This window comes from Vanellus vanellus (genome assembly GCF_965231255.1).
Source record: "Vanellus vanellus genome assembly, chromosome: 1".
Lineage (NCBI taxonomy): Eukaryota > Metazoa > Chordata > Aves > Charadriiformes > Charadriidae > Vanellus > Vanellus vanellus.
Genome location: NC_138905.1, coordinates 118,509,963 through 118,579,494, shown reverse-complemented (window position 1 = coordinate 118,579,494; position 69,532 = coordinate 118,509,963). Strand labels below are relative to the sequence as shown.

The window sequence follows — 69,532 nt, the reverse complement described above, 5'->3', positions numbered from 1 at the left end:
GTTTTCATCATTAGAAAACTTTTCTTTGTCTCTATCTTGTTGCAATTTTGTAACTGCTTTCACGTCTATCCTGGACATAGAGCATAGATTCTTAATTTCCTGGTTTCAGAAGTCTTTCATGTTTTTGAAGACTGTCATTATGTTGCCATCAGATTTCTTTTTGCCAGACCACATAATACCATCTTCCTTCACAAAGCACGTTTTTTGTCCTTCTCCTGACTTTTTCCAGCACTGGATATAGCTTTCCACATGGCATTACTAGTCTAAATAGCAGGAAGGAATATTTTGTGTTTCATAGACTATAGTGCAGTTTGTGTATTCTCTATGGCATTTGCCTCTTTCACAAGAGTGAGACATTGACTCATTTGGAGTTTATGACCCACAATAAGCCCCACATCTGTCTCTTTTTGCCGAGATCAGTTTTTCTTAACTTGTCTGTGACAGTATCTTGTAAGATATTATGAAAAATTTTACTAAAGTCAAAATATAACTTACCATTTCTGCTTTGGGCACAAATGGCTTTAAACTGGAAGAGGGCAGGTTCAGATTAAACATTAGGAAGAAGTTTTTCACTTTGAGGGTGGTAAGGCACTGGAACAGGTTGCCCAGAGAGGTTGTTGAGGCCCCATCCCTGGAGGTGTTCAAGGCCAGACTGGACGTGGCCTTGGGCAACCTGGCCTAGTGGGAGGTGTCCCTGCCTATGGCAGGGCGTTGGAACTCGATGATCTTCAAGGTCCTTTCCAACCTAAACCATTCAATGATTCTGTGTTCACTGAGCGGAATTAAATCAAATTTTTGTTAATACATTGGTCTTCTGCAGCTGAGTGATAGTTTTTCTATATAGTTTTGGAAGCTAAAACCATTACAAATGAAGTATATATTAAAAAAAAAAATCCCACCTGCTTCTTTCCCAGCACTGTGTTTGGATATTTGGGCTCTATTTCAAAAATGTTTGGACAAAGAGTGGTTGGACTGCTGTGCTCACATGAAACCCCACTTCATAAAAGTAGATATGTCCCCCCCTTCCAAATAGCATGGCATGAACTACAGGAAGGCTGCAGTTGAGAAATTTTCCGCAAGTAAACTTCTGTCAATGTAAAGAGGTACATATCTATTCAATGCAAGTTCTTCCTTGATGTGTTACAAGCAATTTGCTTTTGAGACTTTAATCTCATTGGGACTAGGGTATTTCACATTGGGGAAAGCAACATAATAGCAATTCAAATTTTCCAAAATATTTCAATATCCCTTCTCATTCTAATTTGCACTTCAGTCTGACCAACTGCTCCGTGGCTTTTATTGTAAAGATTAAATGATGGGGGTGTTACATCTCTGGTTTCTGCGTCTTTGCAGGTTTGCACCATAGTGGGAATTTCTCCCTGACTTTTGCTGGTATTGTCAAGGACACAGTTATAATTTGAAGTGAGAACTGAGCAGCTACCTTAAGACTTCCAGATGGTGCTTCTCCTTTACCTTGCAATACCCACCTCTTTCTTCTGCAGCTTCTTACAGGGTAAAGAATTCCTCCATATGATCCAGGTGTCCAGTTAAAGGCTTCAGCCACCAGCAGAGTCCTCTAGGGTAAGGAGGACAATGCCTGACAGCAATCTTAATATTTTTGTTAGTTGCTCTAGCAAACTACCCTTTCTTTTTAGGAAAAATGTGAGCAAGATCTTGCTTTCAGGAGAGGCTTCCAGAGTTGTAAGAGTGGCTCTTGCTGCATGAGAGTCAGAAGGCACCAGTCTCTGCTTCTGCAGAGGCTCTGGTGCAAAGACAAGAGCTCAAATCGTTTGTTTCTCACAGCTGCTCCCATAGTGGTGCTGAGATGCCACACCATTTGCCTGCTCTGTGCAAGTCTTCTGGTCTCGCCTTAGCTGTATTCTGGACATACTGCATTGCAGGCATGAGTTTATCATTTTTTGGAAAGGGGCAGGATACAATGAGCAAGGTCAGGCTCAGAGCTGGAACAATGAAGGTGGGAGGGCTACACTGCAGGACTTTATTATTGAGTGTGTTTCAAAGGGTATTTCCTGCATTAGTATGTTATTCTCACACTCATGAAGTTCTAGAAAGACCCTTAGGTTCAGCTCTTGCCCTTTTCTTTTGATCTTCCACCCTAAGATCTGCAAGGACAAAGCTGGATTTGGAACAGATATAATTCTGTGTTATCAGAAATGGTTTGAGCCATGAGACAGCTGAATATATTCAACACATGAGAAAACTCAGGTAAATAAAACACAGGCATCTGGTCAGAAAAACGCATTAGGTTTTGAAGGACAGAGGGGTCATAATTTGCATCAACCAGGCTGGAAGAATGTGGAAAGCCTGCTGTCAACCTGTCTTTTTACAGCCCGTGGAGACCTATCTTCAAATGCCTAACTATAATACATCTACCGCTTTCATCTTCATAGATAATATTTCATAATGATCAACAAGTTGTGCTTGGTTAGGGTGAGTTTCAGAGTCTGGTTGTACTGTTACATCAGTATGTCTGAAAATCTAACCCATGTGCAAAGATCCAGTTGTGATTTACATCGTCTTTGTAACTACGTTACTCACACAGATTGGAAAAAAAAGTCCCTGCCCTGAGGACCTTGCAATCTAGTTTTAAAAAGCGCAATGTAAACAACAGAAGTGGAGAGAAAAGAGTAGAAATGAAAAACAATATTTGAGTGATGTGATGTCAGAGTTGATGGAAAAATGGAAGAGCTGAAAGTTATTAAACAAACTTTTTGGTCTGATGCTTTCTCCAGGGTGAAATCCTAGCGTTAGTGAATACTCATCAGTGCTGCTGAAGCCAGGATTTCCTCTGCAAGATTTCCCCAGTGGTTTCTCATTTGTCTTTTTGGTGTCATTATCATTCCATGCCTTCAGTCTTTTACAGTAATTGCTTGAAAACATGCAAAATTAACTTAATGAAATCCAATTTGTAAGGAAGAAATAAGAAAGGACTCTGTATTAGGAAGGGGAAATGAGCTGTTTCCAGTATATTGCATGCAGACGGTCAGCTAAGCCTGTTGATTATTTACAGTTCTTTCTGTAAAACAGCTACAACAGTGCAATATCTAGGGAAGGAGCCTTGATTTGCACAGACACTCTATAGCACTTATTCAATAACTGATGATTACTAGAAAATTACATTTTGCCAGGTAATAATGGTTATTTCCCAGCCTGTCTCAGAAAAAAATGAGTAGCTTAATACCACAAATTCTTATGCTGTTTTTCTGGTTAAGAATCCATTTAAAAGCTTTTTCTATAGCTTGTCATGGATGTAGAGTTAAAGTTTTTGAAAGCCTTTCCAGCTATGGTGTTCAGCGGGACTCTTTCTGGCTAGCCGGCAGATGCAGGTTTGCGCTCTGCAGCCAGCCAGGCTTCCCTGGTGCCTCCAGGAGGGGCCAGGGAGGGAAGACACAGAAGTTACCATACGGAGAGGTAAAAGAAAAATGTGGAGCTGGTGGGCAATCGCATCCCTAGTCCCTTTGTTGGCCATGGGCTCCAGTGTTCCCTTTCTCCATGAAATGCTCACTCCACTCCCTTGACTGGAACCTGCTAAACTCCTGTTCCTTCTCTTACCTTACTGCCCTCTTCTATAATGTTTTGTTCACCACAAGCCTAGACTGCTCTCCCTCAGCTTTCCCCACTTCTCCATTCTTTAATCATCCTGCTCTGCTTTGCATTTAATGTCTAAAATATTTTTCCAATAACTCCCAGGTCTTCAAAGTAGTCTGTTTTACTTGTCAATTTGCCAAAACACCTGGCATGCTGTGCCAGAGTTAGCAGCATACTTCCATACTTGGCAGTTTGAATCATAACATCATTAGAAGTTCACCGATTTTATTGATTCGTTTGCTTTGTACTATCCACAAGCTTAACTCAAGATTAGCTCTTCTTTGAAGAGGTACTTGGTGCCATGTACTGCCTGGTGTACATGTGGGACCATACAGCCCATCTGGGTACAGCCAGAGGCTACATCTTGTCCCCAGGCCTGTTGGTTCATTTTACTCATCCCAGTGAAGCTGTGGCTTTTGTGGCTGAAGAAGAGGGCTCTCACCTACTTAAAGAGGGCTTTCCTGTGAGGACTCAGTTGGGAACAGGCAGACTTCTAAAGAAAACTAAACTGCAGGTTAGTCTGAAGAAAAAAGTTTTGGACTACTTTTAGGAGCTCTTAGGAAAGGTTGACCTTTAAAAGTAAAAGTCAGCTTTAATTACTCTTGTGGCACTGCAACATCTGACCTTAGCCATGCCTGGCCTTAGTGCCAGTTACGACTAGATTCCCAACTTCCCTGCAGAGCAGAAAGAAGGAATACAAGATGTCTGAGAGGTATTTGTATGGACTAACCTTGCCTAAGAGGAAAAAGTAGCCTAGTTTTTTTCCATCATCAAGGAAAGAGATGCTTGTCCAGCGGAGGATCCCAGGTGGTTGTCTTCTGAAGGAACAACTGCCTTGGGAGAGCCCAGGGGATTGCCCTTATGGAGCTAGAATTAGAATTTCTGAATACGTCACCCCTTGTCGCTTAGTCCTTTAACTGTAGCTGGTTTACTGGGTCTTAACCCATTAAATAACAAAACACTGGAAAAACCCCAAATCCCCAGGAACAGCTGCTTAGCAACGTGTTAGTAAAAGCTGTAGACATTAATGGCTTAGCTGGGTTTTAGTCAGGTTAATATGAAATGAAGTGAACAAAAATGTCAGAAGTGAAAAATGAGCTGGGCTTTCCCTTTGCATAGTGCTGTGAATTCTGTCTGTCCTTGTTGCACTGCTCTGTATTTGCACTTCATATCATGTGCCTGAAATTTTACATAAAGTTCCTTCTATGTGTGGAGGAAGAAACTTGTGTGTCTGTGGCAGGTTCCTTCAACGGCTGTGGATCATACCTAGAGGTGAACACACTCCCTGTTTACTGCAAGTCAGGTCTCAATGAGCACCACATGTAGGGACTCTGAAGTACAGCTTATCACTGTCTTTTTTGTCATAAATGCTCTTCTGAGGTCAAAAGAGTGAAATTTAGCAAAGAAAATAGGAGTCATCCAAGAAATGCCTTGCCTGGTTCAGCAAGCTAAATCTGTCTTCTAGTAGTCACTGAACATACAGCTTCGCCTGTCCTCTTCATGGTGCGTTGAACAACCTTGCCGAGATTTCTCAGGTGCTGTACGCATTAGCTACAAGCCTTCTTCTGCTTGCCCTGTCATTACTCACAAGATGTCTACATGCTTACTTAAGGGACTTCTGTCTCCCATTACTGTGGTACTTGCATACCATAATCCTTATTTAAGAACTGATGGAATTAAAAGGACAATTGCAGCTAAGCAATTTAACCTGATGTGAGAAGTCAGCAATGAAGCACAGTCCTCCACAAGGTCAAATCATTATTTAACATTACTTTTGAATTTGTTTATAAACAGGAATACAAAGGCTGCTTTGCTACACTGCACAAATGCACATGCTGGATGTTTGTGTGATGAAGGGAGAGCAAACAAGCAAGCAGACACCAGTATTAGAGGATGTCATGACTGCAAGGTTAGCTCTGCATGAAATAAAACTTCTGGCACCAGATAATCAAATCAGGATTTCACAGAATGTCTCTCTGTCCTGTCAGGATGATGTTTATTAAGTAAATTCTGCATTGGAGCCTTAATTTCTGTTCTGTGTGGTATATATCTCCTAACTTTATTTACCAATTTATATCATAGAATCATAGAATACCAGGTTGGAAGGGACCTCAAGGATCATCTGGTCCAGCCTTTCTTGGCAAAACCATGGTCTAGACAAGATGGGCCAGCAACCTGTCCAACTGAATCTTGAAAGTGTGCAATGATGGCGAATCCACCATTTCCCTGGGGAGACTATTCCAATGGTTGATTGTTCTCATTGTGAAAAATTGTCCTCTTGTGTCCAATCGGAATCTCCCCTGGAGTAACTTGTACCTGTTGCCCCTCATCTTTTCCATGTGACTCCTCGTAAAAAGTCTCCATCTTCTTTGTAGCCACCCTTTAAATGCTGGAACATGGGAATAAGGTTTCCCCTAAGCTGCCTTCTCTCAGGCCTGAACAAACCCAGTTCTCTCAGCCTTTCCTCATATGCCAGGCTTCCCAGTCCTCTGATCATCTTTGTGGCCCTTCTCTGGACCCTCTCCCGCCTGTCCATATCTTTTTGGTACAGCAGGGACCAAAACTGAACAGTGCTGGTAAAGACAGCAGTGAAGAAAGTGTTGAGAACCTCTGCCATTTCAGTGTTGTTGTTGACTAATTCACCTCCTGTTTAACAGTGGGCCAATATTTTCCTTCTGTTTCTGCTTTTTGTTTATGTGCCTGAAGAACCCTTTCTTGTAATTTTTGACATCTCTGGCCAGTTTCAATTAGAGCTGAGCTTTTGCTCTTCAAACTGCATCTCTGCATGCCCTGGCAATGACCTTGTAGTTCTCTGTAGGTATTCATCCACTTTTCCATCTCTGGTGTGCTTCTCTTTTGGTTTTGAGCAGACTCAGAAGCTTGCAGTTAAGCCAAGGGGCTCTCTTGCTCCACCTACTTCCTTTACCTTTAAAGGGGATGAACTGTTTTTGTGCTTCCAGGAGAATGTTCTTGAAAAACTCCAAGCACTTGCTAGCTCCTTTATCCTCCATGGAAGCTTTCCACGGAATCCCTCCCAGCTGAGCTCTGAGCAAGATGTAGTTTGCTCTTCTAAAATCTAAACCCTTTGTCTCTGTACTAACCTTCAGTGTGCTCAGCAGGATCCCAAACTCCACGATGCTGTGATCACTGCAGCCAAGGCTGTCACTAACTGATATATTACAAAGCAGGTTTTCTTGGTTTGTGAGTAGCAAGTCCATCAGTGCCTCATTCCTGGTTGGCACATCTAACATTTTTATGTGCAAGAAATCCTCTACGCGTTCCAGGAACTTGAGGGATGACATGTGAGCTGCTGTACTGTTCTTCCAACAAATATCTGAGTAGTTAAAGTCACCCATAAGAACCAGGTCCTGTTGACCTGAAGTTTGCTTAAGTGACCCAAAAAATGCTTTGTTGGCCTTTTCGTCTTGGTTTGGAAGTTGGTAGCAGGCACATACTGTAAGATCCCCCTTGGAGACTACCCCTCTGATCTTGACCCCATTGAGGGATATTAGTTGTTTAGCATAAATAAGAGTAAGTTCTAATTAGAATAAATAGTTTAGGATTATAATATGGTGAGATTTGTGCTGTTTGCCTAGCTTTACTTAGTGTGAGTAGCTGGATTTGCTGAAGCCTTTAGGCCACAATAGAGTTATTTTTCTTAGTAATTTTCCCAGCAGCTGGTAAAAGTGCTGTGTTTAGTCTTTTAGTAAGGGAAAGATGTTGATATCACACTGATCCTTTGGTAGAGTTTTTCCCAAGTCTGGGACTCTTCAGTTCTCCATGTTCTGCCAGTGAGTGCAGGTGCACAAGGAGTGTAAACCAGAAGATAAGGAGGCTCCAACCCTTGGCTGAAACTGCAAATCAACAAGACAAGAGCCTGTCTGCCTGGACACAGAAAAAGAAACCAATAAGACGTTAGAAGACTCCAGACCAAAATTCACCATTGGACTAAAAGACCTGTGGACAGCGTGTGAAGAGTGTGTGAAGAGCAGGTGTATAGATCACAAAGGTATAATTGCCCAGGGGTTTCTTTGTTCATGGTCCCTCTCTTTGGAGGCACCCAGCCGAGGCTGTCCTTGCTGCTGTACCTTTCTTAAATTAATTATTTTATAAAATCTGATGCCTGTGACTCTGCTGTGGGAAACCTAGGGTTGAGCCTGAAGAAGGAGGAAGCGTGCCTGAGAGTGTGTGTGTGACACCATGAATGGTGTGTGGTTGCTCGGGCAGTGGCTTCTCCTTTAATAACCCAGAGGCATTTGATAGGGCTTCCACAATCACCGTAATTCACTTCTATACATTCAAGGTTCTTCTTAATGCAAAGCATGACTTCTCATCCTTTTCTTCCCTTTCTGTCTTTATGAAACAGCCTAGAGCCATCTGTCGCAATCCTCCAGTCATGTGAGTTGTCCCACCATGTTTCTGACTGAGTGTAGAGCTCCAGTTCCTCCTGTTTGTTCCTCAGTCTGCGTGCATTGGTATACATACACTTGAGGTGGATGGTCTTCTGGTTCTCATCTGTAGAGGCAGCTAAGGGACGTTTGTCGCTGCTCTGGTTGGCCTGGCTTATTCCCCATTTGGTTGCAGTGGCGTTAGCATTGCCACTTTGGACTACCACCCCCAAGTCCTTCAGTTTAAAGCCTGCCTTACCAAGTTGGCCAGCCTGATGCCAAAGACTCCCTTGCCTCTTCTAGACAGGTGGATCCCATCCCTCCCTAGCAGGCTATAGTCATCGAAGAATGTCCCATTGTCATAAATGCCAAAACCCTCACGATGACACCAGTCACGAAGCCGAAGGTTGATTTGCATTGTACGTCTATTTCTGGTTGCACCCTTTCCTCCAACTGGTAAAATGGAAGAAAAGATAACTTGGCCACCAGTACTTTTTGCTTGCATCCCCAGGGCTTGGTAGTCCTCCTTGATTCTGCCCAGGTTTCCACTTGCGATGTCATTGTGTCCACATGAAGAGTAGCAATGGATAGTAGTCTGTGCTCTTAACAAGTTGTGGCACCCTCTCAGCAACATCTTGGACCTTAGCTCCCAGAAGGCAGCATACCTCTCATGACTCCCTGTCAGGCTGGCAGATGAGCGCCTCTGTGGCCCTTAACAGAGTCACCCGCTATGAGCACTCATTATTTCTTTTTGTAGTATCCATTGTGTGCTGCTGGTACAGTTTCTCCTTGCAGACCTTGCTTGTGGGTATCTACAGTTCTTAAAGCTTCATATCTGTTTATGGTTGTAATGCTGGAGGGTGGGGACTGAAGCAGAGTCCTGCTTTTGTGGGTCACCAGGGTCCAAGGTGCCTCATCCTCTGTGTTGTCTGCCAGAGAACATGGTTCTGAAACCACTTATCTATCCCTATGTTGGCCCCTCTAATACTGCACAGCCTTTTAACCATTTCCTTCATCTCAGCCACCTGACGCAACAGGTCATTAACCTGTGGACAGCTTTTGCCAGTACTTTCCTTTTCTCCAGGAGAAGGGTCTGGGCACTCGCTGCAACCTACCATCGGTACTGAAGTCTCCTTTCTTACCAGTTCCATCTGGGTAGAAGCGCTAGGCATCACAGGGGCTTTTTCTGTAGAAACGCTGCTTTTAGCTCTGAGGTGAGTGGCCACCATCCTGGCAGAGATCTCTTGAATGAGTAGGGTGACTGTGCCCTTCCCGCGTGCCCTGCCATGCAAACTGCCGTGCAAACTGCCGCGCCATGCCCCGCTTGCATTAGAGGAACACAATGGTGTAGTCTAACAGCTCTGTCAGCTTGATGTCATCGGACAACTGGAGCACAGTATGATTGAGGGTTGAAACTTTGCTAGGATTGTTCAGGTCTCTGGACTTTCTGGAAACTTTGGTGACCTATTGAGATGCAGAGTTGGGGAATGCATCCCTATTTCATGCTACTCATGGGGCAGCTGGAATCTTAATATGTTTTTCATTTTGGAATTCATTATATAAAGGTGCTTTGACGATGATACAGACTGCAGGAGAAAGATAGGCTCACATGAACTTAAAACAGCTGTTTCTTTAAAGACACCATGTTCCATATCAAAGAAAAGTTAAACAAACAAAGTGGTCAGGGCAAATCCTTCCTTTCCCCAGGTGTCTGGATGTGTTGAAAGAGGAAGCAGTATTCTGAGAACAGTCTCTTTCCCTCTCCTCTCATGTGATAGTAGAACAAAGGCAAAGAGATGAGGGGAAACACTTCCTCATTTTAAATGGGGGAAGCGAACCTCTCGAAATTTCGGAGATGATGTTCTTGCACACATTCTTCCTGCTTTAATCTAAAACCACTCTATCTCTGAATAGCCAAGATTATTTTTTTCTCCTCTCCTCCCCCCCCCCCAGTTTGGCTTACCAATGAGCCTTTAATGAAGTGGCACAGCACATGGGACTGCCTTATCTGTGCCCTCCTCATAACCTTTGAACCAGCTGATGGATTTCAGCCATAATTGATAGACAGTAACTTCCTGCTCTTCCATGAAAATCAGTCGATGGATAGATGAAAGCAGCTCTACAAAAAGAGTGAGGAAAAGGCAGGGAAATCTCAACCCTCTTCTGACAGCAGCTGGCCAACCAACTGGCACATGCATTGCTCATATGAGCTATACTATGTTTATTGCCTTTCTGAAAGCCCCCCCATCCCTGTTCCCCCCATCCCTGTTCCCTCCCCCCCCCAAAAAAAAAAAAAAAAAAAAGAATGTACATAAGAAGCTGCTACTGTGGAAGGAGGGATAGGGAGCATACAGGGAGTGGAATCTTTACAGTGGAGAGGCGTACCAGACACAGGACATCGGCCTTCCTTAAGGTCAGCACTCACAGAGCTGCTTTGATGAGAGGTGAAGAAAAGCACCAATAAAACAAAATGCCTTAAAAAGCCCAAAATCATAGAATCACAGAATGGTTTAGGTTGGAAGGGACCTCAAAGATCATCTAGTTCCACCCCCCCTGCCATGGGCAGGGACACCTCCCACTAGACCAGGTTGCTCAAAGCCCCATCCAGCCTGGCCTTGAACACTTCACTTCGAGGGATGGGGCAGCCACAGCTTCTCTGGGCAACCTGTTCCAGTGCCTCACCACTCTCACAGTAAATTTCTTCCTAATGGCTAATCTAAATATCCCCTCTCCTAGTTTGAAGCCATTACCCCTCGTCCTGTCACTACATGCCCTTGAAAAAGTCCTTCCCCAGCTCTCCTGCAGGCTCCCTTTAGGTACTGGAAGGCCGCTGTAAGGTCTCCCTGGAGCCTTCTCTTCTCCAGACTGAACAACCCCAACTGTCTCAGCCTGTTCTCACAGGAGAGGTGCTCCAGCCCTCTGATCGTCTTTGTGGCCCTCGTCTGGACGAGCTCCAACAGGTCCATGTCTTTCCTACGTTGGGGGCTCCAGAGCTGCATGCAGTACTCCAGGTGGGGTCTCACCAGAGCAGAGCAGAGACAAAAAATCACCTCCCTTGACCTGCTGGCCACACTTCTGATGCAGCCCAGGATGAAAATGCTTTCCCATTTTTCCACATTCCACATAAAATGAGAATATGATGAAAATTAAAAGTGCAGAAAAAACATGTACAGGTTACATGTAACTGGGTGGTACCAAGAATCAATGCTGATTCTTATGTTTTCTTCCTGCAACAGTTCCCAAAAAGTGCGTATTTACATATTAGCAAATTTGCAATTAGCAAACCTCAAAACCATAGCTAAAAATTTTGCAATTCCCACATCAAGTTATGATTTCCATACAGCTTCACTCATGGCAAGTTATTTTTGCTGACAGCACTTGATTTTTAACTCTCATTTTGATGTAGTAATACACACAAAATATTTGCGTCACTCAAAATTAGCACACAGGGCGAAGGTCACACTTCATGCCCCAATGTTGGTGCAGACATAACCTTTATAAGCACGAACAGGGCTACACAGGCGAGGTTGTATTATGTAGCATGGGAGTCACATCAACCTGAGTTTACTTTTTTTGAATTAAGAATACACATCAGTAGATAAATTAAACGAACCTACTTTTTAACTCCCACTTTAGTTGAGAAACTTTCCCCAGACTTCAGTGGACTCTGGATTAGGTAGGCAAAATTTAATTAGCCACAGAAACCGCAGGGCAGAGGCTCAGGGGACCGAGCAATACCTGAACATAGACGGCTATCTGGCAATGCACTGGTACATTCCCTTAGCAGTGAAGTATAAGTAACACCTAGCAATGCAAAACACCCTGAATATTTGTGTTTGGTTTATTCATACCAAGTTCATACCATCATAATAATTTTACAATTTTGCATCAGTTAAAAAAATAGTCAATAGAAAGATTATGCCACAAGGGATATCCTTAAGAAATACACACAATTTCTCCTTAAAAAAAATAAGTCAGATCAGGACTTTTTTTACAAAATATGATTTTCTTTTACAAACCTTATACAATACACCATTTTGATTAGGTTTTGCAATAAATAGTTTATCAAAGTTAAATTAACTAGTATTATATATATATGATATTTGCTTTTTAAATTAATGTCGTAATACAGTCCTAGGTATTGCTATAACTTAACAGTGAGGAACAACAAACAGTGGAAAAAATTACATATCATTTAATTCCTCTTTTATAGTCAAGTTTCTTGCACTTAAAAAAATACAGTAGTATTCTGTCAAAAGTCTGTGGACACATCTTCATATATGAATTTTTACTGTCTTAAGAATGCAGCAATAAGAAGATAAACTCAACAGCCCGTTTGCTTTTTCCTTTGGTCCGAGTGAAGTATGAGGAGTGCACTTAGGCCTTTTCTGAAGCTGGTAATATTCTTGAATCAGAATCTTCTTGTTCAGAGTCCTGAAGCTGCTCTGTTGTCTTGCTGGCCTCACTGCCAGTCTCATCACTGTGATTTTTGGATTCTTCTGAAATGACAGTTAGCTTGTCATAAAAAAGATGCTCTTCTTGTGCGAGTGGAGAAAAAAACTGCGAACCACTAGGAGGCTTGCTTAAAAACTGTGAAGGAAAGAGGAAATGAGAATTAGGCTGCACCAGCTACACGATCCTGTTTGCTTCGAAATATGTTTTATATTGTTTTCCACACATCAACTGGCTTTCTCAATCCTTAGAAGTCCCAGAATGGTGGGACTCTCTGCTTGCTTTAACATCCTGTGCAAGGCTTGGAATCAAGTCAGAAATGTCTTTATTTGCAAGAAGATACGCCAGGGGTTAGTGACTTCTTTGCAATATAAACTTTCTTAAAAAAATAAAATACCTAGGTTTTGTTTGGAAACAAAAACTAAAAATGGTGACTTGACTGTAGGTGAAAGAATTCGCAGAGAGATTTGTCAAACAGCTCTAAGAGATGCAAATCGTTCTGCCATCTGAGAGAGCTGTCTGCTCAGACACCAAACAGTAATGCTTTAAATGTCAACATAACCCATAACCATTTAACCAAGAAAAGGAGAGGGAGGGAGATCTGCAGGGCCATACAATTCAGTGAGAAAGATGATTTCATTTTAGTACCGAAATATCACAAGTTCCTCCCACTCCCTGTTCTATTGATAGGATGGAACTGGCCTCAAGAATCAACATGGACTTCACAGGATGTCATGACTGTGTTCTGAATGTCAACACAAGAACAGAACACCTACTCAACACACTAATAACATGTCAACCACTCATTTTGGCAGCTGAAGCGGCAGTTCATTTTATTGGTATCCTCCTGGCTGGAGGAGTACAACTGCATTTTGTTCTTGTGACCTGACCCCGTCTGTTACTTTAGAGCGGCTTGTATCTTACATAAAATGCACTGTGAGGAGTCCTGTTCATTATAATTACAAAAATAAATACTAATATTATTACTATTAGACCTTTTTCTATCAAACTGTGATTTGAAATGTTCTGTCAGTAGCCTGCAATCTCAAATGTTCATGTAGTGAAACCACTGCCTTTGATAAATGTCACTTTAGGTAAGCATGACTGACCTTTGATTACTGTGATTGACAACTATAACCCACTAGCACAACATGAAAATTTTCCCTTTCTTGTGAAAAAACCTGTGAGAAAAATGAAATTTCGCCACATCCTGTATCGATCAGAGCAATGCTACCTTCCCAACAGCTGAGCTCCAGGTTCAGCAAACTACTGTGTGCTGAGCGTGTGCTCTACTTAAAGCACAAGATGATTGCTAACTCAGCTGCAGAGCCTTCATCTGCTGAACTCTCAATGAGTCAAAAAGAAAGACCCAGAGAAACTGCAGGAAACTCAGAAGAATATAGGTTCCTAACTTTAGTGCCTGTAACACCCTGTATAGCCTTGTTTCTTGGAGGAGATTCTGATACAGCCTTTTTATGTTGCTATATGGGTAACAGGGTCAGTGGTATTCTCCAACAGTAACGGCTAATGTTCATTGCTGTCCTTTTATCTTGAATTTTCAGACTTCACCATGTTCTTTACTTAAGTTAAAGCTCATTATTATATTTATGAAAGAACTTTGTTTCAGGAGAACAACTGTGCAATTTTAAGTCTAAAATGAGGTAGGGGAGACATATCTTAGTTGTTTGTTGTCTAAAAAGAGGAACAGAAGGTTAACACCTGTTATTCTCTCACTTTAAAATGAAAGAAAACATCTTGTTTCTAAGCCATATAAAACTTCATATTACAAATTATGCAGTTGCTTTAGGAATAAGTCTATGCCAAGTTTCAAAATTGTTTAGCTTCTAAATATTTTGGACCACTTTGCGCAGAACAGTTCAAAATGACAGTATTTTAGATTTTACTATACATCAGTATACCTCAAAAGGAAGTCTAATTTCATTGCTTCTTACTTATGTCTATGTAGCACCACAGAACTTGATGAAAAAACGGAGGTAACCTTCATGCAAAATTTATGACCTTATAATGCCAGAAATTAAATATTAAAGGAACTAACTTCCACTACCTTTCTCATGCTGAAAAGTACCTTCCTTTGTCAGCTTTTCCCAAAGTTCATTACTTCAGCATTTACGCGTATTTGAATGGCTTTTTATGTTTGGCTGAAGAGTGAATTTTACTGTACACAACAACTATATAACAACAGATAACCAGCATTGCTCCTTATAGTCTAAAATCCCCTCAGAACAGTCTGCACTTTACAGATGGCTAACAATCAGGTGCAAGTGAAAGAAGGCAAAATAAAAGAAGTTCTAAAGGTTTTGGCACAGAGAGTGTTTGAAAAGCAGGCAGTTCTGCTGCAAAGGTGGATTATAATTGTGTTAGGTAGAAAACAAACCTCTTTCAAGTGTTGTGGGAAGACATATGAAGGGCAGAAAACATGCTTCGTGAGTCGATATAGATACAAAAAGGAAAAGAAACAAACAGGAACAGATATTACAACGACCAACATTGATCCTATAAGAATGGTCACAATTACCCACACGGGAGTTACACCTGCAAGAGACAAGAAAAAAAAAAGTGTGATTATTAATTTCTGAATATATTCTTTTCAAATTATCACTTTCCCTAAGGAATTTAAAAAAAAAAACAAACAACAACACAAAACTATTAAAAAATTGTAACTGCAATCATAAGTCTTTGTTTCCAGATGCAAAATACCTCTTGGCTCTTAAATTTTTAGTCTGCATAGGCTGAGGAAGTTTCAAAAAAGTAAGCTTACAAGCCATCATATTTAGACATTTACAGTTACACATACTGGTGATTCTACATGCAATACTAGGCAAATGATTAAAGGAAAAAAAAGACTGACAGAACCATCCACAAGGTGATATCACATAAAAAGCTATTGTACACTCTCTGGTGTTTCAGGAGTGTAGGAGTTGACATATAACACTACCAGAGAATAGGCTTCCACTTTTCTTTTAAAGAAATCTGTAAAAATGGCAGCAAAGTAAAGACAGCAGGGGACAAAAGTCTGTAAAATTCTAAACTACTGAGCTGTTAAAAAATAAATATGTCGTTCACTGGGATTTCACAACAGGCAATGGGAATGAAGATCACTGTATAAATGCTTTAACACCAACCTACGCTTGCTAAGCATTGTTCTAGCCATGAACTAAGCAACACCACCACCAAAACGCACCTGTAATTCAAGTGCAGTGCATGCAGATAATACACATGTAGGAAAAATGTAAGAAGAAACATTTTACAAGGAAATCCATGAGAAACAGGTTAGTAACTTCCCCAGGCCTCCCCGAGATGGCTTCCTCATTAACTTGTGTCTCTGATTTTCCACACGCTATCCGTGGGTGTAAGTTAACTGGAATACACATTATGCCTGTGAAAGACACAGTATGTAGGACCCCATCCTTTGTTTTAACTAGGGACATGAAGGTCCCTGCTAAGGCAACAGCATCAGACTACGTTCTGGTTGTTGCTGGACTCCACAGACAGCGGCTAAGGTGGCACGGCTGCAAAGAAAAGAGCTTTTGGTACTTAACTGACTTCAAAACGAGAACGAAACTATCTGAACAAAATATTTGTTTATATTATTGATTAATAACTGCTGTGTTTCACAGAGAAAGAGCACCACGGCCTCGCCTTGTGACAGACACTGGCAATATCACCACAGATGAAGCAGACTGCAACACAGGGTCCAATTCCCTTCTCAGTTACAAAATATATGGAACAAAGGCTTTCATAGGATAATGAGTACAGCTGATGGTAAAAGAAATTCAGACACACAGTGTAATCAGTGAAGAGCCTACACTCCATTTAACTCTGATTTTCACAGCATGAGGAACACAGAGGCCTCTGTGGTGAAGTAAAGCATCATCCCATTGGTGCCATATTGCTTGTAGTTTTCACTTCATTTCCAACTCCTCCGCTCCAAAGGTACACACTATTAACCACCAAACAGTACTAGAGTAACAAACACATCCAGTTTTGGAAGGTTTACGCATTACATTTGTTTTCATTTTGAGTGGCTTTGCACATTTCCCAGCTCTCTACATCCTGTTCTGATGCACAAGGTATTACCGTTGTGGGTTGTCTGCTCACAAAGCTCTCCGCTCAGTTTCCCTGTTTTGTTCCACTCGGGGATAACTGCTTGCACTTGAATACAATATACCGTCCATGGCTCCAACTGAGATAATATTTCAGAGTTATGTTTAGTATCTATGTGCGTTACCTAATAACAGAAAAGAATACAAAAAATTTGAAAAGCATGAGTACAGTGAATGGACTAGCTAAGTAATTAAAATTACATTTAGTAGGACAAATTCTAGCAGTTATAGCCGCTATGTGAATAAGGCTTTAAAAGGCAGAATGAAATGCCTGGCCTATGTCACATAAGGGATAACTCTACATTGATTTCACCTACGGTGAGAGTGGGAGACCACTCCCACCACTGACTTTCTGGCTGCTTCTAGCAGCATTAACAAAGTTTAAGGCTAAAGAGGCCTACAGGGAAGTGATAAATGAGATCTGCTTGCAGGGAGAAACAATTGATTAACCAAACGAGATCAACTAAGAGTGCTGTCACAGGCAAACATAATTTAATTTGAGACAGAGAAAGTAGGATGAATGATCTAAACAAACAAAAAAAAAGACAGAAAGAAAAAGACTTGTGGAAGCTGTTATTAGGTGACTGACAGCAGATGCAACTTGCTGTTTAGAGGCATGATTGGTTATATCCCTGTAACGATATGGTCCCCGAAGAGTATGGGTCCCTACAACGTGCCCCATTACATAGTAACAGACTCTTTCTCAGGGGGTAGAAGGCTCTCCAGCAAGGTTTCAACATTTTGAGCAAGCGTCCGCTTCAAAAAACAACCTAGGAAGTTACATAGTCTATGCCTTTTGCTTCTTTGACCCCTATGGAAATTTCCCAGACTTATGATCTGAAGTGCTACAAGCACAGATTCTACCTGAAGTTCCCGCTTTCTCTGATAATCTGCCTAAGTTTGCATCCCATATGCAGAAATACCTTCATCTTTTGTAGTTTGGGCATTGAAAACCAGTCTAGTTTTTGGGAAATTATGTTCAATTTTCTGGAATTGAATGCCAAAGAATTTTGCAGGGAAACAAATACAAATCAGATTATATGTAGTGGAGTCCTATTATATGAAAACTGTACTGATGTACAAAGCACTAATTATACTGACTGATATCTTCCAGTAAAGGGCTTCCTTTTTTCCTGTAATAGAACTCAAAACTCGATAATTAATATATTATTTATGATCTTTCTCCTCAAATTTTGTATGGAGAAGTCTTTTGAGCTGAGCAACACATCTGTCTGTGGAAGAGGCTGTCCATGAGAGAAAGAAAGCGAACTACAACTGCTAGAAACTGAAGAGCTGAAGGTGACCACAGTTAACATAAGGCCTCATCCATCCAAAGCCCGAAGTCCCACAAAGAGCACAAATACTTGAGCGACATCAGACTTGAATCGAAGTTAGCTTATTGCCATGATCACAGACACTGCTGTTCACCCTTGCTTGTATGTGTGAAATATGGAGATTCGGTGGGGAAGACTGCATCGCAAATAAACACATCACTAAACTGAGGGAATAAACTCTCATAATGTAGCAGTTATTTCTAATTATGGAAAGAGTAAATTATATCCATGCTACTGTTTAACTGCACAGCTATCTGCCATTAGCTCTGAATGCCAGCTGTAATGACTAGACTTTATTACACTGTAATTAGTGGAGATCTATTTTTATTTCAGTACCGTTAGCTTTCAGAACTTCACCAGTACGGTATTTTACCAAGAAAAGCATATATCAAAGTCATGGATTCACAACATCTGGGAAGCTGAAGTTACCTCTTTATTGCTGCCTTTCTTCCAGTACAGCATTCTGTAATTCCATGAGCCGTAATATTGCTTTAGGGGCCACTTGTCATGTTCATGTTCAGCAAAAGGGCCTATGAAATCCACGTGCAGGGACCCAGACTCTGACTTCACTTGTACATCAGGTGGCCCGATGACTGCTGTATGGGAATGGTGGAAGAGAAGTAAGATCGGAATTCAGTTTCACATTGTTATCAATTTGACTTTTTTTACACAACCTATGACAATTCACGCTTTAAACAAATATATCTATTAGAAGAAAGTAATTTCATGAGTCAGGCATAAATAAATCCTTCCCTTATAGAACTGGTCTTGAAAGGGATTTGGTTTTGCGGTTAAATAACAGATATTTTTGTAGACTACATTTCCCATACACTAAATTAACTCAGTTCTCTTTTGCCAGCTGTGGTGACTCCTGGGAGAGGAAGGACTATTTCTATAGGTTATTACTCACTTCTCTTTCTGAGTTAAGCTGTTGAGAACACATCCTTTCTGAGGAGACCCTCTAGTGAAGTGTTTTAACGTTTCTTTCATTGTGATCACTTTGAATAACTGAAATATTTGAATCATTTCAGCATGTCTTAAAGATTGAATATTCTATTATCATACTTTGAAAATGGCTTGTCCTTATGTTTTTGTGCCACTATCTAAATTAATTCATGCATAGCTTAGTTATCAGCTCCATTGTGTCTGCAATGAGCTCTCCATTAAAGACTCCTGTAATTCCAACAAACAACTCTTGACTTGGCTGCCTCTACTAAAGTTTTGCCTGGCTAGAGCCACACTATCAAGCATCGAAGAAAGGAAGAGCTCAATATACAGAGAATTTTGCATTCCTCTAGAAACGTGTTTCTTTAATCAAAAATTTAAAAAAATCTGTTTGCTGGACCATGCATTCATGTAATGCTCATGAACACGTTGTTGAACTTGTGAAAAATAATGTGAGGAAAGTCTTGGTTACTCTGGTTTTCTTAGGCTATTCCTACAATACAGTGTGAAATTTCTTACAAAAGCAACTAACAGAAATAATAACACAGAAAGGAACATCAGATATTTTCATCACGATGCCCTGCACAGATCAGCTATGACAACATTAAAAATCCTCGTATCCTCCTCAGCGATTTGGCCAGTTAGCCAGTACTCCCAGGTCTTTCTTTCCAGGCAGTTTTATAACCAGATTTTCTCAGTTCAGAAATAAGCTTCCTTTCCAAAGCCAAGCCTGCTCTGAAGGCTACAAGCTCTTTCAAATACATGTCAAACTACAACTCTGTTAATGATTTACACGTTTGCTCTCTGTTCTGAAAATCCATCCATACTTTTTGTATTGCACTTTCTTTTGGATGTAATCTAGACTTGCAATGTTTGGTGGTTTTGGTTTTTTTTTCTGTGCTATGTTTCAGTGCTTCTGTTCTAGACAGATTAAACTGTATCAACATTATGCTTTTGGAGAGAGACAACCAATAAAAGCATTTTGAAAAACAAGGCTGTAAACTGTAAAATTACACTCTGAAATCCAAGGAACAGAATGATGAAATTCAAGCAAATGAAGGCAGAATGAGAAAGAAAAAGATTTAAAAAAAGTTTTTCTCAAAGATGAGGTGTAACAGAAGCTTCCTGCATGGCTTTGTATTAACAGCTGTGAAGACAAAAAAGCCCTGCGTAACATTAATTACATAATCTAAAATAATTTCACTTTTGCTAATGAGTGGAGTAAGAATATACAAAACAAAGGACGCTCACTGGTAAAAACCACTCCATCATTCCCAAGCTCAGGCGAGAGCAACATGATTAACATCTCTGTTGTGCACTCTAATGCAAGGCAATGTCTAAATCACCTCGCACAAAGACTGTAAAGCTTCACTAAGAGAATGGCAATTTGTGCAATGAAGATTTCTTAACTAAAATTAATGTTTCTCTGTGAAATTAATTAAAAAATAAAAGGAAAGCTTTTTGTTTGACACAGCAATGAAGCAGAAAATGATTGAACTTATTTAGAGATACAGGAAGTCTGAATCCTTGAAGAAAAGCTCTCCCTGGCTAAAAATAAACAATCCTTATTTTAAGGGAACAAATACAGTTTTTGAAAACGTCCTCAAAAGATGTCTCAAGTATCTAATAATAATAGTAAATCTATTATGCTTTCTGACAGCAATTTCTGCCTTCAAAAATGGAAGTGTTACAACTAAGATTTTATAGTTAAATGCAATTAAATTTAAAAATGATCTGCATGCTATAGCTTTTCTTATGGAACCAAACTGTAAAGGTGCATTAATAGCAGACACTATTTTTTGTGGAAGATTAGAAAATGGCTTACTGTCATCCATTGGCTTAAATCTGACGGTCGCCCAGTCGGAAAGGTTATTTCCTGACTCCGCTCTCACCTGTAAAATGTAGTCTCCATATGCAGACAGAGAAGAGACGTCACACTCTGTGAGTCTCAAGTTTGTGCTCACATTTTGATATGTGTTTCCAGGCAAATTAATGCTGTATGAAAGAGAAACAAAATGTATATGATGTGTACATTACAACTAACTAAATGCCTTTCCTCTCAATTAACTGGAAAAGTGGTATACCTGTTTGTTAATACAACCACTTATGACTCATGAACAAGAAAAATTCGATCAAGTGTATAAGAAACATCATTACTAGTGTGTACACACACATCAGAGCATTTTATAGGCATCTATAAATCCGTGATAAAGTTAGAGACTAAAATTATGATTCAGTAAATACATGCCCTTTTCTTGACAGTGGTCACAAAACTTGATTGAACACACAGCAGTTATCAGGCAAGTTTGCAAATATTAAGACAGTATCGCTATGCATGGCTTTGCTGTCTAACTCAGACTTTGTTCAGAACTGCTTTTATGATATGCATATAAGGAAAAGCCAGAGAGAACAGAGCCTGAGAACTGACTGGGAACTGTGTAATAAATAACATTATTTCTGGTTTACATCAAGAGCCCACCTAGGAATGTAGTAATCAATGGGTAACTCCTAGCAGAACCCAGAAAAGTCTTCTTTTGACTAAAATAGCCCGTACCCTCGGTTTGGGCATTTTTCCTCAGCAGGCACCTGCCTGTGGGTGCCATCATCTCTGCTTTACATCCTACCCTGTCTTGGCCAAAGAATTCAATCTTCAGCAGGAATGCGAGATCTCTGGCAGGCAAGGAGCCCACCACTGGGCTGGTGATGTGGCCGCCTTCCTTAGTGCAGCCCCATAGACTACTTTTCCCAACAGGAAAGACCAACTTGGAAGGACAGTGGCAAAACCTAATCAAAGCTACGTCAACCCACCAAAACTGACAAAAGGAGACCTCAGAAAGTGTGTCCTAAGTTTAAGGCACTGAGCGGACGAGCCACCTGCCTGGAGTTCATCGGGCATCTCCACTAAGGGTGCAGGCAAGCTGTCCGCACTGGTGGCAGAGTACAAAATGCTGCCGGATTCAAAGATCAGATGTGGTCCTAAAGCTATGCAGGACTAAGTCTCTTGAATTGCAGGTACCAGCTACATGATAAGAGAAAACACACACACAGAGCTAATAACAGCCAATGTTAAAGTGTGTTTCTGGTTCCCCAAAAAGTATGTACAAAGCTGTCTTGGGCGTTATATGTGTAGAAAATGTCTCTGCCCTATTATTTAGCTCAGAGCATAAGCCTCTCCCAAGCTAAAAGAGTTACTGATCTTCCTGTAAAAAAGGAAACAAATCACAAACACACGCAGCTGTAACGCGAATTAAATAAAGCACAACTCCCCCAGACTTACCTCTTAGATTGGACAGTGTAACTTATATTCCCTTTGTGAAACCTAGGTGCATCCCACTGTAAAATGCTACGAAGATTAACTGATGTAATTCTTGCATTTTGGGGTTTTGGTATGATTCCAGATACTGTGGGAGCAATAAAAAAACCCCAACATATTAGTATGTGTTCCTCCAGTGATTTTTCAGTCACTCAAAACTTAAACACAGCTTTCTTTCCCTTCCTTGCCTCAGACGCTTCAAAGTAGATTTTAAAATAATTAATTTAAATCTGATGCCTATCATTCCTTCTGAACTTATGCAACAAAACCAAACTAGCCAGCACCAATGATTTCCAGTAAGTAGAGTCTTTATGATATCATCGCTTATTATGCATGACTGACATGTCAAGACTTAGGGCCCATCAAGCTACATGCAGGAACTCTCACCGAGATTGTCAAAATCAAATTTTTCGAAGCAGTGCTCCAGTAGCACTACAGAAACGCCATAGGTGTACAGAGTGATTTGTTGTTGTTTTGGTTTTTTTTTTTTGAAGAACATGAACAGCCTTTCTACACAGACCTGGGTATAAGACTGAAATAATTAAGAAAGTATCCACCATAAGCATGTTTACATCATCACTGCATGGATTAGCATTGCCATTTAAAATGCTTTACTCGTTCTGTTATTAAACCACCCTTTTGAAAAACAGATAAACAAGTACCACCTTCAAAGACAAGAGAGCTATTAAACATACCATATGAACATATCATTAATTGGCACTCTTCACAAGTGACAAAAATAAGATCTTTTGGCTTTATTGAAATGGAATAAAGGAAACCCTGAAGTAGCGCTGATGAACAGTCCATTACTATTATGGTTTAATTATTTGAAAATAATTGTTGGTATAGAAACGAAAATGGAAAATATTTTGCCCCATTTTTGCAACACACCTGATCAACGCGCAAAAAAAACCCTGTCAGATGAGATCAGTGCTTAAATGTCACAGGAGTAAAACCTAATGAAACATATTCTAAGAAAAAAAAATAAATAACCTATTTTGTATGTCTGTAGTCGATGCATAAATACATGAAACGAATGTGTCAGTTACCCACCTTCAGGAGACAAAAGTTTTAAATCTAAACCCTGCTTAAATATAAACCATTTTACCGACTCAATTCCTACGACATCACCTTTGCACCTAACAAATCAACTCAAACGCGCTTCACGTCGGAGAAGCAGAAGTTGTCATTGCTCCCTTGTCCCCAGACCTCCTTGGGAGAGATGCTGTCCCTGTGCGGACGTGCCTGCAGCAGTACCCACCTTGGGCACTCGCCTTCAGAGACCTCTGCCTGTGCACACGCTGTGCCCCTTTGCGGGGACATCTGGCCTCCTGCTCCCACACCTTCTCCTACCTGCAAAACCCCAGGAACGCGGCATGATAAGGAAGAGGGGCACAGGTAACAGACAGCGTAAACACTGCTGGCAAAAAGATCTGGCTAGTACAAGGCATCTGATCTCTCCTGTCCTGTGTGATGTGGTCCTCCCTACAAAGGGACCCTCTCTAGGAAGCTCCCTCCAAACATTTGAGCCCGGCTTGTAAATCCCCAGTAAAAACCACGCCGCCTCTGAAGGCTCACTTCCCTGACAGGGGGTTCTGCTTGAAAAGCCTCCAGATAAAGGTGGGTTTTTTTATTATTCCACACTCAAATGAATTCCGTGGGATTTTTTGTACTTTGTCAATGACAGGTTTGTATGCAGGTCACATCACAGTCTTAGATACCCCCCGTTTGGGGACACGTATGGCCCGGGCCGGTTTCAGTGACCGCGGAGGTTGCCGTCTGCGGGCTCGCCCTCGCCGTGCCCGGGGCAGCACCAGTTCCGCCAGAGGCGGCCGCTCTGCTCCGGGCTCTGCTGCCACCGCTCCCCCGGCGCTGCCCACAGAGCACGGCGGGGCGGGGGCTGCCCCGCCTGGAAGAGCGCGGTTTCGCTCCCCCACGCGTGAGTTCGTTTCATCACTGGGACTTGCACGAGTGTCCAAAACCGGCAAGGAAAGATGCGGTTTCTCAGCACGCATACAGCCGCCGGGGAAAAAGAAAACCAAAAAACCCCGCGTTGGCGGCGGGAGTTGTGCCCTCCCCCACCCGCCCCCAGCCCTCCGCGCCTCCAGCCGAGGCCCCCCGGGGCGGGCGGCCGCTGCCCTTTCCCCGTTGCCCTTTCCCCGCTGCCCTCACGGCGCGGCGGCGGACACCTTGGCCGGCCACTCGCTGCCCGGTACCGCACGGCTCCTCACGGCAGCGCCGCCCCCCGCGGAGCCGCCGCCGGTCGCCCCCTCCTTGCGGCCCCGCCAGCGGCGGCCCCCGGGGCTCTCGGGGCAGCGCGGTGCCGGCGAGTGACGCCAGCCGCCTCTAGCCACCTTTGCCCCCCGCCGCCGGACGATCCCCCCTGCCGGGGGGAGGGCCGGTCCCCTCCGCCAAGCCCGGGGCAGACTCACCGCAGAGCAGGAGGCAGCTGCAGAGGGCGCACCGGAGGGCGGCGGCCATGGCGGCTCCACGGCGCGGACCTCCCTCAGCAGCGGAGGAGCCGGCGCCGCCGCGCCATGGCACCAGGCGGGGGAGCGAGGCCGCCCCGAAACCCTTCCGCCTTCCCGCGGCGGGGCGGGGCGGGGCGGGGCGGGGCGGCGGGGCGCGGCGTGCGGGAACGGCGGCCGCCGCGGGCTGCGGGACTGACATCACCCGCGGCCCGGTCGACTCACCCTCGCCATCCCGAAGCCTCCCCCTTCGCCACGGCCGCCCTTCCTCCTGCTAGGAAGAGCACACCCAGTACCCCAACCTTCCCCGCGGGTTTGGGAAGCCGTTCATCGGTGCTGTGGATTAAAACATCTGCGTGACGCCCTGAAAACTCACAACCTCTAAAAGAGGGTTTTTGGCATACAGCTGACAGGAGGTCAGCATAAAATGGACAATTAAATACTGCATGAGCAGACATCAGATGATCCACGGTGTCAGATCTGGAGTGCAATTCCTGCTGCAGGCCATAGGAAAGGTTTGTCTCCTGACCAAAGATGCCAGTGCTGCCACTTCTGCCAGAACATTCAGCATCCCTGATGAAAAACAGCATAAACTTGGGGGAAGGGAGCAGTTTTATTATTCACGGAGTACAAAAAGGGTTATTTCTCAAGCTATTACTGTTGCTAACTGAAAATACCAGTTCTTTGGTGGGTGTTAATAGATTTAGTTCTGGTCCATTTATCACCTCCTCTTATTAAATGAGCCTACAAGGCAAGTTTGGTCTTCCCTGGGATGGGCACAGTCCCAGCATCTTGGCTTACACATGAGCGATGCCCCCAGCTTCTACCATGGTGGAGAGGTGCACACCCTTGCCGCTGTACAAACTGCAGAGCGGCACAGGGTCACTGTGCGTGGAAGTGTCACCCACTAATTCTACGGATACGTAAATCTGCAAATAATTAACTTGTCAAAATCCAAGCTGTCAGGTACTTACACCTACTTAGTTCTTAACAGCAGTGCAGCAGCAGAATATGTTCCAGCACCTTAGAAATGACTCTCAGCTACCCCGACCAAAAGAATGACTGCCACCCGCTGCAGCCAGAAACTACTCGTGGGCAGAAAAGTAGTACCTAAGCAGATCAACGCAAGGTGAAAAAGAGTTCTTTTTTCAGCTGTGTAATACTCAGAAGCCCTCCCATAAAGAGTAAATTCTTAGCAGGCTAACTCATGTAGCTTTTCAAAGGCATGTAGGAATCACAGGAAAAATTCAGAAAGGGATACAAAAAAATTTCTTTTTATGAAACACAAATGTTAGTTAAAAGTATAATTGTACACTGTGGTAACTTTTAAATGTCATAAAAAGATTTTAAAAAAGTATAGTACTCAATAATTGCACAAAAGTATATAAAAAAAGTAAAAAAGGTATATGTAATGCCTTGATTCACAGTAAGAACTCTTTAGTAAGCCAAGTATTGTTATCTTTGCCCCCATTATTTCACTTGATGGACTTTCTCTGCACAAATGTAGAAATCAGTTCACTGATTTGAACACAGCAATCCATCCAGCGAAACAGGTTTCAGAGTAATCCAGCAACAGAGCTAAATAGCAGCAGAGTCCTTTCAAATTAAAAAAAGTGGCCTGGTTGAGAGACAGGCCGCTCACAACTCTGTATTGCAAACTAAGGTTTCACTTAAGTTATAGAAAATATTTCCTTTTTAAAGGCTAAAAGGTATAATTCACTACCAAACTGCAAAATGAAATCACTACTCTTTATGCTGCATCTGAACTGTCATTTATGTTTCTCTGTGAACAATCCAACCTGAACCACACCTAGAGCAACCTGCAGAGAACAGAGAAATGCTTGTTAAAAATGAGTGTTGGATATTTTCAGTGTTCAGGCATATACTCACAGAATGTTCAAAAAAGAAAAAGACAAGAGCTGTACATTGAGTCCAGAAGTAAAGTTGGACAATATTGATTCGTATGTTATAAAATAATAGTGGTTCTCATTTATTCATCTTCTTATGTATTCAGTTTTTTGGTCCGTATCTGAATCTGATGAGTCACTTTCATCAGAAGAACGAGAGGAATTTTGCCATTCCTGAGAGCTGTTATGACAGTGTGGTTTCTGCACACTTTCTGTGTCATCCAGGAGTTTTGCTTCAAAAGCATGAGCACACTGCCAGTCAACTGCATCCTCTTGGGAAGAAAGAAGAGCTGCAGAACTATCCACGTTCTCTTCAGAGGCTCCCAACAGCACTGTTTGTAAGTTAATGGTAAAGCAAGCACTGTTCCTTCGCCTAGAATAGTTACAATTTACCTCAGAGACAGGATTAAGTGATTCACTACTTGTGTCTTTGTCTTCTTCAATGTCCATCTCGTGCTCTTCAAAATCTGGGTCAACGTCTGAGGGTTCACTTGCCTGGCTGCTGCTGTCATCACATGTACTACTTGTAGAGTACTGCACGAATCCATTTGGCGTGTCAGAGGAATGAGGTACTCTACTTATGATATCACGCCTTGCGTAGCCATGATTACTTACAGCATCGCTGTCACTGTCATCTTCATCACTGACACCACCACTGGATTCATTTATCCTTTTTTTAAACTCTTTGTAAATGATCTCTACAGAGGCTATTTCTTCAGATTTGAATATCCAAGGTGAATAGGCTAACTTCCTGATGAATACCTAAAAGAGCAAAGTGAATTAAAAAAATCAGCCAAATTTGTGCATACGTACAGAAACATGAAAAAAAAAACCCAGTCGTGAGGTTGTTAGTCAGATGATTCCTCCTGTGCCACATCTTTGGCTTTTTCTGCAGAGTTACGGGCATCTGGGATTGTTCCCTCTTCTCCATTCCTGTAAATATTGACAGCCTTCACTACAAATCAGCCTGCAGCATTGGACAGCCTTAAAGAAACTACACTAATGCCAAGCAGCGTCAGGCATGAAACGCTTGAATTCCGATTTTTGAGATACCTTTCTAAGACTAAAAACTCATTTTAGAAGTACATCTTAAACCTGAGGTGAGTCTTGCAACTCTCTAGTAGCTCTTGCAGTTACCACGCAAAAGAGAAGCCTTACATAGAGGATCAATTTTAATGTCCTTTAGAAACGTACCATTTGAAGCAATTAACTAAGTAACATCCCAAGTCCCATTTTCTCAGTTTTACTCTGCGGATCCTTCTGAGGATTATTGAATATGCAAAGTTTTGGGGGAAAATTAACCTTAGACACTATTTGGCAAAGTCATGTTCAGCAATCTTAGGGATATGAAGGTAATGACAGCAAAGGACAGAAACACGAGGAAAAAAAAGTCTTAGAAAATTTGATACCAATCTGCTCTGAATATGTTTATAGAAAATGGAAAATATTTATGCTGAAAAACACCGAAGAATTAAATGCAAAAGAAGTCAGACTATAAAAAAAAAAAAAAAGCAAGCAAGCAAAGATGGATAGAAACAAGTTCCAGAATCTTGTGATTTTTGCTTGAAATTTAGTGGCAGTTCAGTTTCTTCTATTAAAATAAAAAATTTGCTGACTTGGGACTGGCTTCCTCAAGCACTAAGACATGACACTTGATCACAGAAAAAGTCAAAGAAAGATTATTTTATTCAAAATAGTAGAACAATTTGAGTGGTATATTGATATTACCTATCTTTCTTCCTTAAGTACTCTTCCTTAACCATGGGAGCTGATTCTTCGGCTCTGCTCTGCTCTTATGAGACCCCACGTGGAGTACTGCGTCCACCTATGGGGCCCCCAACATAAGAAGGACATGGACCTGTTCAAGCAAGTCCAGAGGAGGGCCACAAAGATGATCAGGGGGATGGAGCACCTCTCTGATGAGGACAAGCTGCGAGAGTTGGGGTCATTCAGCCTGGAGAAGAGAAGGCTTCAGGGCGACCTTGTGGCAGCCTTCCAGTACCTAAACGGGGCCTACAGGAGAGCTGGGGATGGACTCTTTATCAGGGAGTGTAGTGATAGGATGAAGGGTCATGGTTTTAAACTGAAAGGGAGTAGATTTAGATGAGATACTAGGAAGAAAATCTTTACTGTGAGGGTGGTGAGACACTGGAACAGGTTGCCCGAGGAAGTTGTGGCTGCCCCATCCCTGGAAGTGTTCAAGGCCAGGTTGGATAGGGCCTTGAGCAACCTGGTCTAGTGGGTACCCATGGCAGGGGGGTGGAACTAGATGATCTTTAGGGTCCCTTCCAACACAAACCATTCTATGATTCTTTATGTGACTACTGAGAATACCTTGGCATTTGGAGGTGATGCAGGTACATGCCTTGTGTACATGCCCATCCGCCCCCCTACCCCCACCCTGACTATGCTTTCTTCCAGAGCTATATCGTTTCTTTTCTTTTCTTTTGCTCTTTGTTTTCACCTAACTCCAATATTCAGATAGATTATGACAGCCTGGTCCAGGAGTTAGTTTCTACGATATCTCTGCCAGCTCTAGATTCTGGCAGAGATAACTTGCATATAAATATTTTTTTTTCCTACTAAGTGTTCCACTATCAGTCATCCTTTTCACCAATGCCTGTTTATATCGGAATACAGCAATAAATCATTACTGAGACTGGAGCAGACAGACAGACATCAGGTTACCCAGAGAAGTGATCCTGAACTTGCTAGTAACAGTTCTGGAATCAACAACTAAGATACTTTTCTAGCAGGGACATATCCACGCATAATTGCCTCTCAATCTATGGTATGAGATACACATGAAACTGGAAAGGTGGGGATGTGCAAAACATATCTGATTTCAGTAAAGAAGATTTTCCCTTCGACTGAGAAGATACCGCTGATATTACAAAGCAGGGTCAGGCTTCCTGAGAAACAACATGCTTTAAAGACTGCTATCTCAAATCAGTGTCTCATCTCTAGGAAGGTCTTTGATGGTCTGTCTTTTTGTCTCCTTGTTGAGGAGAATTGAGAGTAAGCTGTTATTTATTATGTATGAGATAATTTCCAACAACTATTCAGATCTTGCTCTTATCAGCCTGCTGAACTTTTACTTTTAGCACTTCCCATATGCTGTCCTTCACTCCTTTTGTGGACAATAACCACAAAGCATAGCTTTAGGGAAGAAAAAAGTCTTATTTTCTTCTCCAGATGTGCCTAAACAACTGGCCCATCTTTTGGGGATAATGAAACCAAAACTCCCAACTCCAGACCATTTTATGTGCATGATTACAGGAACAATATGCCCATACCCAACTGGGTCTTAAAGCTACCTTTTGTCTTTTCAGCTTGCTTTCCTATGGAACCATGATAAAGAGAAGACCTTGAAGGCAAGTTTAAAATATTTGCTTTCAGTCGTAGAATCTCTCGGAATGCCTTTAAACTCCAGCAACCAGAGACCTGGCTAAACTATCCTCAGATCTTCAGGGAACGCTCTGATTTTTGGTGTAATAAATGGAAAAAAATATTATGGGGTAACTGGTTTTGTTCTTAGAGAGGAGTACAATACTACAGGGTGAAATAATGGAGGCAAAATGTGCCAGAAACTGCTTTACAAAGGAGCAATGGATACACATTGCTCCTGAATGTTTTCAGAGCATCCTTCTTGGTGGAGAACAGGTCTTCTCCCTAGACACTTCACCTAAGAACCGGAGTAGGTTTTTTTTGTTTTGGAGTTACTGCCCTGGCTGCAGGAAGGATTTACATATAAGGTGATTTTCAAAGGGCAAGGGGTTAATTGTCCTATGCCGGGTGCTCTGCTGTAGGACCTAGCCTGCTTCTGTGTACCACAAAAAGTTCATTTAAAGATATTTTTTGGGGGGTGGGGGGGTGAGGGAAAGTGTCCCCTTGACTACTCCCTGCCCCCTCTGACTTCATAAAGTCCTAGAACAGCCCAGGCTGGATGGGACCACAAAAGACCTTCTGGTCCAACCTTTCACGGGAGAGGGAGCCTACATGAGATTATCTACCACCATGTCCAATCACATATTGAAAACCTCCAGTGATAGGAACTCTACCACATCCTTGGGAAGGTTGTTCCAGTGATTGATTGTTCTCACTGTAAAAAAAAAATAAAATAAAAATCTTTCTTACATTGACATCAAACTTCCCACAGTGCAACTTGTAGCCATTGCCCTTTGTCTTGAGAGCCTCTGTCCTGTTTGCAGCAGCTCTTTTAAGTACGGGAATACTGTAATGAGGTACCCCCTGAGCCATCTCTTCTCCAGGGAGAAAGGACCTAACTCCTTCAGTCTTTCCTCACAGGGTAGGTTCTCCAGCCCTTTGATCATCCTTGTGGCCATACTCTGGACCCTCTCCAGTCTGTCCACATCTTTCTTGCGCTGTGCGGACTAGACCTGGACACAGTACTCCAGGTGCGGCTTCACAAATGCCGAGTAGGGTGGAATGATGACATTTCTCTCTCTGTTAGTAACTTGCCACAGATGTAGCAAGAAATGGTTCTGAAAAAGACTATTTGCTCTGCAGAACAGACAAGATTTAGCAGCCTATAGACTATCTCTGACATTGGTAAACTGCAAATTAAAACATTACATGTAATTACATAACTTGTGCCTAATATACAGGATTAGAAATTTCAGATGGTAAACTTTGTCCTCCCAACCAGGAAGGTTAAATATGAAAATTATTACATACCAAATTAGGTGGAAGTGATTTTCTTTGAAGAGTATAACCCCCTGCATGCAGACACTTCAGTGCAACAGCTAAGATCAGTGAAAAACATACAGCACCTGCGATTGCAACTGTATAATAATCTGCAAGTGAAAAAACCAAACAAATAAACATACGTGAATGAAGTTTCCAATGACCACATTTCATATTTCACATTTCACACTCAGAACACCTATTTAGAATCACAGAATAATTTTGGTTAGAAGGGACCTCTGGAGGTCATCTAGTCCAAAGTCAAAACAAGATCAAATCCAAAATTAGATTCAGGAATTAAGAAAGAAATTATACCATCTTTAATAACCATTTACACAGTTAGTGGAGATTTCTGTGGTTCACAAGATTAACAACAGATTTGTAGCCCCAAAGTGGATGGGTTTTTATGTTTCACATATAAATCCCCATTACGTTTATCACTTAGAAGGTACTTTCCGATTAGCAATTAACTGACTTGAAAATCTTTCTGCATAAAAAGAAAACACTTGCACATAATCAAATCAGAAAATCCATTCCTCCACCACAGCACAGTTACCTTGTTGAGCTACAGAGTCTGCAGTTATACATTTCCAGGCTGATGGGATGGAATTTTTGTTTAGAGATGCAGTGACCACAACAGACACACAGTAATTTCTATTTGGATACAATTCTTCAATGACAGTACTAAAAATTTCTTCAGTGATTTTCTTATGCAGCCTCTGTCATGAAAGACAATGTTTTAAAGTTAGCTATTTACCGAAAAAAAGCTCCCAAGACACTGATAAAACATTATGGCTATTTCAGAGAAATGCAGTAGCATGTGAAACTGCAAAAACTGACACAGTAACTCAGCAGTTTACCTAGACAACTGCCTCATCTCTAGTTCTAGCTGATGTCAAGATACTTACCTATGCCTGTTTGTGAAATACCACGTTATCAAAGATAAACTACCTTCCGGCTCCCAACTGTTGGTCACTATATGTCCCCTTGAAGTAGCCTCACATAGATTCTACAGCTTTGAAACTGCAAGTGATATTCTGATTCAGAAATCAGTGCAAAAATATCCACGGCAGGCAAGTTATGGTCCTTCTTCTGTGACTCACGCCAGAATGAGTTAGACAGATTAAATTCCCAACAGGTACCTGCCTGACCTGCTGCTCCAAACTTTCAGTACAGGCAGTCCATGCTCTAGTTAGGCAACTTATTCCAGTGCTTTGCCAGCCCAGGTGTTAATGGCTCTCTTGATGTTTAACGTAAAGTCTGCACAACTGCCAATTTAATTTCACTGGTTTTGGTCAAAGTCACAGTGAATAGTGTAATTCCTCTTTTTCTGTAGTAAATATTTACATACTCAGAGACTCTGGCAGCTAACTGTGCTTTGCTTGCTTACACTAAGAGGTCCCCTATTATTCCAGCATTTCCTCACAGTTCATGTGTCAGGATCCCCCACAGTCCTCACTGTTCCTTTCTGGATCCTGCTCAACTGGTCTGTGCCTTTTCTGAACCCCAGACTGGTGCAAGGTAGGTGGGCTTTACAAGTACAGAGTACGTAAAAATATGTTTTTTTTAATCTCTCAGCAACATGTGAGTCATGTTTATCTTGTAATATTACACAATGCTCATTGTTTCTGGCAAAACTGCTGCCCGTGTAGCTCTTACCACTTTACTTATTACACAGACAATTATTCGTAAGTGTTATGCCTTGCATTGGTCTTTATTGAATTATCTCCTATTATTTTAAGATTATGTCTCCATTTTGTGAGGATCATTTTAATTTCTAATCATGCCTGTCTACCTTTTTATTTCAGCATGCAAAAAACTACCAAAAAACCAATTAAATAGTACCAGACCCAGAATAGGTTGTTTCAGAAACTAACTGGAATCATTTTTCCAGTTTGATGGAAAACTACTGAACTGCTTTCTGAACCTATTTTCCTATCAGCTGTGCATATACATGCTAGTAGTTTCTGCTAAACTGTCTTTCCCTTGTCTTCCCAGAGAATAATCACTTGAGCCAGTGCCTTGTGCTTTGTTTCAAGTAAGGATACGCGACAACCAGTATTCCTCTTCTAGGCCTGCTATTCTGCAGTAAAAAGCATCTTAGATTATGTTGGCCATTCTCTTTGTTTTCTTCTAAGTATCTTCTATTGACACATTTGCTTCTGTGAATCTGCTAAATATCAGAGCCATTCTATGCTTTGTTATTTCTCCCCTAACGCACAAATAAAACAAAAATTTCTTTACCTTATGCTCTCCATCGAGTGTTTTCAGTATTATAGCATATTCAAGGTCTTCATATATATCAATTAAAGACTGGGGCTTTTCATTTTTTATTAAGTGAGAGGTTGGCAGCTTTATGGTGACATTTATGCAGTTTACACAGGAACTAATATTAACTTCTGGGGGTCCCAGGAATGCTATTGAAAAAAGGAAGAGAAAAAAAAATACACAGTATGTATTCAGTACCAATTCTATTTCGGTGATGGATATGGATATATAGCTGACTAATCAGATTCCAGAGTATATCACTGTTGTAAATCCACAAGGCCTTGCAACATTTAAGTTCCACAGTCAAACAATCCTTTCCCGCATGACTGAATTTTAAAAACAGAAAGCTGTGGAAGGGAGGGCAGAAGCAGAAAGGTGACAGAGGCTTTGCTTCAGCTCCACAGAGATGTAAGCTTTTTATGAGGTTAATGTATAGGAAAACCTGATTACTTTCTTGATCATCATCATCTTCTAGTCACTCTGTAGAAATGTAGTGGTGTGTAGCCCTACAGATATTCATACTGGTTGCAAGGAAGGCAATAGGTCTAAACTTGACAGCTGAGCTTGGAAGGCTAAAAACTCTGACAACCCTAGTGAAACAGTTACACTTCTGTGAGACTTCCATTGAGTTCAAAGTAATCTCTCAAGTTCCGGTCCTCAGAACACGTACATGTTTGAAGAGCCATGCACACTAATTGTCTCCTCTCTCCAGAACTACACATCCATCAAGATCAGAGGAACTCCCATAGTGAATCAAGCCTCAGATCTTCTTTCCTCCAACACAGGAAAGAAGTAGGAATGTTGGAAAACGGTGTGAGAACAAATTCTCTCCATAACCCTCCATTTCTGCGTAGTACATTGTGGGGCAAAACCCCATGAAAATTTAGTTTGTATTTTCCAGAAGCACACACATTTTGATCAAGATGGAGACTGGTTTGCCAACTTCTGCAAAATTCAAACAAGCAAAAGCAATATACATTTACTAACTACTTCTGTTCCTGAAACAGGGTAGAAAGCAAAAAAAAAAAAAAAGTTTAATACTTAGAACAAATGTGAGCTTTCATCTATTCTCAAATAGGAAAGCATGTCCTAGTCAAACGGTTGCACACTTAACTCCTTTCTCATCTTTGTTTTAAGTTACAAATAAACATTAGCTTAAATCTGTTTACAGTCAAATGTGGTTGTTCTCCTGGCTCTCTGTTATGAAGGGCTTCTGTCTTTGCTCAAATCCATCTCTCAACAGGAGTGACATTCCACCGTAGGTATTTGAAAGTAGGCATCAACTACACCCAGCAGAGAAATATCTCAGAATATTGATCCTTTCCTATTCAGGCACTGTAAACCAAGAAAAGACTACAGGGTTCATCTAAGTACCGTGCCCTGGAAAACACAACTTCCCTCAAGTGCTTATAGTTTGAACTACAGAACTACTAGCAACACATCCAACTTTAATTTACAAGTCACCAGTGATGGAAAATCAGTCAGAGCACCTGACAGTTTGTTCCAGTGCTCAGTTCAAAATATGCCTCTATTTCCTAGCCAAAATTTACCTAGCTTCAGCTTCCAGTCAGGGCATGATGTTAGGCTTTGTTTACAAGACTGAAGCAGCCTGCCATCATATTAACTACTGGTCAATACACCTCCTGATCCTTCTCTATTAAACTAACTGCAGAAAGACTGAAGGCCTCCACCTCAGAGGGGTGTTCTCAAATCATTCAGATATCCTTGTGGCTATTCTACCTACCGTCTCCAATTTTTCATCATTTCTGAGACTCTAAGTGGACACAGCAGCGGCTACCTCTGTGCTGAATTCAGAGGTAACGTGACCTCTCTTCTCCTTAGTCCTCCAATTTGTTCTTCAATCTCTGTTTCTGTTACTTCAAAACTGAATACTAAGCACAACTAAGGCTGAAGCCACCTCTGGTATTATAAGATGTCACAGCTAATAAGCATCTTTTTTCAGCAAGGAAAGGGAAAAGAGCAGATTGCTGAACAAACAAGTAAATCTCTTCCCCTACATCTCGTGCAGACTTGGTATTTCTTTAACTGTTAACAATGACTACTTGAAGACCTAAAAACAATGGTTTTTTCCTTTAATGTTATGTATCTTATGCACTTAGAGATTTTTATTCTGTGCTTGTTAATGCTTGATACAAGGCTATTTCCTCTATATTTATATATACATTTTATTTCAAAACTAGAGCCTCGTCCATTTATCAGAACTACTGTAGCCACTAATTTTAGAAAGCTATCTACATAGTCTATGTCTTGTATCTGATATGCACTATATTATACACAAATTCATATTCTCTTAGATAAAGGAATAAGCTACTGACCAAGTTAGTTTGGAGTGTCTTACTGTAAAGCTAGCAGAATATCATTTATACATCAGCTATGAATAAAAACTACTAAAATGAGCAAATGCAGACAGAGAACTTACTGTCAGTAAGTGGCTCAAAACCAAATACAGAAGAATTGAATACTTCAGTTCCTATGAAGCTCTGAACCAACGTTGAATACTCGGTGTTAAGCTCTTTAAAATCATCTGTCAGGTTACAGGACAGTTGTGTAATAGCTGAACATTGTTTAGCAGTCTTCCAGTTCCTGTAAATCAAGATAAATTAAAGATTAAGATAATCTACCTGGATTCTCTGATACAAGAAAGCATTGAGGGAGATGGTGGGGGGGTGAGAATTTCTGAGTGGAAAAACAGACAAAGGAACAAGAAAACCCCAGCCTTAGTATTTTGAGTTGATAAACATTAAAAGCAAAATTTCTGTCTTATAAAGTAAGACTTGCCTGCGGTCACTGTACAGCACACGATAGTATGTTGGCACAGCTGGATCACTTTTTGCCTGCCAGGACAAAATGTGCTGAAAATTGCAAGATTCCATTTGTAGGTTGCGCGGTGGCTCTCCCAGAAATCTTTCTAGAAAGGGGAAAAACAACTTACAAAAACAAACAGCCCACCAATATGAATGGCAAACAAATGTGAGACAGCAATAATTCTAATCAGTAAACCCAATTAGAGCAGTGCAATATTTCCCCCAAAATAAAGCAACAATAGAACAAAGTTCAGCCCAATAGAAAGAACAATGCAAAGGACTGTCCCCCTGTACTATATTTCTATTAAGTTCTTTCTTCAAAAAAGCATGAAGTTTTAAAATGATGCTTGGTGAGAATATGCAAGTTTTTTGAACTGTGTTAGGAAAAGCATTTGAAAGACAATAAAAACCTCTTACCGGGCCAGCTGCAACAAGCTGTAGACAAAATGCTGATGTACACTGGAAAACGAAACTATGTATTAATGCATTTGTATGTCTACAATGTCTGATTATTAGCTTACTATTCGCAATATTAATTTGCAATAATTAGAGACAATACTCCATATTCCCTCAGTGGAAATGTTTCTCTCTTTCACATCTTCTTCCTACTACTTTCCTCTACCCTCCCCTCCTTCCCCAGAGTATGGGATGTCCCCTTCCAACCTCTGTCATTAATTTGAGGCTCCTAGGAGCTGGTTCTTTGCTAACTGCACTGTGGTCCAGGCTTATGCTGATCCTTGCCAGATGAGGTCAAGACTCAGTGTGAATAAACATACTTAAGATATTCTTACCAAATATCGTCTTAGAGTATTCTGCCTATATTTCAAGTAGCTCACTCGATTAAACACCACTTTAAGTCACAACAAGAATATTAGAACTGGTCTGGCAAAAGATACTATTTCTGATTACTCGATGAACATTATTCAATCATTTTCACAAATGTCCTTCTTCACTAAACGTGGGGAGTCCTCAAGGCTGTAGTTTTAACAACTTTCGTATACTACTCACTGTCTTCAGTCAGCCAACTCCAATAACTCCGTATTTCAGGCTCTATTTCAAAACTAACTCTGTATTTTGTGTCCTGTTTCTGTAACATTTCCCTGTGGGAAACTCTACAGCATTCTATTCTCTGTCTGCAAAATAAAATAAAAAAAAACCCACACCAACAGATGCTGCAACACTTCTTCTCTGGCCACATTCAGCCTGTCAGTCAGGCCTACCACCTGAGTAATGTCTTGAACCCAGCCTTCTTGTAAATCCTGACATTCTAGGAGTCCTCACATCTTCTTGTATAACCTCTGTAAGAGACTGTTCATTCATCCAGATTCTCATTGTATTCAGAATTCTTTTCCTTGACCAACCCAGTCTTGCATCATTCATATATTTTCAGCATGGTGCTTCAAGACATTCTTGAAATTACTGTTCTGACACTTCTAATTTTTTTCTCAAGATCCTTTAGCTCCCTTCTGCTTTCTGAGTGCAACAAATGTAAACTTCCTGTCCTCATTTTAAAAGCAGTTTGTGGCCTGTCCTCTTACCGATGAGATACTAACTCCAATATTCAGTTGGCCAAAGAAGTTATTAGTTTCATTTCAAACATGCATGCTTTTTCGCATGCTTTAGATGAGCTCCCTGGATGTATCTGCAAAATTACTTCATTATTTCCCCTAAAACTCTTCTCCATGAACTCTCTTTTGTCTTAACATCTAAACCCTCTACCTAAAAATATGACAATACCCAAAACACCACTGGCCTGATACCCCCATTGAACTGTGCTGATTATTACTGTCTTAACATGTTATTTCATTCTCCTCATCTCACTTAGAATGGCAACTTCTGTAGCATGAGGATTGTCCTTGACTTTACATCTGTACAGCAACTAACACAGTAGCACTCTTGTCCACAACTGAGGTTCTCAGGTGCCACACTATGACAAATAATATAACAGAACTACTTGATGTATCAACAAGATGTGCCACAGTAAGAATGAATGTAAAAAGAGAAAAGAATTCTGGGACATACCTTACAAAAAATTAAAACTATTTTTATGGGGATCTACAAATAATGTAGACAGGACTATCGCAGAGTGGCTGAGGTTGTAAGTGACCTCCGGAGGTCATCTGGTCTAACCCCCAACTATGTGAACCATAGTACCAGAATACATATTCCTGGCAAATTAGAGGGGATTCAGAATAGAAGTGGGTCAGTGGGAACTGTCCTGTCCCAGACACACTGGGACAATTTCCTAATTGATTAATGCAGTTATTTTATGATCCTTGTCTACTTTTGCAGAGAGTACTGGAAGAGGAAAGGAAAAATTTCCTACCCAATTAAAGAGTTATCTACACAGAATCTTTACGGCTACAGGGAAGTGCCTTAAAAATTGCCCTGTAATTAGCAGGGGGCACACACAGAAGCACATACAAATACACCTGGGCACCTAAGTTTGTTGAAATTATTTGGGATGGATACTTAGCCAAGTATCTCATAAATCTGGCTCTTTGGACATCTGTCTCACAAATATTAAACTATGCTCCCAGCATCCCTTCTGAAATTAGATGCAAAGCAGCTCATTTGAGTTGCACATGCAGCAAATTTATATTTTCACAAGACATAAAACTCATCTCTCTCGAGCTTCATTTTGCCATTCAAACCGCAGATATCCTCTCTTGTACATCTTCCTTCTGCATTTGTTCTTCTACCTTCTTACAGAATAATGTAATAATGTAATGTCTCTCCCTATAAAAATCAAATCCCATGTATCTAGAGTTCAAACTGACTCAGAACTTTGTTTCAACAAACATGTTTAGCAAAGACAGTGGGAGATTTGCAAAATTTTGTGGGTTACACTGTTATATAAGAGAGACAGAAAACAAAAAGAAAATCTTAGACCAAATAACTGGGAAACTTTAGACTGGAGAAATAAATATGGTCTGTAAGCTGAATGGGGAAACTTTTTTACCATCTGATCCTTTTTATGGAATTAAATGATCCTATCACACTGTTTACCACTACAACTACAGTTCAACCAACAAACTATGTTTGTCATGCCTGCTAATTCAGAAACTAAGGAGTCCTGAAAAAAATTAGAACAAGAAATGAAAAACAACACATCCAAGAGTTCACCGGGTACTTAGAGAGGCAGAATGCAATGTGCTGTTTCAAAGCATGTCTGTCTTATGAGAAAAATCATGGTTTATGTATAGAACGGAGTATGTAGAATACAATACACTAGATTCTTGATTCTGTGAACTACTCCAGGGAGAGCTCTATAATAAGATGATGGTATCTTACGTCAGTAACTCAGAACCAGTGTTAGTGAAAAATTAGCAGTACTACGCCTCTTACAATATAAAGGTACAGGCAACCTACCAAGTTGATAAAAATGCATTGGTCCATCCATCACTGTTTGCAGAGTGATTAAGAAATATAACCCACTGACTGCAAAATAAACATTTTGCTTCTGTACCTGCAAATACATTAAAAACAATCACATTCAGCAAATCATCCTAGTAAATTATTTGCAAATAAAACAAGGTCTATGTACAAGGAGTTATTTTAACCTCTTCAATGTTTGGGGGAGGCAGTGGTACTGAAACAGTTACTGCTATTGGAGTAGGGGCGGGGGGGAAAGATCCTCTGATTAGTCAGGCAATTTTATGACAATAGCACTTTCCTTTTTTCACATGGGAAGGGCTTTTACCATTTGAAATAAATACAGAAAGCACTCTATGATCAAGAGGGCGATTAGAAAAAAATATGAAATTATTAATTATAAGGAACTTGTATCTTATGTATTTAAAAATTGTAACATAAACTTAATATTAAAATATTCCCTCTCCTCGATGTTATTATTTTACTCTATTTATTATCCTTATAGCATTAATATTTGCAGGATCTGGTTTTGAATGACAGGCAAATTACTACAGAACAACTGCATCTATAGATGGCTGGGCAAGGGTATAACTATTTCCAAAGAATCTTCTCCTCAGGTTTAATACAAATAAATTGTTTTTTAATTTAAAATTATTTTAAAACACAACTTAAATTATATTCTCTGCAAAACAAAACAGTTTAAAATTTAAAACCAATACAAAGCATACTATACTATGGTCAAACTTAATTAATCTGATTTTAACATGCTGTGTTAAAAAACCCTCCTCTAAGATGTAAATCTTCTCTCTGCTCACAGTTTTAGCATGATTATAGGAAGTCACTGGATAAATGTTGAGAAACTGTATCACAATTCCACAGAGAAGAGAACGTTCTTTTCAGTTTGGTTCATTTTATTAATTCATTCAAGCATGAGGGATATTTAGGAGATGATAAAACACAAGTCTTCCTCTTTTCAATCAACATTAAAAATTATGGATAAGATTTGCTAGTGACAAAATCTTCAAGTTTATCACTGATATCAGCCAACTAGAAAGTGATTAAGTATTGAGTCCATTTAGTTTTGGCACTAGTGAATGTGACAGAAGATAAAACAATTTTACTTTCTCATTCAGATAAAGATTACAGATTACACAAGTAGAAAAAAAAAAAGTCTTTCTACTTCTACAAGGTTACCAGCTTTGTTCAGAAGTCGCACAGAAACCTAAAGCCAAAGAGCATTGCTTTCACAGTCACTTTAAAGAACAGTTACATCCGCGGGACCTCATTTTTCAGGCTGTTGAAAATTTTCTCTTAATGGGAAAACTTTGAGGATCCCAAATTTACTTCGCAAAATATTTCCTTTATGTCTTAATCCTTAATCACAAGACATGTTCAAAGCACTCCATATATAGCATTACGCAACGGATGTATTTGCCTACCTTGATCCTTGCTGTACATGCTGTCATGGATAACAACTATCCCAGTCTCGGAATCCAAAGTGACTTGTGTATGGCTCCATATGCTGAACAACAAGTGTATCTTATATGATGCATATTCAAAGCCAAGCTATATGTTTAGCACCTTAGAATATGTAAGAAAAATGTAACAAAAAAGGTTTCTCTCTGAGTTTGCGCAGGTTTATCTCCAGGTTTGCACAGGTGTCTAAATCTGGATGTCCTCTGCTGTTCTACCATTGCCAGTGAAATTCCAGGGGAAATCCATTTCTGTCAGAACTCTTATTAGCTTTTGTTCCTCTTCTTCTTCAGAGCTTCAGCAATTCCTGGAGAGAAGCCATAGAAATACTAGTCAGTCCAGCCCTCACTCAACTCATCAGCCTGGGCTCACAGTAACTCCACTGGGGGTTGCCTGAAGCCCCCAGTGCTTTCAAAACTCAGCTTCACAGTTCCACATCATCTTCAGTGGCAGCTCATTTTTAACTGGAGTTCAGGCTGGGTTGTTTTGTATTTGCTCCCAATCAGAAAAAAAAAAAAAAACCAAACCAAAACCAAAACCAACCAAACAAACAGGTTTTGAAGTTTTGAAAGTCACTGGTTTGTACTGCAGAAAGCTCCAGATCAGTAGCGCAGAAAACACACACGATTCTTTGAAACAAGCAGATGGCATAGAAATCTACTTATCTGAATACTGAGAGAGAGACAGACACGACAGGAGATGTTTCACGCAGAGAAGTCAGCAAAGGAATGTCCTAAACCTATACAGGTAATACAACGTATGGATCAACTTTACTACTGAAACCATGTGAACTAGGGAATCATACTGTGGGTTGTAATGTTATGCCCACACCCTATTCCTGGCTTTGCTGGGGGACTTTGGATAAGCACTTCTAAGGATATTGAAATCATTTAACCGGAATAATCCAAGTCCATTCACCCAAAGTCCATTTTCCATACACCGCCAGTAGTGCTCCTGGAGCCGGACATGCCACTGAAGGAACCAGCATGGGACATGCAGCATTAAAACACACCAACAGACGACTCGGCTGCCCTGTGCCGCTCCAGTGCGGCAAGGGGAACAGCGAAACAGCACTTGCAACAACAAGCTCTGTCAGAGTCTACCGTTGTGTATTTTTTCCTTACAAATTTCCGGCCTTGAGCTACACGTTTACCTGCATCAAAACTAGCTACGATGCACTTCACGGACTATCGCCAGGGCCAATTTCGCATTCAGTGACACCGCCGAACAAACAATCCCAATAACCCGCTGACTTTTACGTGCGATTCCGCTGGTATTAGGCCAAAACCTGCTGCGGGGACACGGATTTCGGCCACCAGCGGCCTCCACAACGCGCCCAGCAAAGCCCTAACAGAAACCAGAGACCTTTCCAGGAAACCCCGGCACCTGACCGCAGCTCGGGAAGGCAGACCTGGTCCCCACGGGACATCTTCCTTCCCCGAGGGAGACAAGGGAGCACACCGAGCGCGGCCGGCCCGGGCCCTGAGGCGGTTCGGGGCCGCCTCAGCCCTCGCTCCGGCTGCTCTAACGGAGCAGCTCCAACGCCCCCACTACAGACGCGCGCGCGGCCCCCCTCACCCCCACGGGCAGCGACCCACCAAGGGAAAGGCGGGGGAAAGGGGGGGGGGGGGGGGGAGGAAGACGACGAAGACGACGCCGACGCCTTCCTAGCCGTACCTCGCAGCCGGCGGCCTCCCTGCAGGCTGCGCTCCGCGCCGGCTCACCCATGGCTCCCCTCGTCAGGCCGTGGGAAAGTTACCCGCCGCCGGCGCCCAACGGGAAATGGCGGAGGGGGCGCTGCGGCCGCAGGGCGCGCGGCTGGCCCCGCCCCCCGCCGCCCGGCCCGGCCCGGCCCGGCCCAACGCGATGCGCGGGGTCAGCGTCCGTTAGGGCCGTTGGGCCCCGGCCTGAGGGGGCTGGTTCGTGCGGGGCGGGAGCTGCCCTTCGCCGGTGGCCGCAGGCTCCCCTGCCGACAGCGCAGTTTCGCTCTCCGCACTCGCGGAAAGCGGTTTCTGCCCTTGTTTCGTTTTCTGTTACCCGCCTCGCCCCTCCTCACCCCCCCCCCCGCCCGATGGTTGACGGTGGTTGTGAAGGAACTCTCGGCGGAAGGCTGCAAAAGCGCTTGCTGATCGCCGTCCTCGTTTGCGGTCTCCTCATCCTCAGTGTTGGGGGAGCGTACTGGTGCTGCTAAGTGTTTCGTTAAGGACCAGAAGAAGCGGCCTCAGGTTGCGCTAGGGGAGGTTTAGGTCGGATATTAGGAAAAATTTCTTCACCAAAAGGGTTGTCACGCGTTGGAACAGGCTGCCCCGGGAAGCAGTTGAGTCGCCATCCCTGGAGGTCTTTAAAAGACGTGTAGAGGTGGTGCTGAGGGAAGTGGTTTAATGGTGGACTGAGCAGTGTTAGGTTTGCGGTTGGACTTGATCTTAAAGGTCTTTTCCAACCTAAACGATTCTATGATTCTAATGGGCACCCAAATGGATGAGGTGTCCTCTGTTCAAGTGTTTTCTGATAGTGGAAACAGCAGTAATGTGGTATTAAAAACAGCCTGTGTCATGTAATGTGAGGGATCCTAATGAGAGAACCTTGGTACCTACCCGAGGTGAGCGAGGGGTAAGAAACCAGGTCTGGTTAGTGGCCATGTCCTGCTGCACCTGCAGCCTCACTGACTATACCTCATTGTCCCCCTACACCTCTGTTGGCCTCTGTTTCTTCATTGGCAGACATACATATCATTTGGGGAGTTGTTCAGCAGGTGAGCATGAGGTTATGCTGCATCTCCTTAAGCCATACAAGGCAAAGCAAACCTGAGATTTCCAATCACCATCTTTTAGGCTTCTACAAACTTTCTGATTAAATATATACGTTGCTTTAACCCATGAATAGCTCAAAAGTAGCGAAGACAGTTGTGAAGACAGTTTTTCTCCATTTTACTTCATAAACGAATAATCTTGGATCTGAGATGCAAACTGAAAAAGTCCCAGTTGTGACTAGAAACTCCAAACAGGATAAATTCACTGTATGTCTTTGTATGAGTTTGTCTCATGAATGAGTATTACATGTAGCACCATTATTTGTGTTTCTTGATTCCAGTTTCAAACTAACTTTTTAAAGGGCAGAACGTTTACCTAGAAGCAGAGTCTGGAGTGGAAATCAGGACAATCAAAATGTTAATGATATTCTGCCTTGATCAGTTCTGCCACAATAGTTCTGTGCCTTTCAACAAGCCTTTATCTGCTTTATACCCCTGACATTACCTTCCCATGGCTCACTCAGCTTCTTCCTATCCAAACATAAAGGTCTCCTAAACTCTAATTTTTATTTTATTGTTTCACTTGCTCCAGCACACATTTTTTTTTCTTAAGGCTGTTTTACCTGTGAGCTTTTCTATTTTTTGTTAACTGCTTTTTCAGCATTATCTTTAGTGAAACCTCTAATGTCCTGCTATCTTTGCAGAAGTTTCCCCAATCTCTGTTGTTGTTTCCTGCCTATCAGATTAATTTGGTGGCTTTCATAGTCTCTCAGCACTTCGGGCTGAAGACTCTGAAATTTAGCTGCACTTTTTTTCTCTTTACATTTCCTTCTCCCTGTTTCTGATCATTCCTTACCTCTCCACATCTTTAAACTGTAAATACAGCAAAGAGTGAGATCTTCAGCTTTCTCGCCAGCCTTCCTCATTGTCTCCGGGGATAACGCTGTCACTTGGTCACCCAGTGAATCTTCTGTCTGGCCTAGGTACAGAAGGGACGAAGAAACCTTCAAGTCACTGGCTCCATTGTATGGAGGAGAGAGAGTGATGAGCGGAAAAAAGCTTAAGCGAGCAACAGCAGGAGGGCAAAGAGTTCAGCAGCTTTGGCTCATGCAGGAATTAGCTACTTTGCCTTTGACTCTTCAGATGCACGGACTTCACCTGCTTGCCTACCTACTTACCTTGTGATGAGGAAGCCAGCAAAAAGGAGACCATGTTATGGGAGGTTGTTAATCACCAGTATTTGTAGGGTTAAAGGGGGAAGAATTTTGCTGGGAGGAGTAAGGACACCAGCCTTCAGCCTGAGCAATTGGCAAAAAAGCCAGAAAAACCTTGAAAAATGTTTCCAAGGAATCCTTTTGGAAAAGGCGTAGCAGAAAATCCAGTGGATCAGGTTCCCTTTTTATAGGCCCCCAGCTAGTGGCTACAGGGAACTGTTGACATCCATGCAGTGACTGCTGAGTAAGCTTGTTTGCAAACTTCTTACAATAAAATTGCAGTTTGCTGTATCGGTTGCGTGCTGATATCTGTGTTATCCTTTACCCAAGTTCAAAGTCAACCTTATGTTCTCTGGTGTTACTGAATATTTTGATTTTAGGATATGTCTTTTTTTTTTTTTTTTTTTGCCTTTGCTTTTTCCTTTCCATGACTGCTGGCTTATTCTTTTTGCTCAGATTAACAGAGAGTATCCAGAGCTGAATTGTCCCCTTGGCTGTTGGCATATCCTTGATCTGCAAGGTTGCTGAATTACGTGAAGAGCACTTGATCCTTTTCATAAATTAAAATCCCTCTCACTTACATGCGGTATCTGTTAATGTTTCTTCCTCCATGCAGAATGTTTTTCTTTCTAACTAGCCTCAGGGACTTTCTTACATTGTTTCCCATTCCTGGATTTATGCCTTTCCTGCATTTGTTTATTTTTAAATAAGGAAACTCTTTCCTTATTTGGACTAGTTTTTATAATATCATACTTGTTATTTCTATTCAAGTAGTGTTTTCTTTCCACGGGCCTCAGAGTCCTTTGTAGGGGATAAGAAAATACTACTATTTCATAGGTGAGATGACTAAGGCAGAGAGCTAAGAAGGTCTGTTTTCAAAGCTGCTTGACCCTTCCAACCCCTGCTGATTTTAGTGTGAGTTACAGGTTGTTGGCTGTTCTTGTAGCTAGGATTAAAGTCAGAAATGACTTGTCCAGGGTTATCCTGTATGTTGGTTGTAAAGGAGAGCTAGAACTCAGTTTTCACAAACTTTTGGTCAAGTCACCAGGTCATAGTTATTACCAATATAAATGTAAATTGCCTCCCATAATGATCTGTCTGTGACTTAGAGGTAAATGCATCGTTAGGTGCTGAAATATTCCTTCAGCTCCCAACTGTTCCTGATTCTGAAGCACTCAGCAAAGTACTCGCACTCAGATACTGACCCAATGCAGACGGGGAGGAGGCTAGGACTACAAGCAAGGAATAGTGAAGATTTGGCTAGTGCAATGTATAAAACCTCTTGATTTTTGCAGCTTAGTGTTCATTTCCCATGAAAGAAAACATGTGCTGGAGCCACAGGGACGTTCAGCTATACCAGGAATAAGATTCTGTATTGAAAACTCCAGTAGTTTGGGGTTGTTTGGTTTTTTTTTTTGGTTGTTTGGTTTTGTTAATGTAGAGAATGGCTCCATCTGTTGCACTTCATGTGAAAAATTGCCTGTAGAATTTTAAGTGAAATGAGGAGCCTGGCCTTGGGCTCTGCCATGATGAACACTGATATTTTTCTTCAAAGAAAATTGCAAAGAAATTGCATAGACTAAATACATTGGTGTTGCAGACAATTATTTTCTTAGTTCTGTTAATGTGTGTGTGTATTTATGTGCACGTGTGTGTTTATACATAAATATCTATTTGTGTGCATGTAACTGGTTGATCACTTGCATTACTTGCACAAGGTCAACACTGGATGAAGAGCAGCTTGTTGCATGTGAAACATGCCATGTAAAGCTGATGTTGAGGAGGAAGGCGGGCATTTTGAGGATGCTAAATTTCCCATTCAGTGAAGGCATCTGCCCTCTATTTCTCAGTTTCTCTTGTTGCAATATAAGGTTACATAAAATTATCTGGAGAATTCACTGCTTCATCTGTTACAATGAATCAAATTTAATTTGCAGAAAAATTATTCCTCAGGTTTAAATGTGCCACTGCTAACCCATGAAATACATGATTGTTAAAAGAGGAGGAAGTTTTAAAACTAGATTCAAAACTAAGGCAAAGTTTACAAAAGGTTAACAAACATAGAAGAAGTCACTGTCATCCATTTTCTCTGTTCTGGGCAGAGAAAGGTGGTTGCTCTTTTATTAGGGCAATGGCAGAAACCTTTCCTTCTGTGTTTTAGTACTTTATGTCTGAATGTGGAGCAGGAATCTTAACACACAGCACCTGGGTTAAAAGTTAGATTTTAACACTGGTGAAGTAAGAACCCTCTCTTTCCATTTGTCACTTTGCTATTCAGTTTTTGAATGTAGGGCTGTCTGGAAGGAAAGTCTCATCAGTCTAGACTGTCGCTGTCTGCGCAGGCCAAAGCTTATGGTGGTTGTTCAGAGGTCCAAAGTATTCTAAACATGTCACAACAAGCCAGCCTGGGACATGACAGAAAGCTCATCCCGTTCCTCTCTGGAGCTACTGTGGCATCTAGATGAGCCAAAGAATTGCCAGCTGTGGGCAGATCTGTGGGTGCAACTGCTGCTGTAGAACTGGAGGAATAAGCACAGCAGCTAAACACACATGGCAGTCCCCATGCTGTGCTGCACAGAATAGTAGTTCCCAACTTTTTTTGGAATGACAGACCATCGTCACACCTCCTCTCTTGTGGCTGTTCAGCCTAATTGTGCTCAACAGTTTTTACTATTAAAGAGGATCATGTGTGTATGCCATACCCCAGGAAAGGCAGTAGCATGAAAATAATTCAAGTGGTCATTTCAAAATAGCTCAACAAGCTGGTATTTATCCTCAAGTTCTGCACTAGTACATCTGTTTTTTTCCCTGATATGAAGGAAATTCGTAATGAGCATGTAGGCCTTGTTTGGCTTGACCTAATTTCTGCTGATAACTTCTTCTGCTTGCATACCCTGAAACATCCTGTTTTCTGCCATTCTTACATCATGTTGATCTTTTTGACCGTATTACTGTTTCTGGGGATTTCAGGTTGCAAAATAATTGCTATAGTAGTTGGCTACTGATAGATGTGTTGGTAAAACTGGCCAATTGCAAAGCAAGAGAGAATAAAGAAAGAATTAGAAAGACATGACTGAGTGCTCTTATTTTCTTTGTGAATTCATGGGGCACTCATTTCTTTGCACACATCCAATTGAGATATCCTCAACTTTTCCGTGTCCTGATTTATTTAATTTCTTCTCCTCACATCCTATTACTTTCCCACTGCTGATACCTTTATCGTCCATACAGGGAGGGTTTCACTGAGTATATAAATGCTGGGAATTAGTTAAAACTAGTCTAAAGTGCTGTGAGCCCGTCTTCCAATTGCTGTGCGTACTGTCAACATAGTACTGGTGCACTAGTGATTTAGTGATAGTGTTAGGGAGAACATTGTTATACAGTTTCCAGACATAGGCATCTTTATATAACTTTCCCTGATTATTTACTTCTGACATACCTATTTCTATTAAATCTTATTTCTGGTTTTGCTATCTTTATTTTGTTCTGAGCTCAGCTGTGTGGACTGTTCTGAAAATTCAGTGGATCCAAAACTAGGATAGACTGCCTCTTCCCCCTGTTTTTTTTTTTTTTTTAAATTTATGTACAGCCCTATAATTTTTTTTTTTTTGTATGTTCATGTTTTGCAATCTAGGATCAGAAAGAAGTAAAAATTGTGCAAGGTTTTGAGAATTAATTTTTAAGTCTTTCCTGACTAAAGAAATTGGAATGTGATCTTTTTTGGCCTGAAGGTGATGCTGTTTCTCTAGGAAAAAGTATTGGAAAAGACTTTGAAGAGGAGTACTTTGGAAGTCTTGTAGAAAGTACTTGCATTAAAATTAGATATACACCTATTTATGCTCTTCGACTTTGTGTTAGTAAGATTTCATCAACACTGTGGAAGACTGAGACCTCTGTTAGCAGAACTTAAATATACTTTATTAAACCAGCATATCATGGACCAGCACACTAAAAATAGAAGCCATTCATTTACTATTATTATTATTCATGCATATCTTTAATCTGTCTTCTTGTGTTGGTCATATGCTTTGACATGCTTTCAGATTTGTTGGCAGGAGGGAGGTGCGGTTTCTGTGCAAGTCCCCACAAAAGATGCTTATGCTTATTTGTTTTGAAAGATTTCACTTCGCAAAGCTGAAAGACAGATTAGGTTTCGGTATTACTTCAGAACTTGCAAATGACTCATTTCAGTCATTTGCTGAAATTGTAATACACAGGCAAATTTCTGACTTTTGGCCCAACTTCCTTGTCCCTTTGTAGGCTTAGCAAACAGGTGAGATCCTTCTTTTTAATAAGAAATCTTTTGTTTCTTGGCAGATTGTTTAAAATCCAACTACAGTCTTAGATGTCTCTAGGATGTAGCCTGTCACCTTCAGGTGTCACCTGTGTCACCCCTGTGTCTCAACTTGCAGGCCAATTAATCCTGATGGGGGAGAGAACTTGCCTCATCATCAACTTAGATGAGTGAGGAAAGGTGTCACCTACTGCCTTTGGTGGCAGGGCCTGAAGATGCCATACATTTCTAGTGGGGTGCCAAGCCCAACCCTTGGTCATTTTTGGAGTATGAGGGAATGTATGACTCTAGGATAGGTTAAACAATGGGTACAGCATGTTCTTCTTCCACATGGGCATATGTTGGGTCTGCACTGTTCAACACACTCAGAAATGACCTGGAAAAGGGAGTAGGCAGACAAAGTTTGCTGCTGGTTTGGAATTATGCAGGGTAGAAATATTTTGCAATATTTCCCAGCCGTCAGTGAGCTACTGGATAGATTAAAGTGGCAGATGAAATGAAATGTTAAGGTATGACTTGATGCTTAGCTCATTTTTACATTATTCCTAAGGTCTCTGCTGCTGGCTGCTGCATGAGACAGGACACAGGTATAACTGAATTTTGGAGACGATGAACTCTGAATAAGCTTATGTCCTTATAGCTGCAGAATCAGGAGGACAGACTCAGACTGCAGGACATCCAAGCCAGGTGTGCTTAGGGGTAACGTGATTTTGTGAACGTGGGCTGTTCCAGTGCCTGTGAAATCTCAGAGGTTCCTTGTGGGGTTTCAGATACAGTGAAAGCTCCAAACTCCACATGAACGTAATAGGCATAATGGCTCCAGGAATATAGCTGAGTTCCTACATACATCTGCCACATAGAAGAAGTAAAATCCGTAGGCATGCCAAGACACATGAAACTCAGTGTTATATAGACCTGGTGGCATTTCAACTGCACAGGGAAAGATTCTGTTTTGTGTTTGCAGAAAATGGCTTGTCCATCAGACTTTTTCCTTGCCTAAGCCTCTACACCTGCGTTGTGGAGGTCCTTGCTGTACAGGTTCTGCTGCTTCTGCCTTACATGCCTTGTACTGTGTCCTGCCTGCATTGTATTGTGAGTCATGTAGGTAATGAGCTCTCTCTGGGTAAAGATAGCTATCAGGCTATATGCATATAAAAGGTGACTACTGCTGCTTTCTGATCTTTGGATGGGATTTTGAGACACTTCTGTAACAGCAATGACAAATAGTACCTTTCAACGCTGTTTATTCTAGAGAACCTGCTAACTTTTCTCTGAAAACTGCTGCCTTAAGTAACCTTGATCATTTTCTCAGGGGATGTGCAGGTGCTAGACTGAATCCTTGCTTACCATGATCTGCAAAATTTAATTTGATCTCCACATGGTTTATTATGTAGAGAATCACAACTGGAAACATGATGTTGTACTTCCCTCCTTGGACTAGGGAGATGTAGAAGAGGAGTGGTGACTCCCAGTTGTCTAGTAAATACTTTTCACCCCGAAATCTGTCCCATACTCTTTGTCTGGAAGAAAAGAACTAAAGATGGAAAGCATTTTCTCAGTTTTATAGTGACTTTTCTGTGCTCTCTAAAATATGGTTTGTGTTTGAAAATGGAGGTCTGAATAAGCCTTGCCTCTCTGGTTGGATAATCAGTATTGACAGCTTAGCGCTTGTTACGCTGTCTTTACAAAGGTTTGGTTAAATTTCTGTGCAAGTTTATATGACAGATAGGAAAAGAGTGCTAGACAATACTTGCCCATGGCCCCGCACTTTGGCTGTCACACACAAATGCAATGTTGTTGTGAAAAAGGGAGCACTTTTTAACTCATACCTGCTTTGAAACTTTGGCTGAAGATCTAGTCAGGGATTAAAAAGAAAGTTTTAAGGAAGTACAGTGAAGTATAGTTCTTTCAGTGTTTCACAGTTCTCGGACAGTTAGAGGGGTTGCTATGCACGAGGACCATGTATATATATGGTATATACAGAGGGGCGGGCGGGAAACAGTCCTTATCCTTGCCTTATAATGGTACAGTGGAAGTCTATGATTATGCATCTAGATGGGACACTTATTTTGTTGGGAAGATGTGGCCACTTTGCAGTGTAAAATTAACCTTTCAGGAGATACCGCACCTCCTTTCCTAAAGATGGTGGTCTCTGAAGTCTAAACCTTGGAAAAAATTCCAAGTTACCACTTTTTCTTGTGTGTAATGACAAAGGACTTTTTCACCTATTACTGCATTTTTTTACAACTTGCTGTAAATGCATTGTATAGAATAAATCCAAATCTACTTTTATTACTACTAGTAGTACTAGTTGCCTGAAGACAGTTTTTGAACAAACAAGTTAATATATGAACTCTTTTCCATGTAACTACATCTCTGTGCTTTGGACATGGCTGTTTGCAAGCCAGATGCACAGATCAGTACTTTAGATCTCTTCTTTTTAAATGGTTGAAGCTTTAATTTAAAATCATGTTCGTTGCTTGATTGAATACAGCATACCCTTTCCCATCCTATTAATTAAATAATTTTTCTTCCATTTGAGGTAGCTATAATACAAACAGGGAAGTCTTAAGTAAAAAAAAAAAAACAAAACACAACACAAACCCCCCAAACAAAATAAAATCAGGACGTTTACTGAATATTTTCGTATGTTTTAAATGTCTACTATAATGAGTACTTCCAGTAACTAAACACAGTACTGTATCATCACATAACAGCACTGAGAGTAATGAAAACAACCATGGGAACCTTCATACAAAGCCCCAGTGAACCATTTATTTCTAGGCATGGAGTTAAGAGATGGATGAAATTATTGTACAGTTTAAATATAAAATACATGTCAAAAAAATCTGGTTTAATACTTATTAATAGGAAGATAGATTACAAAGAATTAATTTGCCTGGCTAATATTACTAACAACTTGTCCTGTTTATTATAATAATTCTGTTAGTCGTTAGTGCCTTGGTATATTCCGTAACTGAGTTGGGATCTGATCTGGTATCGCATTAACAGTGAATTTGGTACCTGGCCCATAGTTTTCACTGCCTGTGGTGCAATAACTAAAACAATATAGGTATGACTTGTTAAGCCAAATTCTGCATGAACTCATGTCACCTTGGTGAAGTCAATTAACCTATTAGGGTTTGCAGTAGGGTGGTCCAGAATCTGGTCTCTGGTGATTTACATTCATTGAAAAACAGCACCGAGCTAGAAGACTATCAAATGCTTTCAGGAGCTGCTAAACACTCAGAAATGGTTTGATTTTTTTTTCAGTATACTCAGTTTTGGAAGAACTTTCATCAACCTGTCTTTGATTAGCACCTGGCAGGGGTAGAGAGCTGCAGAAACTGCACAATCCTGGAGCATATGATAACATATTATTCCCAGTGTGGGACCATTAGTTTCACAGTTTTCTCAGATAAATATAAACATAGAAACATGTAATAAGTGTTACTCAAAGCAGAACATGCGTCAGCTGGGATTTCACTGTCTGCGGGTTTTGAATTCAGTGGTGTCCCCAAGGGTTAATCAATATTGATGGCAATTATTCTTAGTCCACACACCAAATCAAATGAACACTTATATTTTTCCTGTTTTACTTTGTCTCTTTGCTAAGATGTCACACAGAAATACCAAAATAATAAGAAGATTGTGTTGGAGCTGCAGCGGGCTGCCAGAGTAGTTAGATTTATTTTGTATCAGGTGTTGTTCAGTAGCAGTCTCCATTGCCTTAGTCCTTTGGGAGAAGGACGATGTGTAGCAGCTCTCTTCGGTGCAAAAGAGTGAAAAATCCCAACCACCTTGATTTGAGGGGCATGTGAAGACTATACCTCAGCGGGTTTTATGTCTGTTTTCCCTTTTGTAAACTTCAGCTTCTGGGAAGCTAGTGGCTTAGATCCCTGGGAAGTTTTCCTCAGTATTTGACAGGCACTGTTTCTAACATGAAATGCACTCAGACCGCAGTATGGCTGCTAAATAGAGGTGATGAAACTTAGGTGTTACTGTAGCCCTGCAAGCATTTACATACATCCTTGGCCTTACTCAAACAAATTGTCTGAGAGAAATAAATGCGATTATTAAATTCTTACATGAATGCGTGTGAGTAAAGGGCCTTGAAATTATAGAGAGGGAGTGTAAAATCTTCCATTGCCCAGCTGTGGGATTTTCAGCCTACAAAAGCTGTCAGGATCTGGACACTTTGTTTGCAAATGACCGGCCTACATGTTAGTCTGGAGCAGAGATTTCTGCTGTTCTCCTTGGTTTTTGACTACTCCTTTTAAGTTTTGAATCGGGTAAGATTTTTTGCCTCCCGGGAATGTTTGAGTAGATGAGAAAAGGCATTAGAAATTACCCAGCAGTGAGGGGCTGTAGGCTCCACGTGCAAAATGTGCTGTGGTGGACCTGGGAAGCAGGCTTCACAGATGTGGGCAGAGATTTCTCTTTCTGTGAGTATCTTGTTCTTGAGAGCATAACTCCTGCAGTCTGAAACATCGAGCCTCACTGTTTTAATGTTTTCTATCTCTCCATGCTTTCCCTCTTGTAAGTAATCACTTAATGGCATGTCAGAGCCTAGGCAAATCATTGTTAATATTATAATAACGTCATTTGCAGCTCAGCTGGCAGTAACCTACTGCAGACTATGTTTCTACATGGGATGATAATTTTTAGCTAGTGAGATGTAGATGCATTTCTATTAGCTCTGTAATGGGAAACCCAGAAAAGAAGAGAGTTACAATAGGAGTTTGGGTAGAAGTGTGGAGGTAGAGTGGAAGGAGTGACCCTGGGGAATCAGAGGGGAGAGAGGAGTGTGGTTAAGGTGACAAGACTCTTGCAGTGTCTTGCGGTTTCTCCCTCTTGCAAATCCAGTGCAGCCTCTGTTTACCGAACACCAGTGAACCTAAAACCCTGAGCAGTTGAATTTAAATTGTGTTCTGGGATGTGTCTGAACGTGTTGATACTCTTGGAAAACTCCAGGGTTTCCTAAATGGCAGGGTTGAAGAGGGGAGCTGGAGAAGGGGGATTTTCTCTCTGTCCCTGCCTTCTCCAAAGGCTTTCATAGGAGGGCAGTGGATCTGATGTTTTTTTTTTTTTTTTTGCTGCAGCTCATTAGTCCTTTATTTCACAAAAGTTTGAGGTCTTTGCCAACACTTTTAAGACCTATAGCCTCCCATGCTTGTGGGGAGCAGCAAAACTACCACCTTAGCAAGACTCAGGGGGTTTCCTTTCCCCTTGTATTTTTTTTTTCCGAGTGAGCACTTCCTTGAGTATGATAGGTAGCGTTTTGCCCCACCAAGAACACAAACCTATTTGGCCGCTGGGCACTCAGTGGCTGCAATAATATGGAGAGTTACCTAGGAATTCAATTTTTCTTTCTTTTTTTTTTTTTTTCAAATTACAGGACAAACTGCTTACAGCCATTGTGTGAAAAATGACATTGTTTAGTCTAGTATTCTTTATTTGGGGGAAATAATGCATAATTTTGCCAGAAGATGGCAATTGGAAACACTTACTGTAAAACTCTGTTCATTTAATTTCACAATTTGAAAAACCTTATAATAAAGGGATTGGGTTTGTAGTGGGGATGTGTTGTTAATTATCATTAGACCTCTGCTTTTGATTAATGCTGCTAATTAGTTTCTGTCCTTGACTTTTTCCAATTAAGGAGTAGATGCCTTGGTGCTAAACACCTGGGCATATTATCTAATTAGATGAAAGAAACATGTACTCTCTTTGTAGGTAATTATTTTAACTTTCAGTAGTTGCTTTGTACTAAATAGAGGTAGTTCTGTCTCTTTGGATGATGGCACAGGAAATGTCCAGATACCAGTGAGCACTGTGGTGGGTGTGAGTCATTTCTGGATGGTAATTTTCTTGATTTATACCTGTGAGAAACAATCGCTTTTCTACTTCTGGCAGACATAGGGCTCAGGAAGGAGGAAACAAAACCAGTTGAAACACAAGAGAAGGAAATGTAAGACCCTGCAGCCCAGCTCCTTAAATTAGCTTAGGGGCAAAAAACTTGCATTGCTTTCAGAAGAAGTAGCAACCTGAATACATTTAAGGGCCTAACAGAGTGCTGGTGTATGTATTTGAAAACTCTCTACTTTCTTTTCCCTGAGGGCTGGAAGAAGCAGCTCTTTGTGCAATAGGCTCCCAGGATACCTCAGGGGAAGGAAAAGGATCAGCTTTAGGAAAACAGTCTGCTGTCCCTCAGCTGTGCCTCTCCCTGGCCTCCTTCCTGGAGAAGCTGCCCAAATCCACCTGAACATGACAGTAACATCTGCTTGGGAGACCTGACAAAAGTGAATGCTGTATCATGTAGAACTGGCTGTCACAAGCCCCTGTGTGGGTCTCTGCTCCCTCGCTCTCCTGTGGGATGGGTTATGTGCAGTTTCTGTCACTCTTACTTGCTGCCAGGTGCTGTCCTTAGTCTCCAAATTCCCCCTGTGGATGGTTCTGGCTGTCTGGGGGACAAGGCAATCTCTTTACTGAGAATAGAAGCCAGCTAGCAAACTCCACCTATCGATCTCTAGTTTTGAATCCTGGAAGCTTTTTAGAGCAGAAGACTTTTGAACCAGAGGTTTGTCTCTCTTGTTAGCCTTGTAAGGTACATTTTGAAGATCTTAGCTGAGATTGATTCTGTGCAATGCAGGTAGTGTATGAAGCAGGTGCATCCCACAGACTGCATCTCCAAGTAAGCATCCCACCCCACTTTGTATAAACAAATAAGGCAAAGTCTCAGACTCAAAGAGCTTATTACCTAGATTGAAAAAATAGGGGCCACCATATGTGGAGTGCGGGTTATCCATATGCTGGTCTTCAAGAAAAAAAAAAAGAAAGGAAAGGAAAGGAAAGGAAAGGAAAGGAAAGGAAAGGAAAGGAAAGGAAAGGAAAGGAAAGGAAAGGAAAGGAAAGGAAAGGAAAGGAAAGGAAAGGAAAGGAAAGGAAAGGAAAGGAAAGGAAAGGAAAGGAAAGGAAAGGAAAGGAAAGGAAAGGAAAGGAAAGGAAAGGAAAGGAAAGGAAAGGAAAGGAAAGGAAAGGAAAGGAAAGGAAAGGAAAGGAAAGGAAAGGAAAGGAAAGGAAAATTGTAACTGAGTCTTGTGTGTGTTGGTGAGGATGGGGAAGGGACTCAGATGTCAGTAAGGGACAGATGGAGGTATGGAGAGAGGGCTGTAGCACAAGGAGTATGGAAGAAATTGGGAAGACTGAAGAGTATTAATGCTGGCATGTGACATTTCAGTGACTGAAGGGCTGACTGGTGTATAGGAGGGAAGGCAGAGGATTTTAGTCTTATTGTGGGGATTTTTTTTGATGTGCGATTTCTAAAGCAGCAGAAACAGGGTAGACAATGATGTTAAGACAAGAGAAGCACCCAGAGCAGCATCTTGCCACTCAGAGCCATGACATCCTTCACATCTTTGTCTCAAGCGTATGCTGCTTCTTAAACTATGTCAGGCTTGCAAAGCTGAGGAATTAAATTGCCTTTTTTTTTTTTTTGTTAGCCCAGATTAAAACCAAATAAAATTATGTGGGGGTATATATATACACATATACATATCTCCTGTCCCTGTAGATACAGGAATGGAAAGAATGCACGGGAAACTTTATCAAGTGCTCTTAAAAATGTATTCCTTTGCCAGAACATTACATACAGACCCATGTCACAGGGATGATAGTTGGTCACTCTTAGTACTGGCATTATTTTTTGTGGTGGTGAGTTGTGGTCACCATTGTTCATTCTGCTTTTTGCAGTGTCGAAGTGATCGCCTGGTCAGGGTCAACATCACAATCCTTTTTGAACTAGCTCTCATACATGTTTTGTAAGGGGGAGATCTCAGAGGGCACTCAAGTCCCAGTGGAAGTCAGTGAGAGTGAGATGTGACTCAGGTACCCGTTACTCTCAACTATATTTGAAAATCTCCTGTTCTTTTCTTCCTTTCTCTTCTGAAGTATGGGATGGAGGGCTACATAAGCCTCACGTACGATGCTTTGTTGTTTCCTTGTGAAGTGAATGGTAGCTAGTGCTTCACAAAGGCAATAATGGTAACTCTACAGCTAGCAACTTGCCCAGAAAATAGCATCCAACCACAGTGCACAGACAAATGATAGCTAGCTGCAGGGTAACAGAAGTACTCCTGTGCAGCTTGCCACAGGCACCTACTCAGATGAGTCCCCGTGTGTAGCCAGGCTGCAGTTAACTGGCAGTTCCCAAGCTATAGGACAGTTGTCTAGAGAACAAAAAAAAAATCAAACAACCTACCTAGTATTTCTTAATTCTAAAAAGAAAAAACAAGCAAGTATCTTGTTGGGCTTGGGAGAAGCAGATGTATATAAAATCTCTGCTTGATTGAAGGTACATAGGAAGGTAGCAGGAGCTGCTGGTGCATTTAGATATTTAGCAAGACAACCTTTAATTGTGATCTTTCTTTACACAATCCATTGAGCTATTTGGAACATCTGTAAAGTTGCAACATGCAAGGAGCTGCAGGGGACTACTATGCAATTAGATGTTGATGTGCATAGACTATTTATTCAAAAGCAACATTGTTTTAACCAGTTGGACATTTACAAAGCGATCACATTATGTTAAATACAGTTTATTTAATTGAGAGCCATTGAAAGATTGCAGAAACATATTTTCCTGGCTGATTTGGCAATATAAATTTGAATGGCCAAAATGGCAATTTCTTCAGAGTGCTTTGAATTCCTTGTATGGGAGCCACTATAAAAGTGCAAAGTATTATCATGCTAATAATGCATTGTAGTGGAATGTCATGATTCTGCATATAAAATCAGAAAACTATCGTTTTCCTTGTTTGCATAAACAACTCACTTTACACTTCTAAATAATGGATGGAAATCCAGAGAGGATTAAAATAAATGAAGGAACAGATCATTTTCAAAGGCTAAAGCTTTACAGCTCCTGGAGTTACAAAAGAATGAACTAACCACATTTCTTAAACTTTATTTTAGAGAAACCTTAGCATTTATTTGCTTTGAAAAGAAATTTTACCCTAATCTATATTTATACTTGCAAACATGGTGCCGGATGCCACAAAGCAGTCAGTTCTGATAATCCCTTTATAAAGTTGTCCAGATTATCCTTGTGTTACAGTTGACGAAAACCTGAAGTTGTAAAAGGGTTCCCAGAAGTTTCAGAGACAGCTAAGGTGGTTATTCTGTATCTGTTGAATTTTGTGTAGTAATGATAAGCCCAGTGTCGTGTCCTTGGACTTGGGAGACCTTGGGTCTGTTTCTTTCTCTTAACATGCTTGCTGATCTGTATTTACATGTGCCTCAATTTCTTCTCTGTGACATGAAAATAATGACACTAACTTTCAAAAAGAAGTTTTCTATCTTTAACTCTGTTTGATCCCAGTTATGGTTTGTAAGTAAATTTTACAGCTATTCTATCAGGTGAGGTCTGCTGTAAATTATAAAATTTGGTAGAAATGAATTAACACTACTAGAGCTTGTTTGGGATAAAAGTATTTCTCAGTGTTTGAGAGTTACTCTGTCTCATAAATATGTATTTATAATTGAGGCATTCTTTTTATCATCTATTTATTTTTAATCCTCTCCACATCCATATCTTAAGTGGTTCACATAAATGTGGCCTCTTGTGCTGCTCAAAACAAAGAAACTTTATCTCATATTATTTAGTAGGTTTTTGATAATTGAAAAATGTTAGTACATATTGTGAAAGAGTAGTTTCAAAACAATGCATAACGTTTTTTGAAAAAATAGATGTGATACAGTCTTTTTACTTGTACTACTTCATAGGATTCAAGAGAAAAAGCTCTTTTTGGGGGGAGAAAATATTAGTTTTACTAGCTGCATTTTGTTTTCATGGCTTTTTCTGTTATGAGATTGTATTTCTTTCTTGGAGGAAAATATACTTTAATTCAGAAGATAAGTGAAGAAGTAATTTTTATCCTATTATTTCTTGTTGTGCTGTAACTATCTGAACAAATCATGCCCAGACTTTGTGTTTTCTTCAAAATGATCACTGACTTTAACTTGGAGGTATGTTTAAATATGGTTACTCTTTAGAAATAACCCTTATCAGTTCCTTTATTGTGTTTTCCATTGATAAATCTAATAGTTCTGTGTTAGCTTTATTCCACTGAATTTATCAGAGGGATTTGATGCAATTGATCTAAAATGCTTAATGATAAATCCCTCATATTTGGGATTTAACAGTGGGTCCTCCAGCAGTTGTTCTTTCCTGGAGCATCAATTTAAATCTTTTGGCTCGATGAGTTTAGTTTGACAGTGGCATGTAATAGGTACAATGTTCAGGACAATCCATGTGGATGATTCTGTAGATCAGATAAGTTGGTTTAGAATATATATATTTAATATTCAGATTTGACTTTTCTGAGGGTATGTTTCTCCTTGCTTTTCCTTTTCAACAACTCTTTCCTGTGGGTATACCTAAATTGCTGGTGCAAACCATGGCTAAAAGCCTTAAGTACTCTTACAGTAATCCCCCTATAGCCTTTGCTAAATTCTGCCTCCAGTTTGCCTGTGGTGAAGTCCAGATTTCTAATATTAGCCTTCCTTGCATCAAGGTAGAAGATGGGAAATAGACGTACTCGTGTAATTTTTTCAATTGAAATGACAGCTTATTAAGGTACTTATTAGACATTTAGACTTATGCTGTCACGTGGAAATTAAATATTGTTTTCCTTCTCTGTGCTATTGTTTGAAACAAATTTTTTTTTTTCCCTCAAAGTTCATCACATTTTGACTTTCAGGCTATTTGTTTGCTAAATACATTTCTCTGTGGCACTGAGAATAGAAAAGTGATATTGGATTTTGTTCCTAGCCAGGTCTGAGGTGGAATGAAAGCCTTTGATGTATGAGTGTGATATAGGTTACTCATGAAAAAAATCCAGTAGATTTAATCCAAACCAGATTTCCAGTGAGTCATCTCTAGGAGCATGAAAGAGCTTAGCAATCATTAAATGAAGTGGCAGGTTCTTTCTCAAGTGGGCAGGAACACAGAGGAACACCCAGGAAATAAGGCACCAAGAGTGGCTTCCGAAGAGACAGTAACCTGACTGTGTGGTGAGCACCTGTCCTGTCTGTTCCTGGAGGGAAAGGAATCTGTAGACTCATGGAAAGAAGGGAAGCATTTGTGTCCTTCAAATCATGCTATATAAATTGAACATGCCTATTTGCTCAGTTGGGATATAGCAAATGCCACTGCTGTAATGTACACAGGCTGGTTTCTACAGGGTCAGAAGAGATGTACCTTGAGCCCCACAGCCTGTCTCCATGCAGTGGCCCCAGGCACACATGAATGCCCCTATGAGATTTTACAAGCGCCTGCAATGCAGAGAAGCAGGAAAACCCCAAAGGTGGTGGTGTCTGTGCTCACAGTCCTTGTGTGTGAAGCAGGGCTACACTGGCAAATTAGAGAGAACTGATGATCTCACAGGTGGGAAAATTGTTGTTGATCTCCTAGGCTGACTCAACAAGTGTGATGTGATCTGCCTCAGGTTTGGTGTTAGGCCAAGGGGTTTGGGAAGGCAGCAGAACAATCCTCTGTCCTCCTGTCCATTTGGTTAGTTAGTGCTGACAACCTCAGCTGGCATTATGGACTGTGAGAAAGTCCATGAATACACACAAGAGGCAAGATCCTGGGGTTCTTCTTCTAGGCTGTCTAAAATGGGTACCCTGATAATTCATTCAAACCCAGAGACCGGTGGCTAGTAGCAAGGACTTAGGGAAAAAACTTGAAAACAGGTAAGGACCTACTGAGCCAGAGAGAGAGATTCTATTTTAAACTTGCTGTCTAACAAAAGAGGGAACTGAATGAAAGTGTAGGTTGCTATTTCAATAATTTGGTGTTCTGATAAACTGTGACTGAGCTTTATATGCCCTCTTACCCTGTGAAGCCCTTTGTGAGTTTGTAGTTTTATATATTGTGTGGTAATAATACTGAAGGGAGAAGATAACTTCAGTTAGCCCAGTTTTTACTGAAGTATGGAGTGAGTAGACAAAACACTGCTGCTTCGTTACTGAGTAGGGGCAGTAATGAAATACTGGGCTTTGCAGTGGGTGTAAAATTTGCATACTGCTTTGAAGATGTCTTCTGTGCATGCCTAGGATATACAGGTTCCTAATGTGCTGTTTCCCGTGGTTCTGAAAAGTCCTTCCAAACTTTGCAGGTTTGCTGTTGTGCAAGGTCTCTTTTGATGGAGATTCCCAGTGATTAGATTGCATGTCTGGAATCCATCACACAAGCAGTGTACAAGTAGTCCTGGAGGCTTCTCTTTGCTACTGGGCACGGGACTGGTGCTGTTGCTGCACATGTTCTTTGGTTGTTTGCAGCACGTTGCTCTAGTTGGATTATATCTCCTGATCAGGAATTCTTCAGCTGCAGATAGACTTCCACCTTTGTCCTATCAACTAAAGCCAACCAACTACCCGATCAATGACTGACAATGACATAAAAAGTATATTCTGTTGTTTGGATTACCAGCCATGGAAATGTTAGCACACTGCACTCTCATTACCATACACAACAGAATTAAATGTAGATTTCCAAGGAGGGGTAAGGAGAAGTTTGTGCACAAATCCCCATGAACAATGCTGTGGGATTTGTGCAGCCCTCTGAAACTGTCCCCCTTAGTGTATGTGAGAGCATTAACTCCTCGTGGATGAATGTGTTATTGACTCTGAGTAAACAGCTCTTTTTAAAGACTCTACAAAGTGTTATTGGCCAATAATACACAGTAAATAGACAAAGAATTACACTGTGACAGTTAGAACAAAAGAGAGAAAGAGAAGGGTACAGATAATGAATCATTAATGATCAGGAGTTGTGTGTTGCTTTTTAAGAGTTGCCTGAGGGAGGTAAGTGGGAGGGCTAAAACTCCTCCATGTGGTAGGGACATCAGGCTGGCTGTGGGGAACGCTAAAAGACGGTTTCTTTTTCATCTAAATGTGGCTCCCTCCTGATATTGGCAGACCCAAAGCGTCTGTCCAAAGGCTCTAACCATCGTCTTATGCTATGAGCTTATTTGAAATGCAAGGCAAATAATAGAGATCTGAGGGTCTCGGAAATAATATATTCTCATTTCATGATTTCTTCATATTTTTGGCTGACTGCAACCTACCAGAATGTGTTTGGCCTGCAAGTACTGGGCTTGACTTGCTTAGGTTGGGAGGAAGACTATCTTCACATTGCCCTGCTGTCTGCTTATAATGTAAAAGAGAGTTCTACTCAGCTGCATTTAACAGAAAAGAGGAGGGAGTATTCTTCACCTTTTAAATGATATAAAAAATTAGAAACTAATTAACTTTTACTCAGTGTATTAGAAATCTTCTGATTTGCCTTAACAGAAAATCCCAGACATTCAAAGGCAGTTGACACTTTCTTAAATGCAAAGATTAGCTCAAAACCCAATAGTCTGATTTCCATAGGAAAAAAAAATAATCAGCTAACTGGCTACCTATTACAAGTGACTATAACTGAGCCACCCATAAGGAAGAGAGACTCTGAAATGACCGTGTTTGTATGTAGTGGAGATTAAGGCAATAATCACAGAAACTAGTGTACTTACTCTTAGTTTTGCTTTGGCTGTGTGGATGCGAGCTTTTCATATTGCTAAACAGAGTCTACAGGAAAAGATGTACTCTGACAATTACTGTGCTGGGAACAATGCTTTCCTGCTGTTTTTAAAGGTTTCACGTCAAAGGGAACGTGACCCCTCAAATGTAACCAGACGTGTCGTAGAGAAATAGGCTCCACTGAGACAAACATATAGCACCGACAGGACAGCAACACATGGTACGTTAGAGATGGAGAATTGTACTGGCTTTCTGGATTATCTATAAGTTAAATTATAGATAGCCCTGTGCTGCATGGTCAGTGATTCACTGGCTGAATATACAGGATAATCCAAGTCTAATCTGCAGTGGTTTTATGACAGTTCTTAAAAATGTCTTGAAAATGGGGGAGGGAATAAGGGGGAAAGTGGGATCCTCCATATGTGTTTGAGTATACAGAACTAGATAGACACGTGCATATACAGAAATATATATATAAAAGATCAAATTGTCTTATTTGCAAACCAATGCTGGTCTCTTGCCTTTAATCTACAGTTGCTGTTGGGCTGTAGTTCCCAATAGCAGATTCAACAAAACCCTGTGTAACTCCCAACAGGTCCCATATATAGATTTAATTATTTACAATTTCGCTCTGCGCATAGCTTTAAAATTTTAAATCTAGCCAGTTTGAGTTGTGTGCAGAAAAGGAGTATGTGCCGTCATTTTAAAGGCAAAAATACACTGGTTTCCTTGTCTAGGAATTCAGATGTGTAAGGGATGTTTTTGAGACTCTCCTCAAAATGATTCATTTTTTTTTAAGCCGAGAAAAAGGTTAAGGACAAGAGTAAGCAAGTGAATGTGTGAGTTTGAAAGCCAGCAGATGCACAGTCTGAGATGGAGGCACTGTCTCAGCCACGTCTGATAACCAGCAACGTTTACTGTTACAAAAGGGGCACGTGGGGACTCCCTAATTGTTCTTGAGCCTGGCGGGAAGAGCTGCTGAGGAAGAACCATGTATGTACGGGCTGGAAAATGAAGAGAAAATTGTTAATTGGTCAAATGAGAAGGCTTCCTCCAGCATCGCAAGTGCAATCCCTTTCCGCTCCTTGCTGTTACCCCTCCCCCTCTGCCTTTGAGTGCTTCCGAATTAACTTTGCAACTCCTAACTTCTGCTAAAACTGAGAAAATAGACGGCACAAGGCACTGCAGGTGACCTCTTTCAAGCAGCCGGGAAGGGGGCATTTTCCTGGCAGCCTTTCAGGTTCGGCAGCAGCAGCGGCGTGCCGCTTCTCCTCCCCGTCCTGAAAGGGGAAACGTCCTTGGCCGTTTTGGGTTGCTGCCTCTCCTCCCCAGCGCCGGCCCCAGGCTGCGGTGTCAGCAGCAGTGATATGGAGGAGCAGCAGGGAGAGCAAAGAACAAGTGACATCTTTGACTTCGCTGGCTGCCCCCGCGCTGCTGTGCTGAGTCCAGGGCTTTTCCTGGCTCGGCGGTTCTTCACTGGCCCGGCTACTGCCCTGCGCTGCTCCGCTCCGGCGAGAGGCCGCTGCGCTGCACTGCGGCCCGAGGCTGTTCAGTTGTCGTGTTGGTTAATTAAGGCTGGCTGCCTAGGAAGGCCCATCTGTTCCCAGGTAAATTGTGTTGCTATTTTTTCCCTTTGGCAGGCGCACAAAAAGCTCCCATCGGTTCTTCCAAAGGATGGACGGGTAGTCTCGTGTGCCAGAGCTCGCATTCCTTCTCTGCTTTCCTGGAGGCACAACAGCCAACACGGAGTCACACTGAGACTGCCATGTGTTGGTATAAAAGACAGGGTAACACACTCCCCTATGGCTGCACGCTGAACGCTTGCAAAACATCCGCCCCTCTTGCTCCACTTCTGGCAGCTCCCGTGTTCTTTGCTTTCTCTGATGTCTCCGCCGGCTGCAGCTGTACGGGCACCTCCTTATGATAACCCCGGTCCCTCATCTGCTGTAGGTCTCGTTGAGTGCTCCAGAGAGGGACTTGGGAAGGGAAATGTTTACCTGGCGTGCAGGTGTGATGGTGAGCTTGGCACCCCACGCATATTCATACGTGGGTCACTGTTGCCACAAGAACTTCAGGTTTATCTTTGCAGCACCCGCCCTGGTGTGTGAGGTACTGCTCTTTCCTCCATTTCGGGGGCCAGGAACTGAGGCACTATAAATAGGTGCAGATAAACAACTCGCCCCAAACCTGTGGTGTGTGATCCCAGTCTTCCCAAAGCCTAGGAAATATTTAGGTTCCCAGCTACCTTTGCTGATGCTCTCCTTACATGATGGGGACACTGGACGAGATGAGAGGATAACTGTCACAGACAACTGAGCACTTGTCAGCTGCACTTTAAGAGAGCCTTGGCGAAGCCACAGCGTGTTCATGTTTCCCCTCTAAGCCCCTTCCTCCCCTCCCAGCTGTGACTTCTGTTAGCAGCATTTGCCAGTGAAGAATGGGGACTTTATGGGGGAACAGACTGAGGACTCGGTGATACTAAATAATGACTTTGATGCAACAAGTCCTTATTTAAAAATTGACTTTATGATACATACCCAGATATCTGGGGTTGTTCCAGCAGTAATTAAACCAAAATAATAAGGGAGAGCTAAGATGAGCAATCTAAGTCATACAGAAATTGGATAGGAGTGTGGAGACTGACTGATGTTCTCTCTTCCAGTGCAAGGTGGGAGTGCTGGGATGGGGATGGTTGCAGCATGGTTACCCTGTGCTAGGGGAACATGCCCATCCCAGGAGACAGGGAGGTAAAATAAAAGACGTTTTAACATTTTGAAAGCAGTTAGCTTTACTTCATCCCCCGTTTGACAGTCTTGCCTGGGACTTGTCAACCTACTGCTGGCAACACAGCTCCTAGCCAGAATGCTTAAGAATATGCTGCAATGGGAGAGCTTTTAGTTGTTTTTCATTTTTTAAAATTGATTTTCATTCTGAGTGAAAGGTAGGATAATATGTGAGGGCACTTCTCTTGGTCCCCAGATTGAGCTGGAGATAAGAATTTCCCCACAGAAAGCAAGTACATCAAAGGAGCAAATTTGAAAGAACTTTACTAACACTCCTAAGTAGGGAGTGCTGTCAACAGAGGAAAATGCGACACAAATATTGCATGGAAGGAAAAATACATAGTATTGCACTTATACAGCTAACAAAAAGAAAATGCCTCAGTTCTAAAATTTTTAGTAGCATTGAGAAGGGACGAGCCCTGTATGGGTAATACTTCCCAAAACTTCTGGGACTGTGCTCTGAACAGGGCGGGTCTTGTTGCATCTGCCCTTAAAAACATCAGCTCAAGTTAAGTGTCAGAATAATTCTGTCTCCGGGCAGAGCTCTTCCTACAAAGCTGCATTTCCATAGGCGCAGTGAGCAGAGTGTGGCTGATGAAACAAGCTCCACCTAGCCTGGGCTTGCTCTTTGTGGTTAAGTGTGAGGGGTTATGCAGGTCCCAAGGCTTCTGACTTCCCTTGGCTGGGCCTCCTGTGACACCAGCTATGTTAGGTTTTAAAGCATGGCTTATAAACCATAAACCATTTGTTTCTACAGAACATCCAGCAGCTTTCTAGAAGGTCTGCAGATGCACAGCAACCACCTGTGGTTTTATTTGCCTGTATCCTCCGCTTGCTGTTGGGAGAGGAAGCCATTGCTTTGACCTTTCTTGTGCAGAACCTCGTGCAGTGTGGTGCTGCTCTGTGCCTGTGCTTGGAGGTGCTGCTTAGGTCCTGATAAAAGCTCTGCCATGAGGAGCCCCTTAGGCATGGGATAAATCTGCCCAATACAGGCTTGTTGCCACAGTGGAAAAGTGCAGGGGTTGGAATGTGGAGGTTACTGCCCTGGTCCCAAGGTTGTCCTTGCCTTGGAGTGGCATGAACAGTAACCAGTCTCTTCTGTCAGGAGAGCCGTGAAGCCATTGCTTTGAGCCTGCCCTTACCAATGCTTTTGCAGCCTCATTTCTCTGTCCCGCCACCTACCTCAGGAGTGGGTGGGGGCATGTTGAGGAGCAAGAATCTGATTCTGTCTTTCCCGAAAATACCCTTTTGCATCCACCCACACAACAAGCTGCTCCTGCGGGAGAGGGTGAGAACTGGCTCCTTGTGTCCTCAGACAGCTGAATCGTCCCCTATTTTCTATGAAAATAATAGTAATAATAATCCCGCTAGAACAGATCTGAGTTAGCACGTTTTTTTGTTGCAGTGAGGACCAGCTAACTATTTGCACACCAAGGATGGGAAAGGCCATTGGGCTAGCCTGCAGTAACTTGATAAGCTACCAGAGGAAGTCCACAACTCCCCATTTGCCGTATTTCCCATCAAAAGATGCAGGTGTTGCTTCTCCTGGGCAATGTGGTTCTGGCTGATGGTGTCGTAACACAATTCATGGAAGTAACATGAAGTAGAGAGCTTATGGGGAAAGATGAGACCTACGGAGAAGAACAGATCAAGTTAATGTAGTTGGGTAATACAAGCTTGCGTAAGCCTCAAGCCGTGATACATTGTCCTCCTGGGGTGCCAGGCTGCACAGATTCTCACTGTGGGTTCAGTGGTGTTAGCTTTGTGGTCTTGCTGTGTGACAGACTGGGTCACGCTTAAAAAGGAAGGTTTAAGTTGTATGTTGCTGAGGCAGTCCGGGACGTAGCTGGAAGTGTCATATACTCTTGTAAGACAAGTTTGGCTTTTGTGAGCTACATCCATGGTCTCGGCATCCTCACCTTTCTCCTGGAGAGCCAATGGTGAGCTTAAGTTTTGTGGTTTCCTTGTCCTTTCTCTGCCACGAAAGATAAAATGCTTTAATTGAAACATCCCCTGTCTGATACACAGCATGTCAGAGTAATGAGCAAAACGGGTATTAAACTGATACAGAGGGCTAAGAAAGCAAAACATTACTAGTCTAGTTAGGAAAAGATTGGAGTCTGAAATGCATTTGCTCAAAAATGGAAGAATTGATTTTTTTTTTTTTTTAAAGAAGAGGGACTCTGGGGCAGCACAGCTTTAGGGGTAACATAGTTGACTAGTTTCTGCGATTGGTTTCCTTCTCCCTGTGAATAGGTTGGAAATGAAAGACAACAATTCTGTCGGAGGTGTTCAGATCACACTGGCAACAATCAGGACATGTTTTGAATGAATAAAATAAGGACATTCTTGCCAAGTAGTTTCACAAATGCTCAAATATAGTCAAACAAAGACTTAATCTGGGCTCAAAGACACGTATCTCAGCAGATGTGTGTAAACTAAATCAAATCCCCTGGGAACAGTACTTAGGAGTTATTCTTAGGCGTTGGAAGGACAAGGATGGTCCATCTGTGAATTTATTACAGGAGATGAGAAGCATTATATGAAAGTCATTGCTGGACTGGAGGACAGCATGGATGATTTTTCAGGAAGTTTAGAGGTCATTCCTAAAATCTCCGTTTAATTAAAATAGAATCCCTCAGAATCAGAATAGAATATGACATATGAAGACGCTCATTTACTGAGGTGTGGCCGGTTAGTAGGAAGACAGGTAATTTTGCTACGGGATTCAGTGGGGCCAGGATTTTGTGGAGTGATTGGAGTGATATAGAAGTTTTTACTGACTCTTTTGACATTTCCTCACTTGTCAGAATAAATCTCTTGAACTGGCGGGAGCATAAATGTTTTAGGAATTTATGATTTAAAATAGTATGCAAGGATTCTGGTGCAAAGATACCAGTTCTGTGGCAGCTTGTTACAGTTACACACCATTAAGAAAGCCAAACTGGAACAGTGAGTTCTTGAAAAGCGTAATGCAGCCCTTCAGCTTAAACCTCTTGAAGAACACATCCCCACGAGCCCTAAGCTCCTCTGTCCCTGTAGCTGAGCTTACTGAAATAGATGGGCTCTGCCACATGCAGAATGGAAAGCTGTAGGACTGATCCGGTGAGAAGCAGATACCAAAGCTGAGAGGTCCTTATACTTTCTTGGTAGCTCCAATATAAATGATGCAGTGGATTGCAGATGGGTGAGCATGGCCCGCATAAAACATACTGTCCTTCAAAAAGGAATGCCTCAATCCATGAAAGGTCTTACAGACCAAATTCAACACTTGAATTTTAGTCTGGGTTCCCAGCTGTTGGCAAGTGCAAATCTGAGGGCATTGGAACGACTCCTATGGAAATTTATCTTGTACTGCAAACAATCATTCCCTTCAGCCTGGAAGCAAACAAGCTTCGTTCTCAAAAAAACCCCCACAATTATTTCTGCACTAGTATCTTGTTGTGGATAGTGTGCCAGCTTGTTTTTGGAAAAGAGAGATTAAAAGATGTTGGATTTCAGTCTTGTTATGGGAAACTGCAGCTTTGAACAGGTTTTTGTGTTAGCTGCCTGGAACAGTTCTTGTGCTTTGCCATGGTCTGAGCACTGAATGATGCAGACCTCTCAGATTTTATAGGTGATTTTTTTCTTTTTCCATGCAAGGTGTCAGATATGAAAATGAAATAAGAAAATACCTGGAACAGCAGGTTGTAGCAGTTAAAAATCCTCTTAGACCTGAAG

General features: G+C 41.6%; 2 protein-coding genes across 4 annotated transcripts; both read right to left on the bottom strand.

Moving 5' to 3' along the window:
* Window positions 1–11,850: 11,850 nt before the first annotated feature.
* IL10RB (interleukin 10 receptor subunit beta) lies at window positions 11,851–24,646 on the bottom strand (the record flags this gene model as incomplete). Of its 2 annotated transcripts, none has more annotated exons than XM_082482848.1 (7): window positions 11,851–12,587; window positions 14,845–15,002; window positions 16,548–16,698; window positions 18,337–18,503; window positions 20,678–20,847; window positions 22,130–22,253; window positions 24,598–24,646. In XM_082482848.1, 7 exons carry the CDS (start codon window positions 24,644–24,646, stop codon window positions 12,375–12,377), a joined length of 1,032 nt encoding a protein of 343 aa, XP_082338974.1. In that variant the 3' UTR covers window positions 11,851–12,374. The 2 variants fall into 2 exon arrangements, with proteins under 2 accessions (XP_082338974.1, XP_082338975.1); XM_082482849.1 differs by having other exon boundaries at window positions 11,851–12,557.
* A 1,949-nt stretch (window positions 24,647–26,595) lies between these two features.
* IFNAR2 (interferon alpha and beta receptor subunit 2) lies at window positions 26,596–42,996 on the bottom strand. 2 transcript variants are annotated; one of them, XM_082494789.1, is made up of 10 exons: window positions 42,866–42,996; window positions 41,155–41,495; window positions 39,713–39,809; window positions 36,758–36,799; window positions 36,315–36,444; window positions 35,956–36,119; window positions 33,492–33,664; window positions 31,804–31,966; window positions 31,239–31,357; window positions 26,596–27,302 (listed from the first exon to the last, which is right to left on the bottom strand). In XM_082494789.1, the coding sequence occupies exons 2-10, from the start codon at window positions 41,179–41,181 to the stop codon at window positions 26,628–26,630; spliced, it is 1,590 nt and encodes a 529-aa protein (XP_082350915.1). In that variant the 5' UTR covers window positions 41,182–41,495; window positions 42,866–42,996; the 3' UTR covers window positions 26,596–26,627. The 2 variants fall into 2 exon arrangements, with proteins under 2 accessions (XP_082350915.1, XP_082350916.1); XM_082494790.1 differs by lacking the exon at window positions 42,866–42,996 and having other exon boundaries at window positions 36,315–36,370; window positions 41,155–41,187.
* Window positions 42,997–69,532: the final 26,536 nt, after the last annotated feature.

Excerpts from the sequence above, each read along its gene's own strand:
- IFNAR2 (XM_082494789.1), bottom strand. The coding sequence starts at position 41,181 with ATGACAGCATGTACAGCAAGGATCAAG. Across the intron at positions 36,120-36,314 it reads GTGCTGTACAGTGACCGCAG|GAACTGGAAGACTGCTAAAC; the intron begins GCAAGTCTTACT and ends CTTGATTTACAG. Across the intron at positions 31,358-31,803 it reads AGACTCTGTAGCTCAACAAG|ATTATTATACAGTTGCAATC; the intron begins GTAACTGTGCTG and ends TTTCACTTGCAG.